We start from the raw sequence: 72,089 nt of genomic DNA on the forward strand, positions 1-72,089 counted from the left end.
CAGTCTCTATCTATTACCATATAATTCTCTTACATAATGATTAAATATGTTTTTATGCACAGACCAGCGATGGAGTGGTGAAAAGGCTAAGGCATGCAAATAGAAAAGCAATCTCTGCTCTTCAGGGCTGCAAAAGAGAGAGGAGAGAGGCTTGGATGTTATGCTGCCTCTGTCTCTTTAAAAATAGGAGCATGCATGTGAGGGGGAGGGGGTGTTGGCTGCATTGGAACAGTCCTCCTCTAATGAGCAGATTTGAGAGACACCAGAGAGAGAGAGAGAGAGAAAGAGAGAGAGAGAGACCCAACCATAAGGAGAGAAGTGGGGAATAAGACAACAACCGAAAAGGCAGATAGTGATATATAAAAATTAAGAGCATGGCGCATTAAGAGGAGGAAAAGCAGAGATAAATCTGGATTTCTCACCAGAAAGGGAACAAGAATAAAAGCATCAGCATCGCTCAACCACTTAAGGACGTGGATGAAAAAAGAGAGAGGGAAAGGGAAAAGAAAGGAGGAAAATAATCAGATCACTTGTTTTTTTTTCATGGTCCGTGTGCACACTTGCTGTTGGTGAGAGTGTACGTATGTGTGTGTGCATATGGGAAGAGACTGCATTGCTGTTCACTAGCAGAGGCATCAGGAGAGAAACAAGCTGAATCCCTCTTTTTTTCTTTCTCTCTCTCTCTATTTCTGTATTGCACTGTGCGGCAGGAGCATGTTGGGTGGGTTGGGTACAGACGACAAGCTGAGCCAGCCAGAAGAGATGGATCTGTAAAGCTGAAAATGGTGTCGGATCTGGCCAGCGGCTGACTGTTAGCTGTGTTACCTGGGGTTTCTAGGTGGAGCCTGGTGGTGCTCAGCTGCCAGGGAGCGCTAAAGAGCGGCTGGGAGAGTGCCGGCGGTGGGGCCCTGTGTGGAGGGAGGGGGAAAGAACCCAAAACCTGGAGAAGGAGGGTTTTCTGCATTTGTGTCAGCAGGGAAGTCACATGGCTGGCATAGGCCTTTTCCCATTTGTGAGCTGCGGCTGTAGGAGATTGGACTGGGAGTGACAGTGAACCACAGCTCCAGGATAATGGTCTGAAGAGGCTCCCGCTGCTCCGGCCTCACAGGAGGGACCCTACACTCTGGGGGCTATTTTTATTTTTCTTCTTTAAGTCAACCCAGGGGATTTGTATGTGTGTCTTCCTCCCCCTCACACCTCATCATCACCAACTCTGACCCCAACTGTGTTTTTTCTTTTTTTGAGATTTGGGGGATTTGCCAAAACCTATTTCATGCATGTCCACTGGGGGCAGGTTCAACTTTGATGATGGGGGGTCATACTGTGGCGGGTGGCAGGAAGGCAAAGCCCACGGCCATGGCATCTGCACTGGGCCGAAGGGCCAAGGCGAGTACTCAGGGTCCTGGAGCCATGGTTTTGAGGTGGTGGGGGTGTACACCTGGCCCAGTGGGAACACCTACCAGGGCACCTGGGCGCAGGGCAAGCGCCATGGGATTGGGGTTGAGAACAAGGGCAAGTGGGTGTACAAGGGGGAGTGGACAAGTGGATTTAAGGGACGCTACGGCCTCAGGGAGAGCACCGGCACCAGCGGGAAGTATGAGGGAACCTGGAACAATGGTCTTCAGGATGGATACGGTACGGAGACCTACTCTGATGGAGGTAAGACCCAGACTCAGACTGAGTCATGTTATGGCTGAGTAGTACAATCTGTGTAAGGCATCAACATATGGATGCCTTACACACACACACACACACACACACACACACACAAAATTGAACTGTCACCTGCTTCATTATTCTCCTGTTACTCAGAAACTAAGCTCTCTTTCTCCGTCCATCTGTCATTTAAGTAAGCAGTTCCGCTGCTCGAGCTGCAATGGGAGATACATTTAGAGGCCCAAACTAAGGCCATCCGGACTCTGCATGCAGTCAGAGAGAGAGGAAGAAATATTCCAGATTACCTGTACAGCCATGAATAGGAAATAAGCAGTCAGGGTGAAGTTCCCATAACCAGACAGAGAAACTCATGGTAAACCTGGCTGGGCAACCTGGTCTCAGAGCATTTTGTATCCTTCTGTACGTAAATCCCAGACGTTCCATTTAATATGATATGTTACGTTTCATATGGTATGTATTCATTTGTTTATGTCCATCACCCATTTCATATGCTATGTTACAAATTATAATGCTAAAGTTGTCTCAAAGAACTCAAAATCTTTGAGTTGCTCAACTTTCGCATTATACACCACCTATCCACCGCAACCAACAAACCTACTTTCATTTTTTTTAACCATACCAAGTGTAACATATCATACTAATTTGTTGGTCTCAGTGGAAAAGGAGGGCTCAACAGTTCCCCATTAACATCGACGGGACTGAAGTGGAGGAGTCGAGAGTTTCAAGTTCCTTGGTGTCCACATCACCGACAAACTTTCATGGTTCAAACATACCAAGACAGTCATGAAGAGAACACAACAACACCTTTCCCCCCCAGGAGACTGAAAAGATTTGGCATGGGTACCCATATCCTCAAAAAGTTCTACAGCTGCACCATCGAGAGCATCCTGACCGGTTGCATCACCGCCTGGTATGGCAACTGCTAGGCATTTGACTGTAAGTCGCTACAGAGGGTAGTACGGCCCAGTACATCACTGGGGCCAAGCTTCCTGACATCCAGGACCTATATACTAGGCGGTCAGAGGAAGGCCCAAAAAATTGTCAAAGACTCCAGTCACCCAAGTCACAGACTCTGCTACCATATGGCAAGTGGTACTGGAGTGCCAAGTCTAGGACCAAACTTCTCCTTAACAGCTTCTACCATCAAGTCATAAGACTGCTGAACAATTAATCCTCCCTGACTATTTACATTGACCCCTCCCCCCCCATTTGTTTTTACACGGATGCTACTTGCTGTTTATTATCAATGCATAGTCACTTTACAAATTACCTCGACTAACCTGTACCCCCGCACATTTACTCAGTACTGGTACTCCCTGTATATAGCTTCGTTATTGTTATGTACATTTATTGTGTTACTGTTTGATTGATACATTTTTCTTAACTTTAATTTATTTAGTAAATATTTTATTAACTATATTTATTTAACTGCATTGTTGGTTAAGGGCTCGTAAGTAAACATTTCATGTTAAGGTTGTTATATTTGAGGCATGTGACAAATACAATTTGATTTGATATACGTTTACTATGTTACGGCTAGTCTATGAGACCAGGCTGGGCTGGGAGAGATCTAGTTCTAAGGCCATAAATGATGACAGTGATGAGAGCCTGGAAGTCCTTACTATACCCCAAATACACACATACTCTCTCCTAAGGTGGATTCCAGGTCCATCCAGATATATTCATCAAAACATTTCATATCACAAAACAAAGGTACTAAAACAATCACACAGTTAAAGGACATAACTGTCTATAGAATAGTTTGAATTATTCTGGTGAAACCTCCTGGTGCAACACCATTGTTAAGCTTATATAACTCTCTAGCACCTTACACAATCATGCACCCAACCAGCAGCCCACCCAACACTGGCTGAACGAGGAGAGAGAGCAGGCTAATGGGGACAGAATATGCAGAACAGATATGATACAGTACTATATCCACAATGATAACAGTTACAGTATCCACTCTGAAGAGAGCACTAGGCCTGTGAGGCTTTGTTATAATGAAATGAGTATGAGATGTAATAGAGAGAAATGGATTTGGAGAAGATAAACTGGTAGATAAAGATGTATGAGAATGAGGAATAGTCGATTATTGTCGTATGAGAGACACTCAGATACTTGATATCTACAGTCAGTATTCATTATGTAACACTTCACTGTGTCTATAAATCAGTCAGTGTCTTTAAAAGACACCAGTATGTATACTCCTCGTGTCTGTAAGCTACAGCATGTTTTGCCAAACAACAACATTAATCAGCTGATTACAGCATCCATCATCGTAAATAAGAAATAGTCTTGCATTATACCCCCCGATCTGTGATCACACATGTTGCATAACCTCCTTATCAAACCACAACTGAAAGGAGCAAAAGGATCTATGCTCTGAGCAGTTGTTATTCTGTCTCCCTCGTGCCTCACTGCCTCTTGTCTCTGTACAGTAAGTTGCTGTGGAAACGCACAGACACGCAGCAAGTCAGCGTGTCACAGGGGACTCAGTGTTCCTTGCTCTGATTGGCTGGTTGATTTTGCTAATGGGGTTTACTTATTTGGGCACTAATCTGGCTGCTTAATCACAATCACAGTAGACAGCGACAGAGAGGAGGGAGGAGTCAAAGCTACAGAGAGGTTAAAGTAGCATTGTCTTTCCAATGTCTTACCCCTCAGATGGAGTCAGACATTCTATACTGCCAATGGCCATGGAATAAGGGACCCATCCAAGGTATCTATGGAGAACACTTCAACAGTCTGTGTTAATAATTGTCATGTAGCTAATTTACAAGTGTTTCTGATGGTTGTTGACGCTCCATTGTACACCATCAGTCACATGATAATGATCAAAGTGATTGCTGATTATCACACACTATGTGATTGGGAGTAAAACACACTCACAAAACTGAAAGCTACAGGAAACTGCCCTGACAGTTGTCTATCTGGATATGAGTCAACCTGTTCAACCTTACAGTACGGTTGCATTTACAGTGCCTTGCGAAAGTATTCGGCCCCCTTGAACTGTGCGACCTTTTGCCACATTTCAGGCTTCAAACATAAAGATATAAAACTGTATTTTTTTGTGAAGAATCAACAACAAGTGGGACACAATCATGAAGTGGAACGACATTTATTGGATATTTCAAACTTTTTTAACAAATCAAAAACTGAACAATTGGGCGTGCAAAATTATTCAGCCCCCTTAAGTTAATACTTTATAGCGCCACCTTTTGCTGCAATTACAGCTGTAAGTCGCTTGGGGTATGTCTCTATCAGTTTTGCACATCGAGAGACTGACATTTTTTCCCATTCCTCCTTGCAAAACAGCTCAGTGAGGTTGGATGGAGAGCATTTGTGAACAGCAGTTTTCAGTTCTTTCCACAGATTCTCGATTGGATTCAGGTCTGGACTTTGACTTGGCCATTCTAACACCTGGATATGTTTATTTTTGAACCATTCCATTGTAGATTTTGCTTTATGTTTTGGATCATTGTCTTGTTGGAAGACAAATCTCCGTCCCAGTCTCAGGTCTTTTGCAGACTCCATCAGGTTTTCTTCCAGAATGGTCCTGTATTTGGCTCCATCCATCTTCCCATCAATTTGAACCATCTTCCCTGTCCCTGCTGAAGAAAAGCAGGCCCAAACCATGATGCTGCCACCACCATGTTTGACAGTGGGGATGATGTGTTCAGGGTGATGAGCTGTGTTGCGTTTACGCAAAACATAACGTTTTGCATTGTTGCCAAAAAGTTCAATTTTGGTTTCATCTGACCTTCTTCCACATGTTTGGTGTGTCTCCCAGGTGGCTTGTGGCAAACTTTAAACAACACTTTTTATGGATATCTTTAAGAAATGGCTTTCTTCATGCCACTCTTCCATAAAGGCCAGATTTGTGCAATATAAGACTGATTGTTGTCCTATGGACAGAGTCTCCCACCTCAGCTGTAGATCTCTGCAGTTCATCCAGAGTGATCATGGGCCTTTTGGCTGCATCTCTGATCAGTCTTCTCCTTGTATGAGCTGAAAGTTTAGAGAGACGGCCAGGTCTTGGTAGATTAGCAGTGGTCTGATACTCCTTCCATTTCAATATTATCGCTTGCACAGTGCTCTTTGGGATGTTTAAAGCTTGGGAAATCTTTTTGTATCCAAATCCGGCTTTAAACTTCTTCACAACAGTATCTCGGACCTGCCTGGTGTGTTCCTTGTTCTTCATGATGCTCTCTGCGCTTTTAACGGACCTCTGAGACTATCACAGTGCAGGTGCATTTATACGGAGACTTGATTACACACAGGTGGATTGTATTTATCATCATTAGTCATTTAGGTCAACATTGGATCATTCAGAGATCCTCACTGAACTTCTGGAGAGAGTTTGCTGCACTGAAAGTAAAGGGGCTGAATAATTTTGCACGCCCAATTTTTCAGTTTTTGATTTGTTAAAAAAGTTTGAAATATCCAATAAATGTCGTTCCACTTCATGATTGTGTCCCACTTGTTGTTGATTCTTCACAAAAAAATACAGTTTTATATCTTTATGTTTGAAGCCTGAAATGTGGCAAAAGATCGCAAAGTTCAAGGGGGCCGAATACTTTCGCAAGGCACTGTATAATGTGATCCCTGACCTACATACCAACATGGTTGTTAAGAAGTGGTTTGAACCATGTAGAGATGTGGAGGGGTCTACGGTTTGTAGATCGTCAGCTGCTTTATGTTGTTATATCATCCTGCATGGTGTGTTATCACAGTTATTAAAGAACATATCTTGTTGCTGTTGAACCAGATTATGTTATGAGGCCAAATAAATAGCATGCTCAGTTATTCAAAATTTTGAGCACGATGTAAATCAATTTTGTGATGTACAGGGCAATTTTGGGAGAATTAGCGTTCAAATGATAAATCAATAGTCTGATGTTTCTATGTGTTAATAATCCTTAAATGGAAAAATCTAAGACAGGGGCACACCATCACCTCTCTGTGACAGAAAAAGCTCAAAACCAAATCCCGGATAACATCCGTAGTCGATTTAAGCTTACTGAGAGATTTAGCTTTTAACTGCAGCTCATTTTGAATGTTGATGTTTTTGCAACAGTTTTGCTAGCTGTATTCTGTTCTGGATTGCAGTCTGTCCGTGTCTGTTCTAGCCAGAAACCACTTTATGTCACAAAAACTTTTCCCAACTCTTTCCCTGGCTGCCACTACTCTTGCTCAACTAAAACTGTAATCTGTCTGATCTAAATGTTTTAAGTGACTTCAACAACAAAACGAGGTAAATTGGTCAAACATTTTGTAATTTAGAAATGGATCTATATATAATACAATTAAGTTATCTCTATAAACTTTATATATATATATATATATATATATATATATACACTATATATGCGAAAGTATGTAGACACCCCAACAAATTAGTGGATTCGCTATTTCAGCCACACCCGTTGCTGATAGGTGTTTAAAATCGAGCACACAACCATGCACTCTCCATAGACAAACATAGGCAGTAGAACCATTAAGTGGCATCTTTCCAACAAGTCAGTTCGTCAAATTTTTGCCCCGATCAACTGTAAGTGCTGTAATTGTGAAGAGGAAACATCTAGGAGCCACAACTGCTCAGTGGTAGGCCACATAATCTCACAGAACGGGTCTACCGAGTGCTGAGGCGCATAGCACGTAAAAATTGCCTATCCTCGGTTGCAACACCCACTCCAGAGTTCCAAACTGCCTCTGGAAGCTACGTCAGCACAATAACTTTTTTTCGGGAGCTTCATGAAAATAGTTTCTAGTGGTGTAAAGCTTGCCGCCATTGGATTCCTGAGCAGTGGAAACGCGTTTTCTGGAGTGATAAATCACGCTTCACCACCTGGCAGTCCGACAGACTAATCTGGGTTTAGCGGATGCCAGGACAACTGTAAAGTTTGGTGGAGGAGGAATAATGGTCTGTGGCTGTTTTTCATGGTTAGACCTATGCACCATAGTTCCAGTGAAGGGCAAACTTAACGCTACAGGATTCAATTACATTCTAGATGATTCTGTGCTTCCAATTTTGTGGCAACAGTTTGGGGAAGGCGCTTTCCTGTTTCAGCATGACAATGCCCCCATGCATAAAGCAAGGTCCATACAGAAATGGTTTGTCGAGATCGGTGTGGAAGAACTTGACTGGCCTGCACATAGCCCTGACCTCAACCCTTTCGAACACCTTTGGGATCAATTGGAACGCAGACGGCGAGCCAGGTCTGATCGCCCAACATCAGTGCCTGACCTCACTAATGCTCTTGTGGCTGAATGGAAGCAAGTCCCAGCAGCAATGTTCCAACATCTAGTGGAAAGCCTTCCCAGAAGAGTGGAGGCCATTATAGCAGCAAAGGGGGGACCAACTCCATATTAATGCCCATGATTTTGGAATGAGATGTTCAACAAGCAGGTGTCCACATACTTCTGGTCATATAGTGTACAATTAGGAGAGCCTAAAGATAAATAATCCACGTGTTTAGAGAGAATTTGAAATCAGTTTTTAATAAAGCAGTCAAATTTAAGGTGTGTGTTGCAAGTCAATGGTACCTAAATTAGCATTTTCCAAATCATGTCCAAATCATCTATAAGTAACTTCATTGAGTTAAACAGGCCGTTTTAAGATACATTAGGATGATGAAAAGAGGGACCTTACATAAAAACCCCATAATAGTGGGGATATTAATAGTGAGATGTGTAATGCCATTTTGTTTCAATATTTATACATTTAATTAAAATAATAAAATCATTTTTTTAAATACAAAAAAATATACCTGATTAGATGGGCAAAATGCCCAATTTCTATTTTCCTTCATAGTTTGTTTGCCTAAGCATTACCATCAGCAGATTTGTTATATATATATATATATATATATATATATATATATATATATATATATATATATATATATATATATATATTTCACTTTCTCTGTCTGTCTCTCTCACTCTCTCTCTCACACACAAACATACAAGTCTGAAGTGCAAGTACTGACTTTGTAAAATATGAATAATTCATGAAAGAGACAATCCAAACACACTTTCTGCCATCCTTCTCAATTTCCTCTGTCATGAATTTAACTCACAATGCGGCCTATAATATAAAAATGAGATTCATCATTTGATTACAGATTTAGTAGGCCTAAACTTTGAAAAAGACGCGCCATCTCTGTTGGAGTGAATATACAACAGACAAGTTTAACCTAGAAACAGAAGAACACATAACTATCATGAATTCAGACAGGGGGTTGGTTGGCGCGTGATCTAATCAGAGTTTCTCTGATGTTTCCGCGTCTTTGATCTTTCCACGTTTAACCATTTCCATGCTGTCCCCTGTACTGCTGTTGCAAAACCCATCTCGCAGCCCTTCGGCGGAAAACCTCCACCGGATTCGTTTTAACATCTGAGTTGCATAGTCCATAGAAAACCAATACGCAAATAAACGACAGAGGATTATTGTAGTCAGGCTACATGCATCACATACTAGGCCGAATCTGAACGCCGGCAGCATGTGACACGTTGTGAATTAAAATATATTTTCAGAATCCTAGATGTTTTCATAGCTGTGGGGAAATTGAATAATATGCTTGACTCACTGATTATTAACACGACTGAGAGATGCCTCCACGACGCGGAGTTTTCTACCACAGCCTAATTAACTGATGAAACTAGCGTCGATCTGAATTGAAATAGGCTTTCCGACTTCCTGGTAGAGCTGTAAGGGCACATACAAGCGTGGGAAACTGTTCAGGCAAACCAATGATGAATGTGCATCCATCCACCCCCACAGAGAGAATGCTATCATTTCAGCACCTTGGAGAGCTCCAATGACAATAGGCCTACACTTTGGGTCACGATGCAGCGTATTAAAACATTCCTAAAGTCTATAAGGCTACACAAGGATGACACAACTCAAGTAAGCATATAATATGTTTTGCTTGATGTGGAATGATTCATGGCATGTGTAATGACAGGATTTGTATGTCAATGTCAAAATTAAGCCAGAAGGAAAATGTCACTGACATTTCAGGAGCACTTGATACTTTGAATTCAATTAACACATATTTGTTAAAAGTATATTCAGGTAGACTACTGCATTTTTCTCTGCTAGATGTGGCATTGTATTTATTTTGCCTCATAATTAATGTTCATGTGTGCAAACTTGCATCAGTCATTAGCCTAGCTATGCTTTACTAATGGCTGTAGTGAGATACAAGTAATGGTGAGATGATGATCCCATGGCTATGTCAATGGATTGCCAAAGAATCAGAGTTTACTTTCGCTGCTCTCTCATGGGAGAGAGACGTCCCTTCTCAACTCTTTTAAAGCTTCACCTCCTTCACTGAGAAATGTTCTGCTGCAGCAGGTCGGGGACACACCAGTCTATATTTGTATTGTTAGTCTTTTTTTTGTGTGGGGAGGGGGGGGGGGGGGGGGGGGGGGGGGGGGGGTACACACAAGTCTTTCATTATGATCTGATTCTAGCTAATGTGTCTGCAAACTATAATAACAACTTAATATGCTGTGGTCTGATCCAAAATGGACCTAATCAAACTGTCAAGAGAGGATAAGTCACTTCTCTGTGTATATGGACTCTGTTGAAACCAGACATAACCCAAGTTATTTCAGTCTGGACCTTATTTCATCTGTGTCGCAAAAGCTAACAATTAAAAACAAAAATCAGACAGAAGAAGCACTCATACTTCCTCCCTCCCTCTCTCTCTCTGTCTCTGGAGTGTCTGTGCTGGGATCAATTAAATCAAATCAAATCAAGAGCTGGAAAACAGGAAGTGATCCTAGATAGATAGATGTGCCAGAGCAATGCTGGAAGGCCCTAGCTAATTCTCATTTTCTCTCTCTCTCTCTATTTCTCTATTTCTCTCTCTATCTTTCTCTCTCTTTCTCTCTCTTTCTCTCTCTCTGTCTATGGGAATATCAGTGTAATCCTATCAGTTGAGGCCTGTGTTTGATCCATCATAAGGCACACAGCTGTTGACTGATAGGATCGGGCGGGTGTGCCCAGATGTCGGCCAGCTGTCTCTGTGACGGTCAGACGTATGTGGAACGGGGGGAGGTATGACAATGATTAATACCTCCACATGAGAGATATGTTAGAGCTTGGTCTTAGTCTTGCCCTCTCCCTCTTTCTCTCTTCTCTGTCTACCTATTTCACTCTCCCCCCGCACACACTCAAACGCACAGAAATATTCAATGCCCACCCAGACTGCCAGGCCTGTTTTGAAGAGTAGTAGGTTTCAGTACTGTGGTAGCAGCAGTAGAAGTAGCATCAGTAGCAGCAGTAGAAGTAGCAGCAGTAGAAGTAGCAGCAGTAGAAGTAGCAGCAGCAGCAGTAGCAACAGTAGAAGTAGAAGCAGTAGCAGCAGTTGAAGTAGCAGCAGCAGTAGAAGTAGCAGCAGTAGAAGTAGCAGAAGTAGCAGCAGTAGAAGTAGCAGCAGTAGAAGTAGCAGCAGTAGCAGCAGTAGAAGTAGCAGCAGTAGGAGTAGCAGCAGTATCAGCAGTAGAAGTAGCAGCAGTAGAGGTAGCAGCAGTAGAAGTAGCAGCAGTAGGAGTAGCAGCAGTAGGAGTAGCAGCAGTAGAAGTAGTAGCAGTAGCAGCAGCAGCAGCAGCAGTAGAAGTAGCAGCAGCAGTGTGTTGCTGTGGGGGTGGGGATATCCCACACTCTCTCTGCTGTTGCCTCATTGAGCCATCCAACCTTATGCATTTCCCTGACACGCCAGCCCAAAGATAGCAATGAAGGCAGAGAGGAAAGGGGAGAGTGTATGTGTGTGTGTGTGTGTGTGTGTGCATCCTTATATGGACCTACACAGATGTAGGATCTAAATTTGATCCAGTTTGCTACAGCAGGAAAATAATCATGCAGCAAGAGGAAATATGAATTATTATGAGGATTATAATTCATGGACATTTTTGTAGGGGTTGATACATTTTTTATAAGGGAAAAATCAAGTCCGAAATGTCAATGTGAAAACTACAAACTTTAGAAGCCTTTTAAAACCTCAAATACACTACAAGTTTTCGGTACAGTTCTCCTGCAACAGGGTGATCCAATTAAGATCCTACATCTGTATGTGTGCTGATTCCACACTTAAGCAGCAAATTCTAGAAAGCTTGCTGCGATGAATCACAGAGCAGAAGAGCTGTTACATCAGAGGGTTTGCTCAGTCATTGGCAGCATGGAAAGGACGGAATATAGATAAGATAGATGAATACTTGTACATAGATGGATCCTATAGATCGGGCAATTAGTCCAGCAGTCCTCACAAGGATAGTAAAACACAGAAACATTTTGTCTGTCCCCACAAAGAAAAACGCTATTTTAGGCTTAGTGTTTAGGTTTAGGGTTAGGGTTACAATTAGGGTTAGTGTTACAATTAGGATTAGGGGTTAGGGGTTAGAGTTAAGAGATAGGGTTAGATTTGGGGTTAGGTTTGGGGTTAAGGTTAGGGTTAGGGAAAATATGATTTTGAATGGGAATCAATTATTTGGTCCCCACAAGGATTGTGTCTGTCTGTGTGTGTGTGTGTGTGTGTGTGTGTGTGTGTGTGTGCGTGCGTGCCTGCGTGCGTGCGTGCGTGCGTGTGTGTGTGTGTGTGTGTGTGTGTGTGCGTGCGTGCGTGCGTGCATGTGAGAGAGAGATAGAGAGAGAGATGCAGTGAATTGTCCTAGATTTCAGCACTACAGAGATATCCAACAGATGGACCTATACTGGAATGGGAAATAGAGAAAAAGAGAGTAAAAATCCTGTGACATCTTTAAAATATAAACTACTAAGGCAGTGTACTGAACAAGTATTGGACCTATTCACAGACAAAATAGACTTAGAGTGTAGTTCACAATAGGAAACAATGCTACCTATCCCTATAGATATGTCATGTATTGCATCAGGCTGAAAATCGGGCTGAAAACCTTTGACATAATATAGCACCACTGAATTGAATTATGGAATCCAGTGCCCAGTGGAGCCTCACCTTTGACCCTAGCCAGTCAGGGTCAGTCCTTTGATACGCTGTTCAGGCACCTAATGTCCATTTGCTACCTCTATATAGGAGCACACTGAGACATGATCAATCAGAGAGGTTGGCAGACGACATGATGACCAGCTGCCATACTGGACATTTCAGGGAAAAGAACATGACATTATTTTGTTGGCAATATGACCCCTAAATAACAGTGCTGACAGTTAACGGGATGGATATAGTGATAGATAACGGGATGGACATGTTGATAGATGTTATGAGTGCTCTTCACTTACTATCTCGCCACAGTTTCCCTCATACATATATTGATGACTGGGATACAGCCTGGGATGCAGTATTTTTTCTTGATATCCTTAGTATAGTAGTGTTGGTACTGGCGGTATTAGTAGTGGTAGTAGTAGTAGTATGTTTGGTTGTTGTTATTATGGTAATACTGCATGGTTTAGTCCCTAATTGAAGCACTTGAACTTAGTGTCTCAGGTAAGATGCAGACAATGCTGGAGGGGAAGAGTGTGTGTTCAGGCAGCGAGTATTACTGTAGTAGGCTGTATTGTCATCAGCTGAGTCCCGACACAGACAAAGAGGCATTTACATATGCTAGACTCTGCAGTATGTTCATTAGCGCCCTTAGGCACATATCTCTATCTCTAGTGTTGTTGTTGTATTGTGAAATATAAAAATGAATAATTTATTGATATGCTGTTATATCATATTGGTATGCATTGTGACCTTTGTCTCTCTCTTTGCAGGTACGTACCAGGGCCAGTGGCTGGGGGGGATGCGACAGGGATACGGCCTGCGGCAGAGTGTGCCGTACGGCATGGCAGCCGTCATCCGCTCTCCGCTGCGTACCTCCATAAACTCCTTGCGCTCGGAGCACAGTAACGGGATGGCTCTGCTCCCGGACCGGGCCGGCGTGGCGTGCGTGGGTGGGATGGCCTCTGCTGGCAGTCCGGCCGTGTCGCGGGGGGGCTTCGTGCTCACGGCACCCAGCGAGGCAGAGCTGCTGAAGGGCAAGAAGAAGGGTCTGTTCCGAGGTCGCTCGATCCTCAGTGGACTCAAACTGAGGAAGTCCGAGTCCAGGAGCTCTCTAGCCAGCCAGCGCTCCAAGCAGAGCTCGTTCCGCAGCGAGGCTGGCATGAGCACGGTCAGCTCAGTCAACTCCACCATCAGCCTGGGAGAAGGCGAGGCCGAATTGGCTGCTGCCGAGGATGATGTGGACGCCACGGCAACAGAGACCTACTGCGGTGAGTGGAAGAACGACAAGCGCACAGGCTTTGGCGTGAGCCGGCGCTCGGACGGCCTGCACTATGAGGGGGAGTGGGTGGGAAACAAGCGGCACGGGTACGGCTGCACTACCTTCCCTGACGGGACCAAGGAGGAGGGCAAGTACAAGCAGAATGTCCTGGTGAGCGGCAAGAGAAAGAACCTGATCCCCCTCAGAGCCAGTAAGATCAGAGAGAAGGTGGACCGGGCTGTGGACGCGGCCGAGAAGGCTGCAGACATCGCCAAGCAGAAGGCTGAGATCGCCATGTCCAGGTAAGCCCCAGCAACAGGACCATGTGGCCTTCTTTGTAGGCCTTACTAGGAGTAGGAGTAGGGCCTTATTATAAACTGGGTGGTTCAAGCCCTGAATACTCATTGGCTGATTGTATATCAGATTGTATACCATGGGTATGACAAAACATTTATTTTTACTTCTCTAATTATGTTGGTAACCAGTTTATAATAGCAATAAGGCACCTCAGGGGTTTGTGATATATGGCCAATATACCACGGCTAATGGCTGTATGCAGGCACTCCGTGTTGCATTGTGCTTAAGAACAGCCCTTAGCCGTGGTATATTGGCCATATACCATACCCCTTCGTGCTTTATTGCTTAATGATAGCAGTCTGTGTATAGGAGGCTGGCAGAGGGTCATCTTTGGGTCTGGCTTGATGGATAGAGGGCTTATAGTACCTCCAAATAGCAATTACTAGGGTTTAGTTTGCAGTGGAAAACTGTGACTGTTGGACATAAGCCTTCGGTGTACCAAACTCAAAAATTACTATCACCAAAAGTGACAACGATGACACATCAAAGGATGTGATTGTGACTCGCTCATGATCAGTAGTGTTCGTGTGGGCTATAAGCAAATACAAAATAAAAAATAATATGCCATATACCAACTTTTGTTTCAGTGGGCATTGCGTATATTCACTTTTAATTGCCATTGATGTGTATCAAAGTAGTGTAGTGGAGGTATACTATACACCGTATCAATTATGTAGCACAATAGAGAAATCATGCACAAAGTGGCCTACAACATCGCAAAGCACAAATATATTGACATGCACGCAACATAGCTTAGTTTCACCAGAATATAATCTCAAGAGCAAGCAGCTCTCAACTCATTGTTTGCCTGCAACCTGTAATCAGTAACATAGTAAAAATAAAACCAGGACACTGAAAATAGTATTTAAAAAAAATATATAATCATTCTTATTTTTTTTAACCTTTATTTAACTAGGCAAGTCATTTAAGAACATATTCTTATTTACAATGACGGCCTACCCCGGCCAAACCCAGACGATACCGGGCCAATTGTGCGCCACCCTATGGGACTCCCAATCACAGCCGGATGTGATACAGCCTGGATTCAAACCAGGGACTACAGTGACACCTCTTGCACTGAGCTGCAGTGCCCTAGACCGCTGCGTCACTCAGGAGTATGATCTGTTACGTTTGGTATGGTATATAATATGTATTAATTTGTGGATGTCCCTCATCCATTTCATATGATATGTTACGAATTACAATTTATATGATATGTTACGAATTACAATTTATATGATATGTTACGAATTACAATTTATATGATATGTTACGAATTACAATTTATATGATATGTTACGAATTACAATTTATATGATATGTTACGAATTACAATTTATATGATATGTTACGAATTACAATTTATATGATATGTTACGAATTACAATTTATATGATATGTTACGAATTACAATTCATATGATATGTTATGAATTTCAATTCATACAATATGTTAGGAATTTGCAATGTTACAAATTCCAATTTGTTGGGGCTAACATTAGCTAGATGGCTAGGTGGCTAACATTAGCTAGGCTGGGGTTAAGGTTAAGGGTTAAGGTTTTGGTTAAGGTTAGGGTTAAGGTTAGCTAACATGTAAGTAGCTAAAAAGTAGCTAAAAAGTAGTAAGTAGTTGCAAAGATGCTAATTAGCTAAAATGCTAGAGTTGTCTGTGATGAGTTTCGAACACGCAACCTTTGGGACATTCGCGTGATTGCCTGATATCATGAAGATTTGTATCGGGAGGTCATTTGTTTAGCAAACTCTGCTATCACATGTAGCTTACACTGTAGGCCTACATTGTACAGTAGCATACAGAAACACCATTAGCCAAAAACATAGAGCCACTAGAAAGACAGCAGTCTCACACGGCATGATGTTAAAGGACAAGAAGCTCATTCACTCAGACATAATAAGCCAGTAGGTCCCAATCATAAGAATACAAAAACACAACCATTAGGCTAAGCATTTCTCAATCAAATTGTATAACTATTACTTTTCATCATGTTCACCACACAAAGTAACCAGCGATCAATCTAAAGTTTAAATGCAACAATGTTTCACACACATACTGTAAGTTATTTTCAGAGACAGCTAACAACAGCAAGCGAGCTGCAATAAAAAAACACTGTTCCATTCACCAGACAATGATCATTTGAAACATAACTTCTTGTTGAAAGTTCATCTTGAAAAGGGTGAAGCCAGAGTAACAATTTAGCAACAACATCCTCTTCGATAACACATGCTGCAGCTGCTACACACTTTTAACAAGCTTACAACAAAAGCTAGCTAGGTAAACCGTGGGAAAACTACTGCTCGCTATTTTGCAGTGACCTGTCCGCCTTCAAGAAGCTGGAAGTTTCCATACGTTTTTGTAAGAACCGTCCCACCCAAGTCAAAATGTGATTGGTTGATTCCACTGTTACCCCTAAATTATACCCAAATACAGTTGAATGGCAGATGCCTTCTATCTAGCTTCTGAGGGCCTAGCCAATGGCTGACATAGCTAGCTAGATTTATCTCCCCAGAGACCAACAAAGAAAAATCCTGATAGTTTTTTTGTTTGTTTCAGTGTTAACCCTTTCCTTTCCAAAACCACCTGAAGAGTTTCAGTCAGAATATCCTTGAGAAGGATAATATAATCAGAATACCATTGAAATATTATTGAAAAGATTAAATAGAAATTCAACGTGTGTATATTTTAAGTGTATAAGTGTATATTTAAAAATGACAACAACTATTTTATAAATTCTTAGGTCTTCTCTGAAGGTTTAGAAGGCCCTCACGGTTCCCCACTGTTAGTTTGTGTATCCCCTTCTGGACTGAGGAACTGAAAGAATGCAACATTGACCTACATTAGTTATAAACTAGGGTTGAATTACATAGCTGGTTGCTCTTGGATATCACACATGCATGTGGACCTCTGCATCGCCCATTATACTGAGTTCCTCTTCCTGACCAAACCAGACTGGGGTCTGAATGAGGCTGGTATGGATTGTTTAAACACGTTGCCCGGAACCTTGATGGGTCTATATTGATGGGTGAGCAGTAGAGGCAATCAATGATGTGGGTATACACGGTCATGGTGTCATGGCTATGAACTATTACATCATTATTTGAAAACATGTATGCATTTGTTCATATGTGTGTGTGGGTGTGACGTGTGTGTGTGCGTGCGTGCATGCACATGTGTATGTGTGTCCGTGCATAAGTGCATGTGTGTATGTGTTTTTGTGGTTGACAGAGAGAGATAAAGAGAAAGCCCAATTAGGCCATAAGCTATGATAACAGAATACCTGTGTGATCTGCCTGTTTCTTGACTTTCTTTTGCACTCCTGTGTTGGGCCGTTGAAGCCTTCTCCTGGAGGGAGGTGGGAGAAAGGCATGACGGGAGATAGAGAAAGAAAGAGAGAGAATATCAGAGATACAGAGAGAAAGAGAGAGAGCAGAGGCAGGGAGTGATATCTGCATTGGCGGACAGCCTGAGAGAGACAAGGGAGGCTGAACTGGAGGCTGGCCGCCACACACACACACACACACACACACACACACAATTTGCACATAAATATATGTGCATGCAAACAAATGTTCAAACACCCACGCTTACAACCTTCACACCCAGCACACTCTTCCAAGATCTCCAAAGTCTTAACTATGCATATCGATTCATTATTATATCATAGGATGCAACCCCAAAGGCTATTACTCTAAAAACGATGGACTTAAGTCTTGTTTTACATAGCTATGTTACGTTTTGTGGGCATCTGTACACTTTCATGTGTGTGTCTGTGTCTGTGTTTCTACACATACATACAGTATATGCAAGGGTATGCATTTGCTATATTTGGTTCTAAAACTCAAATCCTATTTAAGCTCATCAAACTCTTCCAGGCACACTGGCTACAGCTAAGTACCTACACAGGGCGACAGGTAGCCTGGCTGTTAAGAGCACTGGGTCAGTTACCGGAAGGTGGTTTGAATCCACAAGACGACTAGGTGACAAATCTGACGATGGGCCCTTGAGAAAGGCACTTAACCCTAATCGCTCCTGTAAGTTTCTCTGGATAAGAGCGTCTGCATATATTTCTTTTTTTAAATATAGTAATAGGGCACACTGGCTACAGCTAACTACCTACACAGGGACACTCATTATAGATGAGGGCATCTACACCTCGATGCAGCAGGATAATACATTTATCTCAACCCATGTCAGCTGATTCAGTGTGGCACGGCTGTAGCACAGAGAGAGGAAAGGATGAGAGCAGGGGTATGGGGGTATCATTTTGTATTCAGGAACAATAGCAGCCACTGCTTGACTTTAAAGCTGTCATAAAATACAGTAAGGAGAATGTGGGTAACATACTTCTGTCTGTGAGGACAGGGCTGCACATTTCCAGGAACACCGTGTGAGAAGAGATTGACCTCAACCGTTCTATGCTAAACATTTGAATTGCCTCTAGAGCAGTTCTCTGATGCAAACAGTACACAGGCTAACCCAGATATTATGAGAGGAAAGGTATTTTCCTTGTAGAACTCCAAGACAAAGGTTACTCTTCGAGGTAAGATACCAAGAAATAATGCATAGTCACAGAACAATATAGGTAAATAACAACAAACACTCACACACACACACAGAGAGAGAGAGAGATAGAGACATACTCACAAACAGAGGCAGAAGGAGACCACAGTAGGACAGAAAGAGACTACAGTAGGACAGAAGGAGACCACAGTAGGACAGAAAGAGACTACAGTAGGACAGAAGGAGACCACAGTATGACAGAAGCAGACCACAGTAGGACAGAAGGAGACCACAGTAGGACAGAAAGAGACCACAGTAGGACAGAAAGAGACTACAGTAGGACAGAAGGAGACCACAGTAGGACAGAAGGAGACCACAGTAGGACAGAAGGAGACCACAGTAGGGCAAAAAGAGACCACAGTAGGACAGAAAGAGACCACAGTAAATCAAATCAAATTGTATTTGTCACATACACATGGTTAGCAGATGTTAATGTGAGTGTAGCAAAAATGCTTGTGCTTCTAGTTCTGACAATGCAGTAATATCCAATGAGTAATCTAACCTAACAATTTCACAACAACTACCTTATACACACAGGTGTAAAGGGATGAATAAGAATATGTACATAAAAAAATATATGAATGAGTGATGGTATAGAACGGCATAGGCAAGATGCAGTAGATGGTATAGTGTACAGTATATACATATGAGATGACTAATGTAGGGTATGTAAACATTATATTAAGTGGATTGTTTAAAGTGACTAGTGATACGGGGCGGCAGCGTAGCCTAGTGGTTAGAGTGTTGGACTAGTAACCGGAAGGTTGTGAGTTCAAACCCCTGAGCTGACAAGGTACAAATCTGTCGTTCTGCCCCTGAACAGGCAGTTAACCCACTGTTCCCAGGCCGTCATTGAAAATAAGAATGTGTTCTTAACTGACTTGCCTGGTTAAATAAAAAATAAATAAATAAATAAATACATTTATTACATACATGTTTCCATTATTAAAGTGGCTGGAGTTGAGTCAGTATGTTGACAGCAGCCTCTCAATGTTAGTGATGGCTGTTTAACAGTCTGAATGCCTTGAGATAGAAGCTGTTTTTCAGACCTCGCCTTCTGGATGATAGCGGGGTGAACAGGCAGTGGCTCGGGTGGTTGTTGTCCTTGATGATCCTTTTGGCCTTCCTGTGACATCGGGTGCTGTAGGTGTCCTGGAGGGCAGGTAGTTTGCCCCTGGTGATGCGTTGTGCAGACCTCACAACCCTCTGGAGAGCCTTGCGGTTGTGGGAGGAGTAGTTGCGCTGCTGCGCCTTCTTCACCACGCTGTCTGTGTGGTTGGACCATTTCAGTTGGTCCATGATGTGTACGCCAAAGAACTTAAAACATTCTACCCTCTCCACTACTGTCCCGTCAATGTGGATAGGGCGGTGCTCCCTCTGCTGTATCCTGAAGTCCACAATCATCTCCTTTGTTTTGTTGACTTTGAGTGTGAGGTTATTTTCCTGACACCACACTCCAAGGGCCCTCACCTCCTCCCTGTAGGCCGTCTCGTCGTTGTTGGTAATCAAGCCTACCACTGTAGTGTCGTCTGCAAACTTGATGATTGAGTTGGAGGCGTGCATGGCCATGCAGTCGTGGGTGAACAGAGAGTACAGGAGAGGGCTGAGAACGCAACCTTGTGGGGACCCAGTGTTGAAGATCAGTGGGGTGGAGATGTTGTTACCTACCCTCACCACCTGGGGGCGGCCCGTCAGGAAGTCCAGGACCCAGTTGCACAGGGTGGGGTCGAGACCCAGGGTCTCGAGCTTGATGATGAGTTTGGAGGGTACTATGGTGTTAAATGCTGCACTGTAGTCGATGAACAGCATTCTCACATAGGTATTCCACTTGTCCAGATGGGTTAGGGCAGTGTGCAGTGTGATTGCGATTGCGTCATCTGTGGACCTATTGGGGCGGTAAGCAAATTGGAGTGGGTCTAGGGTGTCAGGTAGGGTGGAGGTGATATGGTCCTTGACTAGTCTCTCAAAGCACTTCATGATGACGGAATTGAGTGCTATGGGATGGTAGTCATTTAGCTCAGTTACCTTAGCTTTCTTGGGAACAGGAACAATAGTGGCCCTCTTGAAGCATGTGGGGACAGCAGACTGGGATAAGGTTTGATTGAATATGTCCGTAAACACACCAGCCAGCTGGTCTGTGCATGCTCTGAGGACGCGGCTGGGGATGCTGTCTGGGCTGGCAGCCTTGCGAGGGTTGACACGTTTAAATATTTTGCTCACATTGGCTGCAGTGAAGGAGAGCCCACAGGTTTTGGTAGCGGGCCATGTCAGTGGCACTGTATTGTCCTCAAAGTGAGCAAAGAAGTTGTTCTGTCTGGGGGAGCAAGACATCGGGGTCCGTGACGGGGCTGGTTTTCTTTTTGTAGTCCGTGATTGACTGTAGACCCTGCCACATACCTCTCGTTTCTGAGCAGTTGAATTGCGACTCTACTTTGTCTCTATACTGAGGCTTAGCTTGTTTGATTGATTGCGGAGGGAATAGCTACACTGTTTGTATTCGGTCATGTTTCCGGTCACATTGCCCTGATTAAAAGCAGGGGTTCGTGCTTTCAGTTTTGCACAAATGCTGCCATCAATCCACGGTTTCTGTTTTGGGAATGTTTTAATAGACGCTGTGGTTACGACATCGCCGATGCATTTGCTAATAAACCCGCTGACCAAATCAGCGTATTTATCAATGTTGTTGTTCGCCACAATGCGGAACAAATCCCAGTCCACATGATCGAAGCAATCTTGAAGCGTGGAATCCGATTGGTCAGACCAGTAGGACAGAAGGAGACCACAGTAGGACTGAAAGAGACCACAGTAGGACAGAAAGAAGACCACAGTAGGACTGAAAGAGATCACAGTAGGACAGAAAGAAGACCACAGTAGGACAGAAGGAGACCACAGTAGGACTGAAAGAGACCACAGTAGGACAGAAAGAAGACCACAGTAGGACAGAAGGAGACCACAGTAGGACAGAAAGAGACCACAGTAGGCCAGAAAGAGACCACAGTAGGACAGAAGGAGACCACAGTAGGACTGAAAGAGACCACAGTAGGACAGAAAGAGACCACAGTAGGACTGAAAGAGACCACAGTAGGACTGAAAGAGACCACAGTAGGACAGAAAGAGACCACAGTAGGACAGAAAGAGACCACAGTAGGACAGAAAGAGACCACAGTAGGACAGAAGGAGACCACAGTAGGACTGAAATAGACCACAGTAGGACAGAAAGGGACCACAGTAGGACAGAAAGAGACCACAGTAGGACAGAAGGAGACCACAGTAGGACTGAAAGAGACCACAGTAGGACAGAAAGAGACCACAGTAGGACAGAAAGAGACCACAGTAGGACAGAAGGAGACCACAGTAGGACTGAAAGAGACCACAGTAGGACAGAAAGAGACCACAGTAGGACAGAAAGAGACCACAGTAGGACAGAAGGAGACCACAGTAGGACTGAAAGAGACCACAGTAGGACAGAAAGAGACCACAGTAGGACAGAAAGAGACCACAGTAGGACAGAAAGAAGACCACAGTAGGACAGAAGGAGACCACAGTAGGACTGAAAGAGACCACAGTAGGACAGAAAGAAGACCACAGTAGGACAGAAGGAGACCACATTAGGACTGAAAGAGACCACAGTAGGACAGAAAGAGACCACAGTAGGACAGAAGGAGACCACAGTAGGACTGAAAGAGATCACAGTAGGACAGAAAGAAGGCCACAGTAGGACAGAAGGAGACCACAGTAGGACTGAAAGAGACCACAGTAGGACAGAAAGAAGACCACAGTAGGACAGAAGGAGACCACAGTAGGACTGAAAGAGACCACAGTAGGACAGAAAGAGACCACAGTAGGACAGAATGAGACCACAGTAGGACTGAAAGAGACCACAGTAGGACTGAAAGAGACCACAGTAGGACTGAAAGAGACCACAGTAGGACAGAAAGAGACCACAGTAGGACAGAAAGAGACCACAGTAGGACAGAAAGAGACCACAGTAGGACAGAAGGAGACCACAGTAGGACTGAAAGAGACCACAGTAGGACAGAAAGAGACCACAGTAGGACAGAAAGAGACCACAGTAGGACAGAAAGAGACCACAGTAGGACAGAAGGAGACCACAGTAGGACTGAAAGAGACCACAGTAGGACAGAAAGAGACCACAGTAGGACAGAAAGAGACCACAGTAGGACAGAAAGAAGACCACAGTAGGACAGAAGGAGACCACAGTAGGACTGAAAGAGACCACAGTAGGACAGAAAGAAGACCACAGTAGGACAGAAGGAGACCACATTAGGACTGAAAGAGACCACAGTAGGACAGAAAGAGACCACAGTAGGACAGAAGGAGACCACAGTAGGACTGAAAGAGATCACAGTAGGACAGAAAGAAGACCACAGTAGGACAGAAGGAGACCACAGTAGGACTGAAAGAGACCACAGTAGGACAGAAAGAAGACCACAGTAGGACAGAAGGAGACCACAGTAGGACTGAAAGAGACCACAGTAGGACAGAAAGAGACCACAGTAGGACAGAATGAGACCACAGTAGGACTGAAAGAGACCACAGTAGGACTGAAAGAGACCACAGTAGGACTGAAAGAGACCACAGTAGGACAGAAAGAGACCACAGTAGGACAGAAAGAGACCACAGTAGGACAGAAAGAGACCACAGTAGGACAGAAGGAGACCACAGTAGGACTGAAAGAGACCACAGTAGGACAGAAAGAGACCACAGTAGGACAGAAAGAGACCACAGTAGGGCAGAAAGAGACCACAGTAGGACAGAAAGAGACCACAGTAGGACAGAAAGAGACCACAGTAGGACAGAAAGAGACCACAGTAGGACAGAAGGAGACCACAGTAGGACTGAAAGAGACCACAGTAGGACAGAAAGAGACCACAGTAGGACTGAAAGAGACCACAGTAGGACAGAAAGAGACCACAGTAGGACAGAAAGAGACCACAGTAGGACAGAAAGAGACCACAGTAGGACAGAAAGAGACCACAGTAGGACAGAAGGAGACCACAGTAGGACTGAAAGAGACCACAGTAGGACAGAACGAGACCACAGTAGGACAGAAAGAGACTACAGTAGGACAGAAAGAGACCACAGTAGGACAGAAGGAGACCACAGTAGGACAGAAAGAGACCACAGTAGGACAGAAAGAGACCACAGTAGGACAGAAAGAGATGTTCATGAGAAGTTAATAGGGTAAATGTGTTTTATCAGAGTCCCTGCGTCATGTGCTGCTGATGAGACATTGATACCAGAAACAAGCATGAATTGTCTCCGGCTCTGTTCAACTCCATCTTGATGCAACTTATTAAAAAGAGGCTCCTTATGTGTGTCATCCTGAGGATTAGTGAGACTCTCTTTGTGTCCCAAATGGCACCCTATTCCCCAGACGGCTCAGGTCATGCCTTAGTCAGACCATTCTAGGTTACTTAAGATTTTATAAGCATGGCCCCTTTCCCATTAACATAAGATTAGCTAGCAGCTTCTCAAGACAAATATATTCTGTGTGAATTCATGTGTTAGATAGATAACGGTGTGAGAGGAAGTTAATTCTCTAAATGTCTGCTAGAGTGGAGGTGGGGAGGAGGGCGTTTGTCTTTACTTGTGTGTTACAAGGTGAGTGCAGGTTGTGTGAGAAAACATGTCTGTGTTTGCATGAGAAAGATGGTTCAAGAGGTCGAGACATTGTGCATTGTGAGAGTCAGAGAGCGGTGAAATAACTTCTGTTCATGTGTGCACGTGCGCACGCATGAAAGTAAGAAGGTGTATTAGGAGAGATGAGGGGTGCAGGCAAAAAGTCCTGTGTGTGTCTGATGTCATAGAATGATTAGTGTCTCTGTGAAATCAGAAGTGGTGTTCTTACTGCTGTGGCTTGGTGTGATATAAATAGACAGAGAATCAAATCCATATCTGCCTTACATGCCAGCACATGTGCTAGCGTGTGTGTGTGTGTGTGTGTGTGTGTGTGTGTGTGTGTGTGTGTGTGTGTGTGTGTGTGTGTGTGTGTGTGTGTGTGTGTGTGTGTGTGTGTGTGTGTGTGTGTGTGTGTGTGTGTGTGTGTGTGTGTGTGTGTGTGTGTGTGTGTGTGTGTGTGTGAGTGTGTGTGTGTGTGTCAGTGAGTGGTGGGGTGATCACTGCATTCTTTCTAAATGATGAAGCTGTAAAGTAACTCATGCAGTGCTCTGGGGCACAGTAACACTGAATGGAAGATTCCTATCCCCTCCCTCTCTCTCACTATGTTTCTCACTCCCTTGCTCCTGCAGTTGCTAGGACAACGGTCCAGGAGAGGGCTGGTCCCCGGTAGAGCAGGATGAGGAGCTCTATCCCCCTCTCAGCTCACCTCAGCTTACCCCCTCACCACACCCCTCTCTAACACCCACTAATGTGTCCCTACCAAACACACCAGGCCAGCCAACACTGTCCACACACGGCTATCTAAAATGAACAAACAGAAACTTTTACAGACTATTACTCACACACTACTACGGACGGACGGACGGACGGACGGATGGACGGACGGACGGACACACACACACACACACACACACACACACACATATACACACACACACACACACACAGTGCTGTGAGCTCTAGTGCCAGGGTGAAGAGAGACAGAAGCAAAAAGAAACACAGGCAAAAAAAATCAATAACCATCGACATGCAATACTGCACCAAGATAGTTCCTGCACAAACAAGGAGGAGAGAGGGAAATAGAAAAGGAAAGAGACAAAATAGAGGGTTCAGAGAGAGAGACTAGAAAGAATGGTAAAGGCAAAAGGATTGGGAAAGCACCGTATGTTCTCCTCTAGACGTGGGTTTATGTCATACGAGCTAAAACGGAATTATCCATTTGAAGGGATTGCACATTATCATCAGGCCTCTATTATTTTTATGAGACCACAGTAGTGTGACACAGAAACAGATGTCAGTATGGGGCTATCTGTCACATACCAGAAGGGTATACTACGATGGAAGCTACAGATGTAGGATCTCAATTTGAGCCAGTTTGATACAGAAGGGAAATAATCCTGCAGCCACAGGAAATGTGAATTATTAAGTGATTATAATTCATCTTTTCAATTCAGCAGGCTATAGTGTGAAATAGGCTTTTAGAAGTGAGGTATTTATTTTATTACTTATTGTTAAGGTCATCTTTGGTGTGCTTATCATTGCACAAGTACATTTTTCCCACTCCTTTCAGCAAAATAATTGTATTGTCATACAAAGGTTTTACTGTATGAAGTTTCAAGTGCATTCTGTCATTACTAAATGTGTAATGTGATAGGTATTTCAACATTACTATTTTTTAACACACAAAAAAAACTTTTAATTTAAAAAATATTTAATCAGTCATCTTCCTCGAATGAAGTGGATGATGACGCAATCTTTGCGAGAGGGAGAGAATTTGATTTCATTGGTCCTCAACTCGAGGCTCAGATACTCAGACACCTGCACCAGAGCAGGTTAGTTCTGAAGGATTCATTGCCATAGAAATGTACCTGGCTAAAAGGTGAGATACTTTCGTGGTACCGGTTATCCCGAGTTGAACTCAGATTTGACCAAAGTTACCTCGGTAACTCCTAAAACTTGATTCGTAGTATCGTGCTCTGGGTTCAAATAATATTTAGGTTTTTTCAGTTACTTTTAAAGACAAGTAGTTGAATATTGGAATTTATTTGAAAATACACTTGGAAAGTATTTGAAAATACTGAAATACACAGACTCAAATACACTCCCATCCATTTAACCCAGGCATTTTAAAATAGTATTTTAAATAAGTATTTGAAAATATGTTAAAATAGTAGGCTATTTATAGGAAATTATTTGAAAATACTCCAGCATTGGAATTGGGCAGCCCTGACTTAGAGGGTCTGACCTCACAGGAGAAATGGGAATTGGCTGTCTATTATATTATACATTCCAATGCACGTACAGTACACTCACAAAGTCAGTCATGCAACATGCTCCCTGCAGTTGCATTCTTTAATGAATTATTATTTACTCACCACCAGGACAGCCCATGCACGAGGGAAGGCAGAGGCGGCCATGGGAGCAGCCCAGAAGGCCCAGGAAGAGTGTCGCCTCGCCAGGGTCACGGCCAAAGAGTTCTCCCCCTCCTTCCAGCACCGCAAAAACGGTGAGTGTGCCACCATCCCCATAACAACCATCAATACACCAGAAGCACCAATTTTGTCACACACAGTCTTTTTATAACCACAAATGTCAATACACTAATGCCCTGAGTCTATTTGGCACTCACAGTGTCACTTTATTTTATCAACTTGAAACGCTGAGAGAAAATACATACTGCATCATATATGAATAAACATACAGTATGTCTCCTGAACATGTAAATAATGGCAAGAGAGAGAAGAGAATGGCCAAGTCAATCAGGTGTCAGTGGCAGGCATGTGGGTGCTCTACTGTATGTGCTCGTGCCCCATGGGACCGGTTACCCACAGTGCAGTGCAAGTCATGAGTGATGGAGGCAGCAACAGGAAGCTGGAGGGAGGTCAACAATGAACTTTCCAACAAGCCCACGCAAGGCAGGCTGACTGACACACACTCTTAAACACACACACACTTCCTGACATATACTCTCCCTTGCTTGTTTGTTTGTTCCACGTACCTGACAATACCTTGATGGCTGTTTTGAATGTCATGACATTATAAAGACTCACAGTTACAGATTCCCTAGGAGGCTGAGTTTATCCTCAGAGCAACAACAACAGCATTTGTCTTAACTGAAACGGGTCATTTCACCAAGCTCTTATGTGCCAACAAAACCCTTTGCACACAATATCTGTGCACTTGCACATGATAAATTAGCACATTGAGCACTGTTGAGGCTCAGAGGGAGAGTGATCGTGTTGTGCTGTGCCTTGCCGTGCTGTGCTGCCTGTTGAGCAGAGTAAAGATTGTGTGAGTGCTGTGACTGGCTGGGTGCAGACGTCTGGGAGACAGCGAGGTAAGGTAGGCAATGCAGAGAGAGAAAGGAGTGTCTGGCGTAACTGAGTAGAATGCTTAACCAGCCCCCCCTCTCTCTCTGGTGCTGCTGACTGAAAAACCTTGAAAAGAGGCAGAGTCTAGTCTAAAGACAGGACAGGAGTGGTCAGGAATAGTCTGTCTGTCTAAGAGGTATTCTATTCTATTGTGTTGTGTGCATGATTGCATAATATAATGGGCACATCAACTACACGCATCTCAGGAAAGGAAATTAGGTCATTTTAAGGGCAATGGTTCCTTCCAAATGCACGTCCCTTTGATTTCCTTTACATAATACTGACATCATCTGGTTTACGTTAGCAGTACAGCTGTTCATGTCATTCATGGGGTAAATTGGCCATGGCCATATCACAGAGATTGGACTTGAAGTCCAAACATGAATATAAAACAAAGAGAACTCTAAATCATTCACTTTGAAATGGGACCATCCCAACCTAATAACTCTAAATCATTTACTTTGAAATGGGACCATCCCAACCTAATAACTCTAAATCATTCACTTTGAAATGGGACCATCCCAACCTAATAACTCTAAATCATTCACTTTGAAATGGGACCATCCCAACCTAATAACTCTAAATCATTTACTTTGAAATGGGACCATCCCAACCTAATAACTCTAAATCATTCACTTTGAAATGGGACCATCCCAACCTAATAACTCTAAATCATTCACTTTGAAAAGGTACCATCCCAACCTAATAACTCTAAATCATTCACTTTGAAATGGGACTATCCCAACCTAATAACTCTAAATAATTTACTTTGAAATGGGACCATCCCAACCTAATAACTCTAAATCATTTACTTTGAAATGGGACCATCCCAACCTAATAACTCTAAATCATTTACTTTGAAATGGCACCATCCCAACGTAATAACTCCAAATCATTCACTTTGAAAAGGTACCATCCCAACCTAATAACTATAAATCATTCCCTTTGAAATGGGACCATCCCAACGTAATAACTCTAAATCATTCACTTTGAAAAGGGACTATCCCAACCTAATAACTCTTAAATCATTTACTTTGAAATGGGACCATCCCAACGTAATAACTCTAAATCATTCACTTTGAAATGGGACCATCCCAACATAATAACTCTAAATCATTCACATTGAAAAGGTACTATCCCAATGTAACTCTAAATCATTCACTTTGAAAAGAGACCATCCCAACGTAATAACTATAAATCATTCACTTTGAAATGGGACCATCCCAACGTAATAACTCTCAATCATTCACTTTGAAATGGGACCATCCCAACGTAATAACTCTAAATCATTCACTTTGAAATGGGACCATCCCAACATAATAACTCTAAATCATTCACTTTGAAAAGGTACCATCCCAACGTAATAACTCTAAATCATTTACTTTGAAATGGGACCATCCCAACATAATAACTCTAAATCATTCACTTTGAAAAGGTACCATCCCAACGTAATAACTATAAATCATTTACTTTGAAATGGGACCATCCCAACATAATAACTCTAAATCATTCACTTTGAAAAGGTACCATCCCAACGTAATAACTCTAAATCATTTACTTTGAAATGGGACCATCCCAACGTAATAACTATAAATCATTCACTTTGAAATGGGACCATCCCAACGTAATAACTCTAAATCATTTACTTTGAAAAGGTACTATCCCAATGTAACTCTAAATCATTCACTTTGAAATGGGACCATCCCAACGTAATAACTATAAATCATTCACTTTGAAATGGGACCATCCCAACGTAATAACTCTAAATCATTCACTTTGAAATGGGACCATCCCAACATAATAACTCTAAATCATTCACTTTGAAAAGGTACTATCCCAATGTAACTCTAAATCATTCACTTTGAAATGGGACCATCCCAACGTAATAACTATAAATCATTCACTTTGAAAAGGAACCATCCCAACGTAATAACTCTAAATCATTCACTTTGAAAAGGAACCATCCCAACCTAATAACTCTCAATCATTTACTTTGAAATGGGACCATCCCAACGTAATAACTATAAATCATTCACTTTGAAATGGGACCATCCCAACCTAATAACTCTCAATCATTTACTTTGAAATGGGACCATCCCAACCTAATAACTCTCAATCATTTACTTTGAAATGGGACCATCCCAATGTAATAACTATAAATCATTTACTTTGAAATGGGACCACCCCAACGTAATAACTCTCAATCATTCCCTTTGAAATGGGACCATCCCAATGTAATAACTCTAAATCATTCACTTTGAAATGGGACTATTCCAACATTGTGTGTCATGCTGTCCTGACTCTCTGTCTCTCTGTTGTGTCTCTGTCTGTGTTTCTCTCTGTCTGTCTCTCTTTCTGTCTGTCTCTCTCGTGTCTCTGTCTGTGTCTCTGTCTGTGTCTCTCTCTCTCTGTCTGTGTCTCTCTCTCTCTCGTGTCCCTGTCTGTGTCTCTCTCTCTGTGTCTCTGTCTGTGTGTCTCTCTCTCTCTCTCTGTGTCTCTGTCTGTGTCTCTCTCTCTGTGTCTCTGTCTGTGTGTCTCTCTCTCTGTGTCTCTGTCTGTGTCTCTCTCTCTGTGTCTCTGTTGGTCAGGAGTAGAGGTCCAAAGGCCAAAACATCAGAACTCCAGTGAGAACGACATTGAGGTGGTCTCCAGTGGCACAGGGCCAGACAGTCCTGAACTCTACATGAAGGGCACTACACCCCCAAACTTGACCCCTGACCTTAGCCCTGGGGCCAGCCACCCCTCCTCGCCCCCCTGCAGCCCTGCCACCACCAAGCCACACTGCACCAAGAACGCTCGCTTCCTGCGGCAGAGTGCTGTGGACGATGCTGGGGGTGGTGGCGGTGGGGGAGGGGGCAGTAGTGGGCAGGAGATCCAGGTGCTGATGGAGGGGCGAGGAGGGGGGGAGTACCTTAGGGCCAACAGCTGGAGTGAGGACAAGGACAAGCACTCTTATAAAGGGGGCAGCAGGGGGGGCAGCTGGGGCAGAAATCGCTCTACCACCCCCTCTGTCCAAGAGGAAGCCAGGGGCAGCGGGCGCACAAATGGCCACGGCCACAAGCACGCCTCCTCCAATCACAAGTCTCGAGAGCATGGTTCGTCCAATCACAAGGCCTCCAGGGACCGGTGGTCGGACTGCCCATCAGCATCGTGGAGGTCCCAGCGGACGCACAGCGGTGACACACGACTGCTGGAGCAGGATGAGGAGAAGCTGAGCAACTACGAGATGGAGATGAGGCCACTGCAGCCAATGGACTCCAACTCCCAGAAGCCCTATGGGCTGGGAGAGGAGGGCCATGGTCACGGGGGCGAAGCCCACTCCCACACGCTGCAGAGACAGCGGCCTAGTAAGAGCCGGGAGGCCAGGGAGGGCAGAGACATGGAGGCGGCACGGCCTTCAGGGGCGCGGGAGGGTAAAGAGGGCAAGGAGGGACCGGCCCCAGACTCAATGCAAAAGATGGACAGTCTGCGCAAGGAGGACAAGCTGGAGGCTAGGCCTCTGCGCAGGGATCTCACCCTCTCCCCCCCACAGAAATCCTCACCCATTGCACTAGAACACGACGATGACAAGAAACTGACCCAGCTCAAAGCAAACTCGGTAAGGAGTCCTCCTCTCAACCACACATTCATAGTCACATTTAGTCATGTAATTTATTATTGTGTGCACACATGCAGAAAATACACATGCATGGGTAATCACTCTTATGTGTAAGGTAGCAAGTGGGAGCATCCCAGGCCCTGGTGTAGTCTCCTGATAGGCAGGTGCTCTACAAAACACAGACACCTTGGTTGGGCTTCTAACCTCCCACAGTCCCCTCCACCGCACCACAGCCTCAGCTAGCTATCTCCCACTGTACTCCCAGCACCTTAGTAACAGCAGATTGGCAAAGTAGCTCCTTCCACAAAGCAGCCCCGCATTGGCTGCCCCACGCTCTGTTGCTAGGGAACAGGTTATGCCTTGCTTCAGCGGTAGCCAATAAGTGGGCGTGTGATGGTGACTGGAGGAGGGGGGGGGGGTGTTTGCAACCGCAGTGAGGCAAGTAATGCAGCGAACTTGTGTAAGACATGAGACACAGACGTAGATTCTGCAAGTGATCACATTGTAAAACACTCTTGGACAAAGATCCCACTATGATATATTTTAACACTATGATATATTTTATTCTAAATATTTTAGATATCATACTATGGACTCAATTGCTTTGATAATTACATCGGTCATTTGTGATGCTTTCTACCTTGTACAATAGATCCAGTCCTGCACATTTTCCATGACAGTGTTACAGTACATCAGTTAGATTTCACTAACAGTCTGCTGTTTAGACATGCTGGCTCTCAATGACACAGAGACTCACTTGAAAATATTGTATCTCTCAAATGAACCTAATTATACAGAGTAAATACCAAAATAAAAGAAAGTACACATTAGCTGTGTATTTGCTTGTGTGTTAAGGCAGAGCTGTGTGTGTGTGTGTGTGTGTGTGTGTGTGTGTGTGTGTGTGTGTGTGTGTGTGTGTGTGTGTGTGTGTGTGTGTGTGTGTGTGTGTGTGTGTGTGTGTGTGTGTGTGTGTGTGTGTGTGTGTGTGTGTGTGTGTGTGTTTACGTTAGTGAAAGTCTGAATGAACATGTTCTATTCTCTCCCTCCCTCCTCCACAGAGCTCCAGCTCAATTCTGGTCGTCATGGTGATTTTGCTCAACATTGGAGTCGCAATTTTGTTTATCCACTTTTTTATTTAAACATGTATTGCCTATTGATTCCTTTTATGATTATACATTATTATGAGTATTATCAGGACTATCAGTAACCAGACCTTGACCATTTGACACTTCTGTAAAGAATATAGTAAGAGGATAAACAATATGGGGATAAAGATGGTTCCCAATGCCCAGATTTCAGATAAGCAGTTATCTGCAAAACATCTGCAAAACATTTTGGATTTCTCTCCCTGAAATGACCTGTTTTTCTTCTTAAATCATAGTTTAAAAACGTATAATTAAAATGATTAATTTGCTCACATATGACATGTTAATATATATTATTTTGTATTCCTTAATTGCCTTTTCTCTCTGTTGATATTGCTGATGTTCTTTTGATTGAGTTTGTTTCTGGTGGTAGACTCAGATGAGTGGTGGCACTGCCTGTATGATGGTGTAGTGGGTCAAATGAGGCAGAAGATAATGTATCTACTCTGGTTGTGACTGTGTCCACCTGACCTGGGTTCAAATACGATTTAATAATATTTTTAAATACTGTATCTGTGCTTGATTGAGCTTACCTGTTGCAGTGGAAATAATAGAAAAGTCCCAAAAGTGCAAAACCATGCCTACCTGACAGTCGAGGCAGGCCCAAGCAAATGATGAAAGTATTTGAAAGATTTCAAGTAGTATTTGAACACAGGTGTTGTCCACCCAGTAATACAAGGTTCAAAGGGATGGGAAACGGCCCCCTGTCCCCTGTCCTACCCAGTGCCCTCCGAACCCACCCCATCCTCTACCCCTGCACATATCACCCTTCTGGCACGTTGTTCCCCTTCACGATTATAAGTTCAGCCTCTCACCACCCATCTTTCCCCTTCCCGGTAGTCCACTCATGACATCACACCATATCTTGTTACCCTCTTTTCCTTGTTTCATGTAACTCTCCTTTCATTTTATACCCCACCGTGCTCCCCAAATCCTAACAACCAACCATTTCCACCAAGACTTCATTTTGTTTCTTTCTTTCATGAAAATATGATTAAATAAAAATAGGGCTGCAAAACTTTTGCAAGTACAGAATCTGGTCAGCAACAGGACATGTTTACAATCTGAAAAACCAGGATGACCAATACAAATTTGCCTCTAACAACTATAACACCATACCTATCTATGTTAGTAAACCGTTTGTAAATTTAGCAACTTGGGTTACCAAGATTGAAACATGCACGAGGATCTACTCTTTATCAACTCTAATCCGTCCGCAACCGGAGTAGGAATAGTTCTGTCTGAAAGGACTTCATCCAGGTCTCTAATGTAAAAGATTCTCTCTATAGTTGACAACAAAAGTCTCTAATGTAAAATATTCTCTCTATAGTTGACAACAAAAGTCTCTAATGTAAAAGATTCTCTCTGTAGTCTACAACAAAAGTCTCTAATGTAAAAGATTCTCTCTGTAGTCTACAACAAAAGTCTCTAATGTAAAAGATTCTCTCTGTAGTCTACAAAAGGAAACAACAAAAGGAAATCATGATCGAAAGGAAAGAACTCTCAAACACACACACACTGTACAATTCCATGTACACAACAGTTACAATACTCATGTACACAACAGGTACAATACTCATGTACACAACAGGTACAATACTCATGTACACAACAGGTACAATACTCATGCACGTCTGTCCAGTGGAGTTATTATACGCTAGATTTGTATAAAATATTGACATTCCAACCAACTTCATCAGTACCTCTCTGGTCTTTAATATACAGGTTGAACTTCATATGAGGACTATAGAGCATGACATTCTGTCAGTTGTCATCTAACTGCCCCTTTGGCCCCAACAGAGTCTCTCTCTCTTTCTCTTTCTCATTACAGTATAATGACTAAAGGTTTCTACCCAAACCTCACCCCACACACCTGGTCTGGAGCCACTGGCTCGCCGTACAGTAAGAGACGGGTGTGCCCAAGTACAAGTTCAGAGACTGTTACATTTCAAACTGCTGCTTTCAAAACAACGATTTCCCAAGACAGAAAAAAATCATCAAAATTTTTAGCTATTTGCAAGATGTCTGAAAAAACGCCAACTGCCTTGTTTTATAAAGTAAGAAAAAAAATATATTCTAAAATGCATGGTCAAGTATGTTTTAGATTTGTATACATTTTTTTTAAAGAAAAAAACGAAAGAAAATAAAAACATTTTAAAATGTCATCCCAATGAGGAAAGGTTGTCTTTTACTGGCTTTGACAATTTCCTCTTAGTTGTGAGCAAGCAGAAGCTTTCCAGGTGTTGTCCAGTACTGTTCTGAGAAGCAGAATCTTCCATAGGATAGCCTGGGCTGGAGCTATAGTACGGTACAGTAAAGGAATCAGACAGTCTACTGCATCCCACTGCTTCTCCATGACCAAGCCCACATCTCAGATGGAACTAAACAACAGAGGGAAAAAAACAGACAAACTAAGAGAGAAATGTTTTGTGTATCTTTTTATAGCTGGCTAACTAACTCAAAGACTCTGAGACATTTATAGCATGTCTGTAATGGGCTAGTACTCCCTCCTGATTGTCCTGGTCCTCCAGTCAGTAATCATTCACAATCTACAGTATGTGTGCTCTCTTCTCTTCCTCCCATACCTCTCCGTTTCTCTATCCAGCAAAGTCAAACAGAGCTGCCGATGTGAAGGAAGAAAGCTGGGGCCAAATGCTTGGAGTTATATTTTTCAAGAACGTTTGCGCCAGTGGAGGCTGCTGAGGGGAGGACGGCTCATAATAATGGCTGTATCGGAGTAAATGGAGTTGCAACAAACACATGGAAACCATGTGTTTGATGTATTTTATGCCATTCCACTAATTCCGCTCCAGTCATTACCACGAGCCCATCCTCCCCAATTAAGGTGCCACCAACCTCCTGTGGTTTGCTCCCCCAGTCTTGACTTACTGAGGTACTGTTGGAAACTGGACTGATACTGTAAGATGGTTAAGGCATATTATGGGAAATGGTTCACTGATTCAAAGAACAACTATGAATATTGGTCCAGCGGGTCTTGATGCTGAGAGGTGCAGAGGTGATCTATCTGTTCCTGTGGTTTTTCTACCATTCCGACTGGAAGTACCCATCACCTTGAGAGCCCATCGCATGCCCAAGCATGCCCAGTTCTTTTTCTCTCTCCTCTCCTCTTTAATTTATTAACTTTTTGGGGGTCTGTTTGTTTTTGAGTTATGTGGAGAAAATAATGAAAGTGTTTGAAAGAAAACTCATTGTTTGTGGTTATTGAATCCTTGTCTTCTCCCTCTTTCTTCAAGTCTTATTTTGCTCAGATCTTCTCCAACTTTGATATTGTATTATTCACTCAATTCTTTCCATATACAGAAACAGTACTGATGATATCAGCTATAAAATGCATTTTGTGTGTGTGTTTTCCAGGGTGTGTGTTTGCGCATGCGCAATGCATGTGTATGCAGGTTTACACAGCATATTGTTAAACTGTTAAGGTATACAACATGTTAGATACCAAAGTATGATAAAGATGCAGAGGGAGTAAACCAAACTGCTACTTCAAACTGCACCATTGGAGGGGGGTCACCATGGCCACCATGATTTAGTATTCCTCTCTTTCACGTGAGGGGTGTGGTCAGACATATGGGGGTGGGGCTAGTTTCCTGGGACCCATCTGGGACCCATCTGGAACCCATCTTCTCAATAAAAGAGAGAGTGATAAAAAAGGGAAAAGGCAGAGGAAAATGCTGTATCAAACTCAACACACTTTAATTTCCCTTTAATCAGTCTTGCCTCTATGCCATTTCAATGTGAACTATTCCTCTATACTCTCCCTTCTCTAGCCTTCTTTCTGTACTATGCTGCTGGATTACAATAATGCAGAGAAGAATAGCTGATGAAGCACAGACAACAATTCCCCTTGAATAGAATTTAAATGGTGCATTCCACCTTGGTTTATACTGGCTACCTGTCAATAACATTACACTGTGTGTGTGTGTCCGTGCCTGCTCGTGTGTGTGTGTGTGTGTGTGTGTCCTATACTGTATGTTGCTACATCAGACAGCAAGACCACACAATGAAGATCAACAGGCTGCAGCTTACATAAAAATAATACTGTATCTTGTTATCTTACTATACTGGTAAATCATAGCACAGTTTGTATTGCTAGTAGTGTCGTACCCCTGTTGCAGGTTAGTGTTTTCGGTCATGAATCTTGTTCTGGAGGCAGCTCTGCAGAGTGGTTATTAGCCTGGAACAGCCACAAAGTCATAAAATATGATTTTAAACCTAACCCTAACCTTAACCACACTGCTAACCTTAATGCCTAACCTTAAATGAAGACCAAAAATATATATTTTTTGTTTTCATAAATGTTTACAATATAGCCAATTTTGACTTTGCAGCTGGTCTATCTAAGGGGAAATCGCTCAGTTCTGCCTCCAGGACATGACTCTTGACAATAAATGTCAACCTGCACTGCTGTCAACTCCCAGTAAGCCCTTTCTCTGTTGCTCTGTTGCCAGACTCTGGAACCACTGTCTTGTTCTCATTGCAGCTCTCTGTATGTCTTGTTGTGTCTCTGATTGCCTCCCTGTCTGCTTGCTGTCTGAAGGGAAGCTAAGCCAATTTCACCAGAGATTACTGTAATAAAATCACTGTGTGGAGTTTAGCCGTGTCCCACCACTAGAAGAGGATTATGGGTCATTCCTCTAAATCTATTGGAGGAGGTAGAGAGGGGTTAGAGAGAGAGGTAACAGTCTGTCAAATATCTATCCAGCTAACAGCTGGGTGTATGATCACAACTACGCCCATAAAACACACACACAAATGGCTACAAAATGTGATTATTTGCCTTAACTGTGTAAGCATAATGTTATCATGAATCACTAATACTGGGCCTGAACAATCTTAGCGGGACAACATTGAAAAGGGCTGATAATGAGTGATGGTGAATATCATCTAGTCGGTCTGTAATCTGGAAAAAACCCATCCAATATGGTGTTATCAAAGAGGAGAAGTGTAAATGATGAAACACCAACAAGATCAATATCTGATATTATACAACTAATTGATGGAGGCAAACTCCATGGGTGTGAGTCTCACTTCTCACACACACAGGACTCACGAGACCACTGACTGCATGTGCCTTGACATGTCAGTGGCACTGAGCCCAAAAAAGTGTATTTTTATTTATAATATCAGTCTTGTTTACAGGATTTAAAATAAATAAGGGAGTGAGTGAAAAAAAGATTGGGAAAACATCTGCAGCATCCCAGTAACTTCATCCATCTCTCCATCTATTATTCATAATTGCTCTCTTCATCCCTCCCTCATTCTTTTCAGGGCTGATTTGATTGAACCTTTATTTAACTAGGCAAGCCAGTTAAGAACAAATGATTATTTACATGGACTGCCTACCCCAGCCAAACCCTAACCCTGATGACGCTGGACCAATTGTGTGCGCCCTGTGGGACTCCCAATCAAGGCCAGTTGTGATACAGCCTGGAATCGAACCAGGGTCTGTAATGACGCCTCTAGCACTGAGATGCAGTGCCTTGGACCGCTGCACCACTCGTAAAACACATTTTTCACTGGCAATTGATGAGACTATAGCTGACTAAAGAAAAAAATATAACTAAATGAAAATTATTTTTAATTTCAATTAAATAAAAAGAGGTGAGACAAAATTATCTCTGCGACTAAATCTGACTACTAAGTGAACTGGACAAGCATTTTTGGAGAGATTGAGAGCTTTTCAGTGACAAGCACAATTAATATTAGCAGCACAGATGCGTAGCGCAGTTCTGTTCAGCAGTAGGAAGAATGCACCACACACAGTCTACATCAGCTGGTGAGCTGTGGGGGAGTAAGCTATGTGTGGGCAGACAGGCAGACAGGCTCCGCTCCAGCTCTACGTCTGATTATACACATTGCACAGGCGACTCTCTTGCTTCCCCGTAGCTAACCAGTCACCACCAACCTTCTAGTTTGCTACCCTTGCCTGGTTAAGACTCTCAAGGTGCTATACGAAATGAAAAACAATAGCAGCATTGAGTTGAATAGTAGAACACCAGTCTAGCTATGTTTCTCCCTTGAGTATAGAAAAAATAGGCTGTGTTTGAATTTGTAGTCTCGCTCAACCCTCCCATGTTCCCCACTGCATTTCATAGCCAGGTTCTGTAGCCAAGTCTCCCTGTTCTCCTCAGAGAAAACGGCTTGATTCTAGCTCTTAACTTTAAAAACAACCTGGGGCGCTTTCAGCAAGCATCGTTTTGGAACATTCAGATAGAGATATGCTATGTAGAACAAACATGCCTCTGACATGTTGAATAAGGAATAACGTTGGCTCTATTCATGGAATTTCTATCTGCAACGGTCAAGGACATTTTCCAGCTGAACGTCGTTCCATGTCAATTCAGCAAGCCATGACACTCATATTGTTCCGAAATCGTTTCTGTAGTTAGAAACAGATAAGATTAGCATTCCTGCAACATATTTTGTTGAAATATAGGTTGATCTCCAAGAATCTAAGCTAATTGATTGCACCCAAATTGGACATATGAATTGATCGGATTCATAGAATATTGAAAAAAGTCAGCTTGATTAACAATTAACTTACTTTCTCAGAGATCAAATTACATTTCAACAAAAATGCTAAATCTGTTTCTAACTACAGAAACAATTTCAGTGCATCTGAGTAGCCTATATGCAAACATTTGTTGGCATAGAAGGAAAGGATAATGGATAGCAAACAATTTGACTAAATTCCTCTTGCCACTACACTATATATGACTGTGTAAATAACTTTATTTGGAATGAATGTGGACCCAGTGAGTCAGACTTGAGCAGTTGGACCAGGACTCGAACATGAGCACAGTGGACTTATGGCTCGATTCGGACTCAAGTTTTAATGAATCGACAACATCACAACAGTCATAGCTCCTGTTCAAAGTCATTCCCCCATTCTACTTTTGGACATCAATGTGGCTGCGGCGTCTGTGGAACTTTGATAACAATGATGCGACCGAGTGACATTGTCAATACTTTGCGGCACCATCTGGTGATTGAGCTACGCTCTCTCTCTGCAATTGTGAGTCTGTTTGTATGTAATGTACAATATCTATGTTGGCTGAATTAGGAATTTACATGGCCAGATAATTCTTATACAGTGTATGTTTGTCATATCTCTGCTGTTGGGAAAATAGGATGGTATGCAGAAAAATATGTTTGTGCACATGGAAGCCAGTCATTTATGTTTATTTTAGTGTAATGAGGCAATGCAAATGTGATGTGACTAAAATGAAAGGGTATTTAGTTGACTAAAATGGCCCACTTTTCATCATTTTGACAAAATCATTACTCAAAGGACACAAATGTGACTAAGACAATAATTTTGTCAAAATCTTAAAGAGTGACAAAATGAACACTGAATAAAATAGGTCACTCTGAGATAGTTACATGTAACTAGGTTGTGTTTCATTTGGAGGCACTGATTTCCTCCCTGGCTCTGGCGCTTGTCTGGCCAGAGGTGTCATGCCCATAGGGGGCACAGGGCACGTGCCCCTTCAGATTTGTCCATTTTGTTATGGTTTCTGTGTAATACTAGTAGCAACTTTATGAAGTTCGCTTTAGCTAGCCCAGATAGGTTCCTAACCTCAACTACAGTAGCTACCAAGAAGCCATTTCAGGCTATCAATGAAGTTAGAGTAGCTAACTTGTCTAACTATTTTAGCTAGCATGCCTGCTGGTGACATTGATAAACTTTAGAAAAGCAAGAATTACTAAATGCACTGATTAAGACTCACATTCCTTTCAATCATTTACCCAGATTTTAACAGATATGCATATTTAGCTTATTTAAACAAAATAAAACAGTCAGGAGGATATAGACAGCTCAAGTGGTATGCTTAGATATGCATAAAAATTTGAGAATGCTAAATTCTCTAACTTCGGGACAGGCGACAGAGACCCCCTCCTAGCCTAGTCGCGATCCAGGCTTCCCTAAAACATGAAGCCTGGGGAGGTTCCTTGGCAGAAATCAGCTAACAAGGGATTGGAAACTGTGCAAATCAGTGAAACCTCACAACACTTCTGTCACGTTGGTATGAAGGGTCGGGAGACAGGCGCAGGAATGCATAATAGTTTTTTTATTTCATTTTTTATTTCTTACCCAAATAAAGGCGCGGGGACGAAGACCTAACAAACACTATACAAAACACAGGGTTGAAACCCAAACAAAAGAGCGAGGAGTACCTCAAATAAATCACACAAGCGCACAATGATTAACACACGGGACGAGACCAGTATCGACCAGTACCATCATCTGCGCAATTCACAATGGCACGAAAGCCAAAACACACAGCACAGGTACACACACAAACCAACGGACATTGTAACAACAATCAACAGGACACTGTAAACCGAGGGGACACGTATACAATTACTAATCACTGGGAATTGGGGCCAGGTGTGCATAATGAAAGTTCCGGAGGGATCAGTGACAAATTCAAACCAATCAAATGCCTTGCTTGGGCGGAACTCCAAAGGTGCTCACTAGATTAATGCCATAGGAGCAACAGTGTGTGAGGACTAAAAAGGACAATGAAACAAGCACTGGTGACAAAACATTTTGGAATGTTTGCAGCACGCTGGTTTTCACATCAGTTCTCTGTTATCTAAATGGTCTACAATGCTGGCCATATCAATATTTTACATTTTGACGTTTCTGGCATGATCCAAAAAACATTCCTTAGCCCAGGACACTTCAACTGGTGACTATCCAGAAAAAAAAGACAAAGGAGCACTCTGTTTCTGCGTAAATCTGATAGATTTATTGACGGAACAAACAAATAACAGTTTCTGAAGTGATATTTGGCTCTAAAGGCTAGCATGAGGGACAAGAACTAGCCAGCCACACCGAGGTTCATTTGAGACTAGCTAGCCAACCTTGCTTCACTGATACCTGACCTATTGGGTGAGCAGACTTTTAATCCAGCCCAGCAATAGCACACTTGATTATCTACTCATTAGGTTTGATAAGTTGAGTTAGGTGTGTTATTGCTGGGCTGAAACAGAACCCTGCATACCCAGCAGACCTCCAGTAGGGTTGGCCTGCTCCAATTGTAATAGGTTTATACAGTATATTGTGTGTGATGTTTAACTGTATTTCTTTATACAACATTTGCTAAAATAGGTAGGCTTACATATATAACCCATGGCATATAGGATATACCCTTAGTCTCTTGGGTCATTCATTGGGACCTCTCTCTTCATCTGCAATCAGGCTTTCACAGGATTCCATATCTAAGGACAGAAAACATCACAAAGAAACAGGCTTCATTTGACTAAAATTAGACATTGTTGAATATTATGTTGCTCTTATCTCTCTGTCCTCAAACTTTTTCCCTCTAGGTACTGGAACTGGAGAATGTTTTCATAATGACCACAAAATGGCCTGCCCTATCCAGTAACCTACACTCTCCCTTTACTGACAGCTGGAGCTGTAATGTCAACCTCTTTCATGGATGTTATTTACAAATGCATTTAGAGACTGTTTTTACAATGATCACATCAAGATAGCCAGCTACAGTAATAAGAAGTTAAGTAGCTCATTACATTTAATTCACTTAGCTAAACAGTGTGTAAATCAGTGTGTAAATCTAGCTAGCAGATCAGTTGAGTTAGCCTACAAAATGGCCTACTGTAGCCAGCTAGCTAATAATACATTGGTTTTTTTACATAAGAAACATGTATTTACTTACGTGAATAGGTTCTCCCACTGCTTTAGTGTTTTGGGGTCATTACGAAATGAAATAATGGACAATGTTTCCGATTTTTCGGATGGTAGCAAAGCACAGCCAGCAACCACGTAGACAAATTGAGACAAGGCAAAAAGTGTGTTTGTCACAGAGAGAATTTTTTTATAAATTGCAGACTGTGGGACACACTTGATAACTAGCTTGCACTTGAAACTAGCATGTGCAACAACTCTCTACAACATTTGTTTCACCTTTATTTAACTAGGCAAGTCAGTTAAGAATAAATTCTTATTTTCAATGATGGCCTAGGAACAGTGGGTTAACTGCCTTGTTCAGGGGTAGAATAACAGATTTGCACCTTGTCAGCTCAGGGTTTTGAACTTGCAACCTTTCAGTTACTAGTCCAACACTCTAACCACTAGGCTATGCTGACAGCTATGCTGACAGTCCAAAATGTGACGGAAAACAGTGATGCATATAACACACAGCACCCAGAGCTATAATACTGATTGAACAATGAGCCAGATGTTTCACTGGGTGTATAAATCTGTAGCATCCAGTTGGCATTTCCACTCACCACCAAATATGGTATGATGATGAGAGGAAGCCCAGTGGCCAGCAGTGGGTGAAGATGGAGCAAGATGGATTTTGGCCGACATCCTGGGAATTTGATCTCAATTCAGTTTTCTGTTCCCAAAACTAAAATCTGTTATGTTGCTAAACAACCAACCCCTCCATATATTCAGGCAAAGCTTTGGCACAAATCAGCAGTACCCAGTTTTTCATAAATTATCTATCTGGATTTTGCCTATCGGATAGTATTAAATGCATAGAAATAGAATGAATAGAACGGATTAATTTCTGACTTGAATGGGGACTCCCATTCTATTTCTATTTATTTAATCCTATCCAATAGGCTAAATCCAGATAGATAACTTTGAAAAACTGGGCCCAGGGTAGAGCAGTGTATTCCATAAATCCCACCCATAGTCTCAATAGCCAATAACAGACTCATTGTCAGCCAGATAATTTTTTCCACTTTTTACTTTTTGTGCGCTCTGGTTGGCTGCAGTCAAATTTATTTACACAGAATTTTTTTTCAGGGAGGAGGGAGAGCATGATGCTTCTTCATTGGCTCCTATGAGTGAATTTAGATGTCCAGTGTAATGTAAGTGGTAACAATGAATTGAAATCCACTTAATTGTTTTGTGGCGTATCCATTTATTTTCTTTTGTCTGTTTCATAGGCCTACTATAGTCATGGCACATGGGCTATTTATGGTGCTTTGATATACGACCTAACAGCAGCAAGTGTTGACTAGTTTTTAAAATGTGTTGAATTGAATGAATAAAGTCAATCTCCTATCCCTTTGCTACAGGGGTCGATTTGGGCCCTATTTTCATCACTATTTATATAAATAATATGTTTCTGTTAAAACCTGTAACATTCATCTCTACGTGGATGATACAGTTATTCACTCCTGTGCCCCGTCAGAACAGCAGGCCATTTATGACCTTCAGCATGGTTTACTGCTGATCCTAAACTAGTGCTAAATGCTAATGAAACTAAGCCAACCCTGTCTGTTTTGCCCAATAGTTGGGCACACGTCGGTTCTGTTGCTAAACAACCATCCCTTCTCATAACATTGACCCTGGGGACCTGCATATTTGCACATTGAAGGGAGCCAATTATAAGTACTTGGGTATTTGGATTGATGATAAACTCTCTTTTAAAACAAACATTGAAAAACATACAAAAAACATTCAAAAAGTTTATAGAAATAAATCCTGCCTCACTTTTGAAAATAGAAGGAAGATTGTTCAAGAAACACTTCTCCCAGTACTTAATATGGTGATATAATGAACAAAAATACTATTTAAACGCAACATGTAAAGTGTTGGTCCCATGTTTCTTGAGTTGAAATAAAAGATCCCAGAAATGTTCTATATGCACAAAAAACGTTGATCTTTGCCAAGATATCCATCCACCTGACAGGTGTGGCATATCAAGAAGCTGATTAAACAGCATGATCATTACACAGGTGCACCTTGTGCTGGGGACAATAAAAGGCCACTCTAAAATGTACTGTTTTGTCACGCAGCACAATGCCACAGATTCCACAGATTCCACAGATATGCGTGAGTGTGCAATTGGCATGCTGACTGCAGGAATGTCCACCAGAGATGTTTCTAGATAATTGAATGTTAATTTCTATATTATAAGCTGCCTCCAACATCGTTTTAGAAAATTTGGCAGTACGACCAACAGGCCTCACAACCGCAGACCGTGTGTAACCACGCCAGCCCAGGACCTCCACATTCGGCTTCTTCCCCTGCGAGATGGTCTGAGACCAGCCACCCGGACAGCTGATGAAACTGTGGAATTACACAACTGAAGAATTTCTGCACAAACTGTCAGAAACCATCTCAGGGAAGCTCATCTGCATGCTTGTCATCCTCACCAGGGTCTTGACCTGACAGCAGTTTGCCATTCATCACCTCATGCTTTAGTATGATAATGCACAGCCCCATGTCGCAAGGATCTGTACAAAATTCCTGGGAGTTGAAATGAAAATGTCCCAGCTCTTCCATGGCCTGCATAATCACCAGACATATCACCGATTGAGCATGTTTGGGATGCTCTGGATCGATGTGTAAGTCAGCGTGTTCCAGTTCCCGCCAATACCCAGCAACTGTCGCACTGCCTAAGGCAAATGGTGGCCACATCAGATACTGACTAGTTTTATGATCCACGCCTGTAACTTTTTTTTAAAGGTATCTGTGACCAACAGATGCATATCTCTATTCCCAGTCATGTGAAATCCATAGATTAGGGTCTAATTTATTTATTTCAATTGACTGATTTCCTTATATAAACTGTAACTCAATAAAATCCTTGAAATTGTTGCATGTTGCTTTGGCTCATGGAATAGCCTTCAGGTCACTTTAAAATTAGACTCGCTGGTCTCCATTGGAAAGTTTATATCGAGTTTAATTGAGGTGATATGTGAGAGTTGTTTGTTTTGATTCATATTTTTGAATTTATTGTATTGAGATTATTTATTGTATGTTCATAGGGCTTACTTGCAAATGAGACCCTGGTCTCAATGGTGACCCACCCTGTATTAAAAAAGTAAACAAATAAAATACAAAAAATCATACATCATAGTTATACAGTGGGGCAAAAAAGTATTTAGTCAGCCACCAATTGTGCAAGTTCTCCCACTTAAAAAGATGAGAGAGGCCTGTAATTTTCATCATAGGTAAACTTCAACTATGACAGACAAAATGAGAAAAAAAATACATTTATTTGCAAATTATGGTGGAAAATAAGTATTTGGTCAATAACAAAAGTTTATCTCAATACTTTGTTATATACCCTTTGTTGGCAATGACAGAGGTCAAACGTTGTCTGTAAGTCTTCATAAGGTTTTCACACACTGTTGCTGGTATTTTGGCCCATTCCTCCATGCAGATCTCCTCTAGAGCAGTGATGTTTCGGGGCTGTTGCCGGGCAACACGGACTTTCAACTCCCTCCAAAGATTTTCTATGGGGTTGAGATCTGGAGACTGGCTAGGCCACTCCAGGACCTTGAAATGCTTCTTACGAAGCCACTCCTTCGTTGCCCGGGCGCGAAGTGTTTGGAATCATTGTCATGCTGAAAGACCCAGCCACGTTTCATCTTCAATGCCCTTGCTGATGGAAGGAGGTTTTCACTCAAAATCTCACGATACATGGCCACATTCATTATTTCCTTTACACCGGTCAGTCGTCCTGGTCCCTTTGCAGAAAAACAGGCCCAAAGCATGATGTTTCCACCCCCATGCTTCACAGTAGGTATGGTGTTCTTTGGATGCAACTCAGCATTCTTTGTCCTCCAAACACGACGAGTTGAATTTTTACCAAAAAGTTCTATTTTGGTTTCATCTAACCATATGACATTCTCACAATCTTCTTCTGGATCATCCAAATGCTCTCTAGCAAACTTCAGACGGGCCTGGACATGTACTGGCTTAAGCAGGGGGACACGTCTGGCACTGCAGGATTTGAGTCCCTGGCGGCGTAGTGTGTTACTGATGGTAGGCTTTGTTACTTTGGTCCCAGGTCTCTGCAGGTCATTCACTAGGTCCCCCCGTGTGGCTCTGGGATTTTTGCTCACCGTTCTTGTGATCATTTTGACCCCACGGGGTGAGATCTTGCGTGGAGCCCCAGATCGAGGGAGATTATCAGCGGTCTTGTATGTCTTCCATTTCCTAATAATTGCTCCCACAGTTGATTTCTTCAAACCAAGCTGCTTACCTATTTCAGATTCAGTCTTCCCAGTCAGGTGCAGGTCTACAATTTTGTTTCTGGTGTCCTTTGACAGCTCTTTGGTCTTGGCCATAGTGGAGTTTGGCGTGTGACTGTTTGAGGTTGTGGACAGGTGTCTTTTATACTGATAACAAGTTCAAACAGGTGCCATTAATACAGGTAATGAGTGGAGGACAGAGGAGCCTCATAAAGAAGAAGTTACAGGTCTATGAGAGACAGAAATCTTCATTTGCAAATTAATTAATAAAAAATCCTACAATGCGATTTTCTGGATTTATTTTCCTCATTTTGTCTGTCATAGTTGAAGTGTAGCTATGATGAAAATTCACACCCTGACCAAACAAAACATAGAACATACAACGCAAACTATGGTCAGGGTGTGACAGATGCAGACCTTTGGAACATCTACATTTTAAAAAGTCTAATACATCCATGTAATATAGCCGACACCTTCACAATAAATTAATTAATTATTTTAGACAGGTCTAAAGAAACATGATATGAAGAAAATGTAGTATATTATGTAGTATAGCATACTCTGAGTTGTCCTTATGTTAGGTCCTGATCTGGCTATGCCAAATGGCTGTGGGCTACACTATTTCATTTAGCAGACGAGATTTGCTTAAAACTCCATGACATTATTTTATATTATTTTATAATATGAAGAATACAATTGAACAAAGCTGAATAAAATCGAAAATATATTTTCTCCAAATGATTTGAGGGAGTGCACACATGCAGCTATTCTGTGTTGAGCGGTTAACAAAGAAATAGGTGCTCCTATATTCTTAATTTATGGAAATTATTATTTTATTTATTTATTTTTGTTGTTATATTTCAGCACCTTTTTCTCCCCAATGTTGATCTTGTCTCATTGCTGCAACTCTCCATCAGGGTTGGAGGCAAAGGTTGTGTCATGCATCCTCCAAAACATAACCTGACAAACCGCGCGTCTTAACACTCGCCCATTTAACCCGGAAGTCAGCCGCACCAATGTGTCAGAGGAAACAACTTCAACTGACAACCGAGGTCAGCTTTGAGGTCGCCTGGCCCACCACAAGGAGTCACTAGAGCGCGATGAGCCAAGTAAAGCCCCCTCAGCAAAACCCTTCCCTAACCTGGACGACGCTGGGGTAATTGTGCGCCACCCTATGGGACTCCATATCACGGGCCGGTTGTGATACAACCTGAGTCTGTAGTGACACCTCTAGCACTGCGATGTAGTGCCTTAGACCGCTGCACCAATCGGAATGCCCCTAAGTTATTAATGTAACTTTAGTTGTTCTACAAATGTTGGGCTATATGTTTTGATTTTTAATACATTGTAAGGCTGTACAACTCTAATGATGATTTGAAAAAAGTTGCTTGAAAGGCATGTGCTCTGCTTCGTTTTTTTTGGCGCTGGCTGTACACACTTCATCAGTCTCTCATTCACAATTTGACAAGCACTTGATAATGCCTCGAATTTCCCGGCGGCATTCCCTTTGTGTGGCCGTAATGCCTCCTAAAACAATCCATGCCTTTTGCGGCCAGTGGCCATTGTGACCTTGGGTTAAATATAATGATTATAATTCCCTTCTCCCTGAATGCTGTGTGCTCCGAAGCACCTCTCACTCACATGGCTCTCCATCACATGATCAGGTCTTTTTCACAGGCTACAAGGGAAGAGAGCAACATCAGGAATGCAACTGTGCACATCTTGAATATTGGAAGTACTTACTTTTCATCAGCCAACAAGATGAGTAGGTCTAATGAACAACAAAAGCCCTAGCTTATGTCAATCTACTATCCCCAATAGAACAAAAGTTTACCTATTCTATACTACTTTTTACACCTTTTCGTGATGTCCAATTGATAGTTACAGTCTTGTCCCATTGCTGCAACTCCAGTACAGACTCGGGAGAGGAGAAGGTCAAGAGCCATGTGTCCTCCGAAACACGACCCTGCCAAGTCGCACTGCTTCTTGACACACTGCTTGCTTAACCCGGAAGCCAGCCGCACCAATGTCAGCATGCATGTGACCGGCCCGCCACAGGAGTCAATAGAGCGCGATGGGGCAAGGACATCCCAGCCGGTCAAACCCTCCCCTAACCCAGACGACGCCGCCTCATGGATCTCCCAGTCGCGGCCAGCTGCAACACAGCCAAGGAATCGAACCGTGGCTAACCGCTAGCATTGCAACTGGGAAGACTGGGAAAATATGTTTTGAAGGTCAACCAACTCAGAATGTTTTTTTTCTCTGATGACAAAATTTGCCAACGAAGGACTGCCGCACACAACAAGTTGAGTCCAAAAATGTCTTATATGCTGCTGCATAAATGATGTAATATGCCAGGGAGATATGGTATGTTATGCCAGCCATATCAGCTATGTTTTATAAAAAGGCAGTAAATGAGGCTGAATGAATTGTTTCGCCGCCAGACAAGACCCCGCTGATAGCCTGGTGTAGCGTGGTAAGGATTCACTCCATTGTGCTGGAAAGAAAGCTCTGCTGTTGGGACAGCTTTATGTAGGCGCTAACAGTTTGTGGGCACAGCTTGTCGTCGTTATAATGTATTGTTTAGTGCATATACATTGTTTAATGTATATGCAATTAATGTATTGTTTAGTGTTATGTTGTGTTGTGGCTTTGCTGGCATGCATCAAAACAAAAACAAAAAATTGCGTTTTCCCCACCAAGATTAACATGCTAAAATTGCCACTGGCTCAGGTGCATTCTGTTTCCATTGATCATCCTTGAAATGTTTCTACAACTTGAGCTGAGTCCACCTGTGGTAAATTCAAGTGATTGGACATGATTTGTTTGGAAAGGCACACACATGTCTATATAAGGTCCCACAAGTGTCAGTGCATGTCAGAGCAAAAACCAAGCAATGAAGTTGAAGTAATTATCCGTAGAGCTCTGAGACAGAATTGACACAATCCTGGCACAGATCTGGGGAAGGGTACCAAAAAATGGCTGCAGCATTGAAGGTCCCCAAGAACACAGTGGCCTCCATCATTCTTAAATGGAAGAAGTTTGGAACCACCAAGACTCTTCCTAGAGCTGGCCGCCCGGCCAAACTGAGCAATCAGGGGAGAAGGGCCTTGGTCAGGGAGGTCAAATGGCCACTCTGACAGAGCTCCAGAGGTCCTCTGGGAGATGGGAGAACCTTCCCGAAGGACAACCATCTCTGCAGCAATCCACCAATCAGGCCTTTATAGTAGAGTGTCCAGACGGAAGCCACTCAAAGACACGTTGCATAACTCTCAATATCATAATGCTTAAATTAACATGCACAGACTTAAGACCCTCTTGCGCACACACGCACATGCACAAACACACACACACCACTTTGGAGTAACCGCCGTAGATGATGACCTCGGAGCCATCAGGGGCAGAGGTAATCTGGCAGGCAGAGTGAGGGGATAGGGGGGTACCAGAGGGGAAGAGGCGACTAAAGGTGAAGGAGTCCAGACTGAAGCTGTGCACGTCGTTGTAGTAGATAAAACCCATGCAGGAAAATAAATTGACTAACAGAAGTGTAATCTAGTAATCTAGAGTTCATACCCTCAGATTATCATACATTTTCCATATTTCAATAACAGCGGCAGGCCGAAAGCTTCTAAAAAATATTGTGAAATTATATTTTAGCCTCAGCAATAAACTCTCCAGAACTATTTTCTCTCCTCTTATTTCCTACAATTACAATTAGTCCTCCTACCACCTGTAATTACCTGAAACAATTGCTCCTCCCATCATCTCTCCTTACCTGGCACTTTTGTGGAAACCTCCAAACACCAGCAGCTGTCTCTTACTCAGGACCATACGATGGCCACTCCTACCAGAGGGAGCACCTGGAACCCTTGGTTACAGACACACACTGACACAGACAAGGTTCACCTACTGTAGTAGCACCTCAAACACAAACCCAGTCTACTACTACAGTAACAGCATGGCACGCAAAGACACCTGGCCACTCCCTTGATCTGTTCCCAGGTGTTTGTGGAAAGATGATGCCCCCAGAGGTCTCTGAACTGCTCCACTTCAGGGGAAGCAACCCCCCCCCCCCCCCCCCCCCCAATCACCGACAGCTACCCCTTTCCTGGGGAACTACCACAGCCTCCAGGAGGGGGAGGGAGAAATAAAGAGAGTTAGAGGGCGGGATAGTGATCAGATCGATACCATCTACCCTGGCTATCTCTCAAATCTCTTCATAGTTGTATCAGAGCATAGTCTGCCCCTTGGTGTCCAAATGGGAGAATGACAGAACAATGGGCAGGCTGCCAACAGAGACCCGCAGTGAGAGGAATCCTTGTTGTGGACTGGAATCACCAGTTCAAAGTTCATACCATTCGCAACCAAAGCTCACGCTGATGTTGGCTTCGTTCTGTAGTTATTATCTGAACCATTCTGACATCAGACCGTCGTCCTCACGTCCTCAGAACAGGAGGTTATATTGTCATCAAGGGCTTATATAGGAAGGGAGAGGAGGGCGTGTTAAAAAAGTTTTATAGCCCATGTCCCTTCACAGGGGCTGGCCACTGATTGAGCAGAGCCCTATCTTATGAAAACCCAAATCTCACATTTTAGAAGCTAAAATCAAATTTCATCCCATCACAAATAATTTCATATTCAAACATTTAAATTGAACAAAAATTCCATGTGAATCCGATAACTCTGATGTGTAGACTTTCCACTGTAGAGTCATCTTTATGTATTCTTATCATTGATGACAATGTCTCAGATGACAACCGAACTGACATCATATTCATTAAGTACCACCGCATATGTTCAGTTGATCGGATAACCAGAATATAGTTCATTTCCCCCCACCTTCTGATGTTCCCGGGGGGGGGGGGGGGGGCTTAGAAAGGCATTCTACTCCAAAATGCATGAAAATGTAATTAAGTGGACACAATCTGAAATATAACTAATTCGTGCCACTGCACTGTAGGGAAAGAGGAGCAAGCTCACGACCATGCTCACTCGGTTTCCTACAAGTATACATTGTAACTTGTCACTCTAATTTTAAAGGGATATTGCGAGATTTCATTGTAACTTGTCACTCTAATTTTAAAGGGATAGTGCGAGATTTTGGCAATTAATTAATTTTGGCCTGACCTGTGGGCGAAAACAGCTCATTGATGAGAGAGGTCGAAAATGGCAAGAATTGCGCAAGCTAACAGGCGGGTCGCAAACAGACCAATAAGGGTGCACTACAACAGTAGTGTACAGAACGGCATCTCAGAACGCACAACTCGTCCATCCTTGTCAAGCATGGGTTACTGCAGCAGAAGACCACACCTGGTTCCACTCCTTCCAGCTAAAAACAGAAGAAGCGGCTCCAGTGGGCACACGATCACCAACATTGGACAATTGAGGAGTGGAAAAATGTTGCCTAATCCGACGAATCCCGGTTGCTGTTGAGTCATTCTGAAGGCAGAGTCAGGATTTGGCGTAAGCAGCATGAGTCCATGGCCCCATCCTGCCTGGTGTCAACGGTACAGGCTGGTGAAGGTGGTTTAATGATGTGGGGAATGTTTTCATAGCACACATTAGGTCCCTTGATACTAATTGAGCAACGTTTGAACGCCACACCTTGTAGAATCCATGCCATGAAGAATTCAGGTTATTCTGGAGGCAAAGGGGGGTCCGACCTGGTACTAGATGGGTGTACCTTATAAACTGGCACCTGAGTATATATTCAGTCAATAAAAACAAGATCCATTTGAGAACCCTTCATTGAAACCATAATGAGCTGTGTTAAATGCTTGGGTCTGGCAGGGTCTACAGAGGCGCTTTGCAGTGGCAAAAGATGTGATGTGAGATTGCTGCTGCTTGTTTCATTCCAATAACGTTTCTTTGCAATGAGCATATGATTTGTCAAGAAGCTAGTTATACTGTGATAGGAGAGCTTAAAAGTGATAGGGGACATATTTAGCATAATCCTGGTGTGCAGGTCAGGCAGCCTACATTTCTGCGCACTCATGCGTTCACACATCAGTGACAAGACAGAGAAACTAGACATGTGCTCCAAACGAAAGACAATGAAGAAATGTAAATACAACTGGTAATTAAATAAATTATTATCACAAGTATTGCGCCGTTCGTGAGCTCCCCAAACAAGGTCCACTAAGAGAATGAGAATGGTATGCAGTATTAATACATTTAATGAACAGAAATGACCTTAACCAAACATTCTAGAAACGGCAATGATTAACGGTAGCCTACATATACTACTGGTGAAACTTTTGCTATATAGTGGGGAATGCATAAACACTGGCAAGCAATTAAAACCATGAAAACTATGAATGCACAGTTGGTGCGCATGGAGAGAGACGTGCCTAAGAGCTTTGTCGCCACAAAGTACTTGAAAAGAATTGCACCTCTTGAAATTTTCCGGATTGACTGACCTTCATGTCTTAAAGTATTATGGACTGTTGTTTCTCTTTGCTTATTTGAGCTGTTCTTGCCATAATATGTACTTGGTCTTTAACCAAATTGGGCTATCTGTTGTATAATAACCCTACCTTGTCACAACACAACTAATTGGCTCAACGCTTTAAGAAGGAAATAAATTCCACAAATTAACTTTTAACAAGGCACACCTGTTAATTGAAATGCATTCCAGGTGACTACCTCATGAAGCTGGTTGAGGGAATTCCAAGAGTGTGCAAAGCTGTCATCAAGGCAAAGGGTGGCTACTTTGAAGAATCTCAAATATAAAATATATTTTTCATTTGTTTAACACTTTTTTTGGCTACTACATGATTCCATATGTGTTATTTCATAGTTTTGATGTCTTCGCTATTATTCTACAATGTAGAAAATAATAAAAAATAAAGAAAAACCCTTGAATGAGTAGGTGTGTCCAAACTTTTGACTGATACTGTATGTAAATGTAATTTTTCATTTTTCTTTTTTATACATTTTCAAAACTGTCTACAAACCTGTTTTTGCTTTGTCATTATTGGGTATTGTGTGTAGATTGATGAGGGATATTTTTTAAATCCATTTTAGAATAAGGCTGTAACGTAACAAAACGTGGAAAAAGTCAAGGAGTCTGAATACTTTCTGAAGGCACTGAATATTCGGCAACGATTTACCAGCGGCGGCACGCCTCTGCTTAATGACTGTAGTGGAAGCACTGAGGTTTATAGGAGGTACATAGTTACCCGATGACCCAGGTGTTCTGCTTTATGTTATAGAAGAACAGGTCATTGTAAAGGTAAGACTGAAAAAAACCTATTCATCCAAAGTCAACAAGGATTTGTCAAAAACATTTTTTTAAGGATATAAAGATGTTCAAGGTATATCAATCTTACCTTTTTGAGGTTGAAGAATTCACCCCCAAACAAGATCAGTTCTTCCTTGTCGGGGTATGCTGACAGAGAGGAATTCAACCTGAGGAGTGATGAGACAGACAGTGATGAGACCAACAGGATACTGACACTGGATATTAATATCCCCTGACACATGGTCTGGATCAATATGGGTATGACCATCTGAAATCGCAAAACTCGGGCAAAACACCATATGGTAATTGCCGTCTGGGCCACCATTATCATGTTTTTTCAACTGGTCGTTCAGTACAGTACCGTTTCTATTGAATTCAATGTTGCACACCGTTTGTTTTCATACTAAATGCAACCCAGGTTTCAAAACACTTTCCCCCATTTTGTGCCTATTGAACACAGACCAGGGGTGTATTGATTACATCAATGGAAACTGTCTACCGTTGAATGTTTTGTAACAGAATCAGCGTAATGAATACACACCAGGTCAATGTCCAGGACTTAAAGGTCCAATGCAGTAATTTTTTCTGGGTAACAATTAAAGCTGCAATATGTAACTTTTTGGACGATCCCAATAAATTATCATTGAAATCAAGTCTAAGAAGTGGTAGATCTGTTCTGTGTGTGCTATTTTGATGCTTCCTGTTCTTAAGTTTTGTTTTTACGTCTTTTACTTTCAGTTTTGTACAATATTTTTATTTATGGAAAATATATTTCACTGCGGTTTAGATGGTACAATGATTCTCTACATTATATTTGCTTATTTTCTTTACATAAACTGAAATTAGGCGAACTATTCAAATTTTTGCAACCAGGAAATGACAGAGTGATTTCTGCATAGTGCATCTTTAAGTACCTTACTGTGATTGTTTTCAATTAAAATGGTAAAAAAAAAATTTTTTAAAAAGAGCTTATCAAAGAGCAATTTCTCAGGCATGAATTTTGCTGGGACTGTCTGCGAGTGGTGTGAGTGGGAAGGAAAAACAAGATGTGTCAGGAGAAGTGCAGGATCATCATAAGGAGACATATATTTGGAATACAGAAGAGGAATAGAGGGAAAAAGAGAGGCAGAGGAGGTCTACGAGAGAGAGGGAGGAAGATGGTGAGCTTGAGTCTGTTAAAAATGGAGGGAAAAAGGGAGATGGTTTGTTAAAGAAAGTAGAAAGTGTAAGCAGAGTGAGCTGAAGACAGGAGGAGAAATGGAAGTGAAAGAGGGCTAAGTTCTCGGAGCGCGAGGATTGCATCGAGTGTCAGAATAAAGATGAGTCTGTGGAAAAAGTGGACCCTTGCCTTTTGGCTGATCCATTTGTGGTTTCAGGGTGGGTGAAAACAGAGTTGGGTACTGTGGAATCGGTGAGGGTAACCAGAAGTAGTCTTGTGATAATTGTTTGTGTTTCTGCTGGTCAGAGGAAGAAGGCACTCGGCATTAAACAAATGGGTGCAAGAAATGTGAATTGTTTCGCTCTCAAGAAATGGGCGCCATTGAAAGGAGTGATTACTGGGGTAGCAGTAAATGTTAAAGTTCACCAACTGAAGGGGAAGATTCCCGGTGTTTGTGATGCTCTTCGTTTGGTGCAAATGCAGACAAGGTGGCGAGAGTGGTGAAACAGAAAAGTAATTGTCTGTTCTTTTGAGTTTTGATGTTAGGTCTTTGCCTGACAAAGTGATGTTAGGATATATAAGTTATCCTGTACGAGCTTTTGTGCCGAATACATTACGTTGTTACAGGTGTCAAGCTTATGGGCATGTGGCAGCAGTGTGTAGGAGGGAGGTTCCTAGGTGTGAGACGTGTGCAGAAGGCCATGAGATAAAGGAATGTGTAGCATTGGGGATAGTAGTGGTATGTGTTAATTGTAGGGGTGCCCATGAGGATGGGGATCAGAAAGGTTGTGGTGGCAGCTGCAGAGAAGTATTTGGGTGTGCGAGACTTGACATCAGAAGAGTTACAGGGTGTGTTAAGTGGGGATGTCCCATCCTTTCAGGTTGTTGGCATGAAGTAGGACTAAATCTATTTAAATAGTGTAGTAGGGTGGTGTTATTTTAATTACATTTATTTTTAGAATTGTATGTTTTTTGTGTGTGTGTGTGTGTGTGTAGTGTTAGGTGGTAGGGTATTTGTTTACTTTTAATTATTTTCAAGCAAATGTCACCAGGCAGACCAAAACTCCATCCCACCAAACAGGCAGATATTTATTTTCAAACAGCTCTTACATTAAAAGGCCATCATAATCATAAAATCATAATTTTTCATATATCATAATTTTTCAACCTCATAGTGTGGAAATATATATAAAACACAAGTATATCACGTTTTTGACTGTACTGGGCCTTTAAATGAATCACCTGAGTGAGAGCAGGCAGTCTCCACAACTGTTGTCTTCTTGGCATCCATGGACTGATACTCAGGTATCAGTGTCGCCAGGCCAAATGCCAGAGGAAATTGTTCACTGTGTACAGTGTTGGTAATGTGTACTGTAGACAATGGCATTCTGTGATTGATTTGCCATTTCACACATGCCAAAGTTAAGCCATAAAAACATATTTCTCGACTTTAAAGTTTAAACTGTAAGTAGTAGCTAGCAGTTGGTAGAGGTGACAATGACATGCAAAGCCTAGCTAGGTACCTCTTCTCATTTAAGCATCTGAAACCTTTGTATCAATTTTCGTCGCTGTCTTCTTGGCTCCTTTCAGTTTGTGTATTGTCAGCTAAACCAATCACTTCCGGGTAGACATTTTCAAAATAAAAGTCCACGACATAATAGTAGAAAAGTGTCAATAACCTGTATTCATTCATGATATCAAAAATGATTAGATAAATATTAACAATGATTCATATTTAAGTGACATCTGCATTACATTTGGGTTTTAAAACATGTTCAAAGGTCAAATAAAGAACTAAATGTCTGTATGCAGCACATACAAATATAGCTGGCATGGACAGGAAAAACGATTAAAATCAAAATCAAATCAAATGTATTTATATAGCCCTTCGTACATCAGCTGATATCTCAAAGTGCTGTACAGAAACGCAGCCTAAAACCCCAAACAATAAGCAATGCAGGTGTAGAAGCACGGTGGCTAGGAAAAACTCCCTAGAAAGGCCAAAACCTAGGAAGAAACCTAGGTCCACCAGAGCGGTTTCCAGATCATTTAATATTAATTTCTCTACCATAAGCCACCTCCAATGTTGTTATAGAGAATTTGGCAGTATGTCCTCACACCCGCAGACCACGTGTTACCATGCCAGCCCAGAATCTCCACATCTGGCTTTTTCACTGGCGGGATGGTCTGAGACCAGCCACCCGGACAGCTGATGAAACTGTGGGTTTTCACAACTGAATAAGTTTTGTACAAACTGTCAGAAATGTCTCAGGGAAGCTCATCTAAGTGCTCGTTGACCTCACCAGGGACTTGATCTGACTGCAGTTCGGCGTCGTAACCGACTTTAGTGGGAAAATGCTTACCTTCTATGGCCACTGGCACGCTGGAGAAGTGCGCCCTTTACAGATGAATACCGGTTTCAACTGTACCAGGCAGATAGCTTGTATGGCATTTGTGGGTGAGCGGTTTGCTGATGTCAACGTTGTGAAGAAAATACCCCAAGGTGGCGGTGGGTTTTGGGATGGGCAGGCGCGGACAATGAACACAATTGCATTTTATCGATGGCAAATGTAATTTCAGATACTGTGACGACATTCTCAGGCCCACTGCCGTGCCATTCATCCGCCGCCATAATATCATGTTTCAGCATGATAATGTATGTCGCAAGGATCTGTGCATAACTCCTGGAATTCCTGGAAGCTGAAAATGTCTCAGTTCTTCCATGGCCTGCATACTCAGACATGTCACCCATTGAGCATGTTTGGGATGCTCTGGATCGACGTGTACGACAGTGTTCCAGTTCCCACCAATATCCAGAAACTTTGCACAGCTATTGAAGAGGAGTGGAACAACATTCCACAGGCCACAATCAATAGCCTGATCAACTATGTGAAGATGTCACTCTGCATGAGGCAAATGGTGGTCACACCAGATACGGACTGGTTTTCTGATCCACGCCCCTACCTTTTTTTTAAAGCTGTGACCAACTGATGCATATCTGTATTCCTAGTCATGTGAAATCTGTAAATTAGGGCCTAAGGAATTTATTTCAATTGGACTGATATCCTTATACGAACAGTAACCCAGTAAAATCTTATTCAGTATAAAGCAACAGAGTCAAAAAATCACCATCAAAATCTGTCAATTTAAGCAAAATACATTTTTTTGGGATGGGCTGCATCAAAATCTACTGCATCCATCAATGTCAGCCTTCTGCATCTGTGGAGGAATATGATCACTCTGTGGAAAGCGGAGACTGATGATGGTGTTCTCCATTTTGCTCTCCACAAGTGTTATACAGGGACTCTTCTGAAGGTAACCCATACAAACAAAATGAAGTATGCTGGTAGTTCGGTGCTAACAAAAACAAGGGGTTCAATTTGTTCCCCCATAAAAGATATACAGTACCATTCAAAAGTTTAGAAACACCTAATCATTCAAGGGTTTTTCTTTATTTTGACTATTTCCTACATTGTAGAATAATAGTGAAGACATCAAAACTAAGAAATAACACATATGGAATCGTGTAGTAACCAAATAAGTGTTAAACAAAACAAAATATATTTTAGATTTTTCAAAGTAGCCACTCTTTGCCTTGATGACAGCTTTGCACACTCTTGGCATTCTCTCAACTAGCTTCATGAGGAATGTTATTCCAACAATCTTGAAGGAGTTCCCACATAGGCTGAGCACTTGTTGACTGCTTTTCCTTCACTCTGCGGTCCAAATCGTCCCAAACCATCTCAGTTGGGTTGTAAAGGTGATTGTGGAGGCCAGGTCATCTGATGCAGCACTCTACCACTCTCCTTCTTCGTCAAATAGCCCTTACACAGCCCTGAGGTGTGTTTTGTGTCATTGGCCTGTTAAAAAACAAATGATAGTCCCACTAAGCGCAAACCACGTGAGATGGGCATATCGCTGCAGAATGCTGTGCTAGCCATGCTCTTTAAGTGTGCCTTGAATAAATCACAAGACAGTGTCACCAGCAAAGCACCCCCCGCACCATCACCCATCCTCCTCCATGCTTCACGGTGGGAACCACACATGTGGAGATCATCCGTTCACCTACTCTGTATCTCACAAATCTCAAATGTGGACTCATCAGAACAAAATAACAGATTTCCACTGGTCTAATGTCTATTGCTTGTGTTTCTTGGTTCCAACCGCCATGCCTTTGTGAGACGCGGTGTGGGTGAATGGATGATCTCCGCATGTGTATTTCCCAACGTAAAAAGCAATGAGAAGGTGGTGTTATGGTGTGGGGGTGCTTTGCTAGAATTCACACTTAACCAGCATGGCAACCACAGCATTCTGCAGCAATAAGCCATCCCATCTAGTTTGGGCTTAGTGGGACTATCATTTGGATAGGAGGGCTTTCTCCTATAGAGCTTCATTTTATGGAATGGTCTGCCTACCCATGTCTTTACTGAAGACATGTCTTATCCAGTGTACTGTGTGAATTTAAGTATGCTCTCTCTAATTCTCTTTCTCGCTCTCGGAGGACCTGAGCCCTAGGACCATGCCTCAGGACAACCTGGCATGAGGACTCCTTGCTGTCCCCAGTCCACCTGGCCGTGCTGCTGCTCCAGTTTCAACTGTTCAGCACCTGAGGTGCTGACTTGCTGCACCCTCGACAACTACTGTGATTATTATTATTTGACCATGCTGGTCAATTATGAACATCTTGGCCATGTTTTGTTATAATCTCCACCCGGCACAGCCAGAAGAGGACTGGCCACCACTCGTAGCCTGGTTCCTCTCTAGGTTTCTTCCTAGGTTTTAGCATTTCTAGGGAGTTTTTCCTAACCACCGTGCTTCTACACCTGCATTGCTTGCTGTTTGGGGTTTTAGGCTGGGTTTCTGTACAGCACTTTGATATATCAGCTGATGTACGAAGAGCTATATAAATACATTTGATGTGGATATATTGAAGCAACATCTCAAGACCTCCAGTCAGGAAGTTCAAGCTTGGTCACAAATGGGTCTTCCAAATGGACAATGACCCCAAGCATACTTCCAAAGTTGTGGCAAAAATGGCTTAAGGACAGCAAAGTCAAGGTATTGGAGTGGCCATCACAAAGCCCTGACCCTCAACCCTATAGAACATTTGTGGGCAGAACTGAAAAAGCGTGTGCGAGCAAGTCCTACAAACATGACTCAGTTACACCAGCTGTGTCAGAAGGAATGGGCCAACATTCACCCAACGTATTTTGGGAAGCTTGTGGAAGGCTACCCGAAACATTTGACCCAATTTAAATAATTTAAAGGCAATGCTCCCAAATACTAATTGAGTGTATGTAAACTTCTGACCCACTGGGAATGTGATGAAAGAAATAAAAGCTCAAATAAATCACTCAACTATTATTCTGACATTTCATTCTTAAAATAAAGTGGTGATCCTAACTGACCTAAGACAGGAAATTTTTACTAGGATTAAATGTCAGGAATTGTCTAAAACTGAGTTTAAATGCATGTAAACTTCCAACTTCAACTGTATATTTCATGAGCTTTCATATATCTTCTAGATATAGGACAGACACTTCAAATATATATTCCTTGTATTTTACTGTCTTTGCCATTTATGAACGTGCTATTCAATGCGTTTCTATGGGCTATAGTATTAAATGTCAAATTCAATATCTTATCAAAACGTATTATAAAAATGTATATACACACCTAAAGGGTCCTAAAATCCCAAATTAAAATTTCAGTTGAAGACTGCCAAAGTAAGCAAACAAGTGAAGTCATGAGATAATCCTAGTGTGCTGGTCTCTTACCTTTCCTCCAAGGATGTGTAAACCCTCCTTAGCTTGATCCCAAAGAATGAACATGACCACCAGGGCCATCATTAACTTGGGACTCCTGTCCTGTTCATTCTAATTGTATGCATTTAATTCTATCCAATAGGTGAAATCCTGATAGATAAAAACTGGACCCAGCAGACTGAGGATAAGGCCATCACAATACTCAATTAATACTTAATTAATCTGTGTTGGGGTCATTTCTAATAAATTAATTCAATATTATCACAACAAATCAATTTCAAATTAAATTCCTTCAGGCTAATCACATCACTGTTCAAATAGCCTAGCTATACTGGAAATGCAATGATACAAGTTGAAATGATTGAAAACAAATCCTACAGTAAATGTTTAATACAATGCGCATTAATTCCATTACCTGGGAGAAGATAAAATGTTTTTACAATTGCAATTCCAAAAGTCAAAAAACAGCCTAATTCCAATTAAATTCCATTACTTGAAGATTTTAAAGTATATTCTCCACTTCATGGCTGAATTCAAATGTCTAATTAAATTGACCCCAAATCTGGGAGACATTACACTCACCTTAATCAGGAGGACATATGGCACAAAACGGTAGATAAAACTGAAAATACTGATTAAATTGTATTGACACTAAAAGAATAATGTTTTGTACAAAATAAATGCTATGTACCATTGCCATCTAGGCCTTTTGGGCTCCCGAGTGGTGCAGTGTTCTAAGGCACTGCATCTCAGTGCTAGAGGCGTGACTACAGGCTGTATCACAACCAGCCGTGATTGATTTATTTTTTAAATGCAAGTTATTCAGTGGGCTGCTTCTCCACCTAGTGGTGACACTCCATCACTAAAGATGGCCATTATCAGCAAAAAGCACAGAAGCATCCAAAATCACATTTCCACTGCCTCTTGTATTTAGAAAATACACTAAACAAAAAATATAAACATTTAAAGTGTTGGTCCTGTGTTTCATGAGCGAAAATAGAAGATCCCAGAAATGTTTCATAATCACAGAATAGAATTTCTCAAAAATGTTGTGCACAAATTTGTTTACATCCCTGTTAGTGAGCATTTCTCCTTTGCAAAAACAATCCATCCACCTGACAGGTGTGGCATATCAAGAAGCTGATTAAACAGCGTGATCTTTGCACAAGTGCACCTTGTGCTGGGGACAATAAAAAGCCATTGCAAAATGAGCTGTTTTTTCACAACACAATGACATAGACGTCTCAAGTTGAGGGAGCGTGCAATTGGAATGCTGACTGCAGTAACATCCACCAGAGCGGTTGCCAGAGAATTTAATGTTAATTTCTCTACCATAAGCCGGCTTCCAATGTCGTTTTAGAGAATTTGGCAACAAGTCCAACAGGCCTCACAACCGCAGACCACGAGTAACCACGACAGCACAGGACCTCCACATCTGCCTTTTCACCTGCAGGATCTTCTATGACCAGCCACCGGACAGGTGATGAAACTGAGGATTATTTGTGTCTGTAATAAAGCCCTTTTGTGGGGAAAAACTCCCCAGTGGGTGAGCGCAAGCTCTCCAAGGCCCAGCCATGGCTGCACCCCTGTCCTGTCATGTAAAATCCATAGATTATTGCCTACTTAATATATTTAAATTGACCGATTTCCTTAAATGAACTGTAACTCAGTAAAATCTATGAAAATGTTGCGTCAATATTTTTGTTCAGTATATACACTGCTCAAAAAAATAAAGGGAACACTTAAACAACACAATGTAACTCCAAGTCAATCACACTTCTGTGAAATCAAACTGTCCACTTAGGAAGCAACACTAACTGACAATAAATTTCACATGCTGTTGTGCAAATGGAATAGACAACAGGTGGAAATTATAGGCAATTAGCAAGACACCCCCAATAAAGGAGTGGTTCTGCAGGTGGTGACCACAGACCACTTTTCAGTTCCTATGCTTCCTGGCTGATGTTTTGGTCACTTTTGAATGCTGGCGGTGCTTTCACTCTAGTGGTAGCATGAGACGGAGTCTACAACCCACACAAGTGGCTCAGGTAGTGCAGCTCATCCAGGATGGTACATCAATGCGAGCTGTGGCAAGAAGGTTTGCTGTGTCTGTCAGCGTAGTGTCCAGAGCATGGAGGCGCTACCAGGAGACAGGCCAGTACATCAGGAGACGTGGAGGAGGCCGTAGGAGGGCAACAACCCAGCAGCAGGACCGCTACCTCCGCCTTTGTGCAAGGAGGAGCAGGAGAAGCACTGCCAGAGCCCTGCAAAATGACCTCCAGCAGGCCACAAATGTGCATGTGTCTGCTCAAACAGATTCCATGAGGGTGGTATGAGGGCCCGACGTCCACAGGTGGGGGTTGTGCTTACAGCCCAACACCGTGCAGGACGTTTGGCATTTACCAGAGAACACCAAGATTGGCAAATTCGCCACTGGCGCCCTGTGCTCTTCACAGATGAAAGCAGGTTCACACTGAGGACGTGACAGACATGACAGAGTCTGGAGATGCCGTGGAGAACGTTCTGCTGCCTGCAACCTCCTCCAGCATGACCGGTTTGGCAGTGGGTCAGTCATGGTGTGGGGTGGCATTTCATTGGGGGGGCCGCACAGCCCTCCATGTGCTCGCCAGAGGTAGCCTGACTGCCATTAGGTACCGAGATGAGATCGTCAGACCCCTTGAGACCATATGCTGGTGCGGTTGGCCCTGGGTTCCTCCTAATGCAAGACAATACTAGACCTCATGTGGCTGGAATGTGTCAGCAGTTCCTGCAAAAGGAAGGCATTGATGCTATGGACTGGCCCGCCCGTTCCCCAGACCTGAATCCAATTGAGCACATCTGGGACACGATCCCTCACGAGACCATCCGCCACCTCATCAGGAGCATGCCCAGGCATTGTAGGGAGGTCATACAGGAGGACACACACACTACTGAGCCTCATTTTGACTTGCTTTAAGGACATTACATCAAAGTTGGATCAGCCTGTAGTGTGGTTTTCCATGGGTTGATACTCCATGGGTTGATAAATTTGATTTCCATTGATAATGTGTGTGTGCTTTTGTAGTCAGCACATTCAACTATGTAAAGAAAAGTATTTAATAAGAATATTTCATTCATTCAGATCTAGGATGTTTTATTTTAGTGTTCCCTTTATTTTTTTGAGCAGTGTATATCATGCTACTAGGTAACTAATGTAACTGCAGCTAAGTCAATAAGTCTAGTTTATGGTCAAGTCCTATTGCTGCACCATTGTCCACTTTCACTACAGATGTCATATAGGCAGGTAAGTGGCATTGTATCTACTTTTTGTTGATGGGGCTTTTTACCCCCCCATATTCGTTGCTGGGTGGTGCTTTGAACAATGTTAAATTATAATTTCTTCTACATTGTAACCATCTAAGCCAATAAGGTGGTGCTAGTACAATTAAATATATTCGGTATTGTAAATATTTAGAAATGCAAGTAGAACTGATGCAAGGTTTGAGCAGAAAAGGAACGATTATTATTATTTATTTTTTTATAAAACTTTAGCCAGCATTCCCAGATTGGCAATAACCTGCCTGCCCAATTTAATTTAATCAAGCACAAAAAAAAGATACGGTCAATTTAAATAAGAATTGTTTTAAAAACAAGAATTCATTCAACTTTTGCCCAATCAGGCATTACCTTTGCAGTCACCTGCATAACTCACCTAGGATCGGGCAGCCTTCTGAGAATCTGGAGGCGAGCAAGTAAACTCCCACTGCCATCAGTTCCTTCTCCTTGCTAATGTGCAATCATTGGAAAATAAAATTGATGACCTACGATTAAGATAATCCTACCAACGGGACATGAAAAACTAACATCTTATGTTTCACCGAGACGTGCTGAACGACGATAAGGACAATATAGAGCAAACAGGATTTTTCTCGCACCGGCAGAACAGAGACACTACCTCTGTTAAGACGAGGGGAGGGGGTGTGTGTCTATTTGTAAGTAACAGCTGGTGCGCGATGTCTAATATTAAAGAAGTCTCGAGGTATTGCTCGCCTGAGGTAGAGTACCTTATGATAAGCTGTAGACCAGACCATCTAGAGTTCTCATCTAAATTATTCGTAGCCGTCTATTTACCTCCACAGAACGAAGCTGGCACTAAGACCGCTTCTCAACCAACTCCATAAGGTCATAAACCAAGAAGAAAATACTCCCCCAGAAGCGGCGCTCCTAGTGGCCCGGGAACTTTAATGCAGGCAAACTTAAATCAGTTTTACCGAATTGTACCAGCATGTCACATGTGCAACCTGAGAAGAAAAAAAAAATCACCTTTACTCCACAGACAGATGCATACAAAGCACTCCCCTGCCCTCCATTTGGCAAATCTGACCATAATTATATCATCCTGATTCCTGCTTACAAGCAACACTAAAGCAGGAAGTACCAGCGACTCACTCAATACGGATGTGGTCAGATGATGCAGATGCTACAGGACTGTTTTGCTAGCACAGACTGAAGCATGTTCCTGGATTCATCCAATGGCATTGAGGAGTACACCACCTGTCATCGGCTTCATCAATAAGTGCATCGACGACGTCGTCCCCACAGTGATTGTACGTACATATCCCAACCAGAAGCCATGGATTACAGGCAACATCCGCATCGAGCTAAAGGCTAAAGCTGCCGCTTTCAAGGAGTGGGAGACTAATCGGGATGCTTATAAGAAATCCTGCTATGTCCTCAAACGAACCATCAAACAAGCAAAGCAGGATTCAGTTTGAATTCTACTACACCGGCTGATGCTCATCGGATGTGGCAGGGCTTGAAAACTATTACGGATTACAAAGGGAAAACCAGACGTGAGCTGCCCAGTGACGCGAGACTACCAGACGAGTTAAAATGCCAACTGTCAAGTGTCTTCACTGACATTTTCAACCTCTCCCTGACCGAGTCTGTAATACCTACATGTCCCCAGATCATCAAAAGGTTCTACAGCTGCACCAATGAGAGCTTCCTGGCCGGTTGCATCACCTCCTGGTATGGCAAATGCTCGGCATCTGACCATAAGGCGCTACAGAGGGTAGTGCGAACGGCCCAGTATGTCACTAGGACCAAGCTTCCTGCCATCCAGAACCTATACAATAGGCGGTGTCAGAGGAAAGCCTATAAAATTGTCTGAGACTCCAGTCACCTAAGTTAGACTTTTCTCTACTACTGCATGGCAAGAGGTACCGGAACACCAAATCTAGGACCAAAAGGCTCAACAGCTTCTACCCCCAAGCCATAAGACTGCTGAAAAATTTATAAAATCGCCACCGGACAATTTACATCAACCCCCCCCCTTCTTGTATACTGCTGCTACTCACTGTATATTATCTATGCAGTCACTTCATCCCCCCACCTACATGTACAAATGACCGCAACTAACCTGTACCCCGCACACTGACTCAGTACCAGTGCCCCCTGTATATAGCATCATTATTCTTATTGTGTTACTTTTTTATTTTAGTCTACTTGGTAAATATTTTCTTAAATCTTCTTGAACTGCGCTGTTGGTTAAGGGCTTGTAAGTAAGCATTTCACAGTAAAGTCTACACTTGTATTCGGTGCATGTGACAAATAAAGTTTGATTTGATTTAGGGGTCTATAGTTAAGCAATAAGTCACGAGGGGGTGTGGTATATGGCCAATATACCACCGCTAAGGGGTGTTCTTAGGCACGACGCATCATGGAGTGACTGGACACAGTCCTTAGCTGTGGTATATTAGCCTTATACCACAAACTCCCAAGGTACCTTATTGCTATTATAAACTGGTTACCAATGGAATTAAAGCAGTATAAATAAATGTTTTGTCATACGCGTGGTATACAACAGCTATCAGCCAATCAGCATTCAGGGCTCGACCCACTCAGTTTATAACTTCACATGAATTATGTGTTTATTGATTTACACAATATGAACAAATGAGAATTTGGGCTCATGAACATTAACCCTTTGATTTATAGCAAGATCTCCAAGAACTACAGCAAGCACATATCTAATTTCCTAAAGCACGCTCTCATTTCATACAAGGCTTTCCAGACACTCACCCGAGAACATTTCACACTACTGAATAAATCCCCATTGTTCATGACATCTGTAAGCAGGAAGTTGCACCACTGTAGTCTACAGTCTGTAGATAATATCACTGAGTCTACAAAACAGCAGCATTATGGCAAGCACTCCTGTCTAACTCCTTTTCTACTTCTGAAAGTGCTGTCAGAAGATTTACGATAATTATCACCATCACAGTGTGTGCGTGTAACAGCCACACCATCACAGCTATGGTTTTTGTAGTGTCTTATGTCAGAAAAGCCTTTTCCACATCTCTTGCAATAGTAAGGCCTAACTCCAGTGTGGACTTGCATGTGGGCTTTAACATTGTTGGCTTGACTGAAACCTCTCCCGCAAACATCACATTTGAATGGCTTCTCTCCTGTGTGGATTCGCTCATGCCTTTTCAGATTGGTGTTGACTGCAAAAGTCTTGTCACAATAACTGCATTTGAAGGGTTTTTCACCTGTATGGGTCCGCTCATGTCCTTGAAGAGCTTGCTTCAGAATAAATGTCCTTCCACAGTATTTACATTCATGGGGCTTCACTCCACTGTGAACTCTCATGTGATAGTCAAAAGCATTTTTATATGCAATGGTCTTTCCGCAAATGGAACAAGAATATTGCTTTTGTCCTGTGTGAATTTCTTTATGCTTTTTCAGAGTTAGCATGGAGCTGAAGCCGTTCAAACATATTTTGCAACTGAATGGCTTTGTTGATGTTCCTTCTCTCCCAGGAACCTTATCTCCTTCAGCCATGTGCCATTGTAGATTATGTTGTCTCATTTGGTAATTGTAAATAAAAGTCTTTCCACATAGGTCACACATAAAAGGTTTGGTTGCCCCATGACGGTGCATGTGAGCTTTTAAGTCGGTGGACTGAGGGTAGCTTTTCCCACACACTTTACATTTATATGGTCTCTCCCCCGTATGAAGTACTTGGTGTCGCACAAGGTTTCCTTTATGGCCAAAAGCAGCTCCACAGGTCTCACATTTAAATGGCTTCTCCCCTGTATGAATTCGCTTGTGCTTTTCAAGGACGGATTTTGTCCTAAAGCTTTTACCACACTCTGAGCATAAGTGTGGACGTATGTCTGCACCTGTATGTCTTCGCATATGAATTCTTAGGTCATAAGACTGTCTGTAACTCTTCCCACATTCAGCACAGCTGTATGGTTTTTCACCGGTGTGGATTCTCTCGTGCCCCATAAGTATGGTCCTTTTTGTGAAACCCTTTCCACAAGTCAGGCACTTGAACGGTCTCTCCACTGCATGAACTAGCCGATGTAGTGTCAGATCTGTCTTGGTAGAGAATGTATTTCCACAGACTTTGCAACTGAAATTGTTTTCTTTGTGATGCAACATGTGACGTTCAAGCTGCTTGGACATTCTGAATGTTTTGCCACATTGACCACAAGCAAATGGCCTCTCTCCTGTGTGAATTAGCTTGTGACGTAACAGCATGCGGTTCAGGCTGAAGGTCTTGTCACAAACATCACAGGTGAAGGGTCTTGTGTGAATTAGCTTATGACCTTCCAGTAACCCTTTCCTGCTGAAGGTCTTCTCACAAATGTCACACTTGAAAGGTTTTGTGTGGATTAGCTTGTGAACTCTCAGCAACTCTTTCTTGCTGAATGTCTTCTCACAAACATCACACTTGAAGCGTTTGTTTTCTGTGGATCCTGTCACATTAGTAATATTAGTGTTTTTATGTCTTTCATGGCTGTCTCTACCATTGTCAGTGCCCTCTGGAAGAGCAGCTCTCATATGCTCAATGTTGGATTCAGTATCTCTTGGTGAGGGCTCTGTATTCAGTCCATGTGTGTCTCCCAGAGATGAGTCATACTCCAATGAAGTCGTCTCTGTAGGTTTACTGCAAACTTTGGTAGGACCTAAACATAAAAGGAATGTGAGCATACACATAGTTAAACTATAGCCTAAGTTAATTAAGAGAATTTAACAAAATGATTAGGTTATACTAAATGTATTTAGTTAGACAAAAATCAACCAATATATGTCTATATCAATATTTTTCCTTAAAATAAACATGCTTTTTAACAGTCTGTGTATTGTTTTCGAACAACTGGGTCATATTCATTAGTGCACACCACAGAAAAATGTTATGCAACAGAAAACAAACAGGCGTTTCTTATTGGCGTTCAGGTAGTTACTCCCCATTTTCTTTTGTTTGGTTCTTACTGAATATGACCCTGGACCACGTTCAGCAGAACACAACTTTATAACATGAGATTCAAAGGTAACGGTGCTATTCTGAAAAAACTATGTTTAGTAAGCCAATGGTGTGGACTGTTTGAGGGAAACATTTAGTTCAGTACAAACTATCACAGCAAACATTGAACTGAACGCACACCTGGTTTGGCAACGATTATTCAAATATAACACCACTGAGGATATTACCTGCACAGACGGATGTTGCGTTAGTGACTGTGTTTGCTTGACTGACATTCCCTGGAAATGCTGAAGCCGCTGTCATTCCAGGCAACAATGGAAGATCTAAAGAACAAGAAAAGTTACATTGAAACATGTTCAAAACTCTCTCTCTCACTTTTTCCTTTCAACAAAATGATGTGTGGGAAGTTAATACAAACAAAACTATCAAAGATGGGGAACAAAACAATCAGTACATCTACAACAGACCTACTTAGCTACCTTATTATAGGCAGGAACCTAATGACTGGAGGCCTACAACACTCACCTACTGGTTTTATTGCAAAGATCATTCCGTTGTGCAGAACATGGGTTGGCGTCTGTACTTTCGGTTCAGCCTCCACTTTAGCCAGAGACGTTCTATAATGTTCAGCCTTCTCAGTAATTTCCTTCATATATTCATCCATCTGCTCCACCTTGGTCTTCAGTTTCTCGTTTTCATTTTGCAAACGTGAGGAGGCCACAAGGAATAGTTGGCAGACTTTACGAATACCCTCCCCCATCAACAAATTCATAATGGTGCAGAGCTGTGTAGAGCAATAGAAACAAGTGAACTAGTTAGTTACTGTATACAGCCAGCTTAAGCAGAGGATGTGGAACCAGTAACGTTGGCTAGCAACCTAGCTGAGGGCTAGCTAGTAGTACTAGTTAAGTAACGTTGTACCAGGCTGTTTCACAACCGGCCGTGGTTGGGAGTCCAATAGGGCGGCGCACAATTGGCCCAGCGTCGTCCGGGTTTGGCCAGTGTAGTCTGTCATTGCAAATACGCATTTGTTCTTAATTGACTTGCCTAATTAAATGAAGGTTAAATAAAACAAAATTAAAAATTAACGTTCGCCAGGCAGTCGGCACCCTCAGCGCGATGGTTGAAAACCAAAAACATCCGGTTTTCAGGGATACGGTATCTTCAACCTAGCTTCCTATAACCTGAAAATCAGAATCGGGGCCACGTTCAGGTTAATTTAGGTTACAGACGGTAGTTAACGATCTAGGTAGTTAAACAAATTTATTCTGATAACTTTTGCTCGTTAGCTAACGTAGCTGGTTGTAGTCACTAGGCGCCCGTCATCATACTGCTCAATGCCAGAAATATTTTAGAATACTCACCTCTCTCCCCGGATTAACGTCGTTGTTAGCGTCAGAGTTTGGCAAAAATTTGTATATTTCTGTCATTGCCGTCTCGACGACGAAGGCCATAATCGATGTTGTTTCTGACTGGAACATATTGTAAATTGTAGCCATCTTGACCTTCGACTAATTCAGGTAACGTTAGAATAAAAACTACAAGTCGCAGCTACATTTATTTTAGGTAGCATATTTTTGCTAACTTGCTGACACTGTCATCCGCGTGAAGCCAATTGGCGTCTTGTCAGATCCCTTCCGGGTCACGGATTTTTAGAAACGTTCCAAATTAGAAAAGTGCATGAGCACGAACAATTATTCAGATTTGTTCATATTTAAATATGCACTAGTTTTACAAAAAGTTTTAGAACACCTACTCATTCAAGGGTTTTTGTTTATTTGGACGATTTTCTACATTGTAAAAAAAGTAGTGAAGACATCAAAACTATGAAATAACACACATGGAATAATGTAGTAACCAAAAAGTGTAAAACAAATCTAAATATATTTTATATTCTTTAAAGTAGCCACCCTTTGCCTTGATGACAGATTTGTACACTCTTGGCATTCTCTCAACCAGCTTCATGAGGCAGTCACCTGGAAGGCATTTAAATTAACAGGTGTGCCTTCTTAAAAGTTAATTTGTGGAATTTCTTTCCTTCTTAACACATTTGAGCCAATCAGTTGTATTGTGACAAGGTAGGGGGGTATACAGAAGATAGGTTCTGTTTGGTTAAAGACCAAGTCCATATTTTGGCAAGAACAGCTCAAATAAGCAAAGAGAAACAACAGTCCATAATAGTTTAAGACATGAAGGTCAGTCAATTCAGAACATTTCAAGAACTTTGAAAGTTTCCTCAAGTGCAGTTGCAAAACCCATCAAGCGCTATGATGAAACTGGCTCTCATGAGGAGCGCCATAGGAATGGAAGACCCAGAGTTACCTCTGCTGCAGAGGATAAGTTTATTAGAGTTATCAGCCTCAGAATTGCAGCCCAAATAAATGCTTCACAGATTTCAAGTAACAGACACATCTCAACATCAACTGTTCAAAGGAGACTGTGTGAATCAGGCGTTCATGGTTGAATTGCTGCAAAGAAACCACTATTAAAGGACACCAATAAGAAGAAGAGACGTGCTTGGGCCAAGAAACACAAGCAATGGACATTAGACTGGTGGAAATTGATCCTTTGGTCTGGACTCCAAATTGGAGATTTTTGGTTCCAATCGCCGTGTCTTTGTGAGACGTGGTGAGGGTGAACGGATTATCTCTGCATGTGTATTTCCCACCGTAAAGCATGGAGGAGGAGGGGTTATGGTGTGGGGGTGCTTTGCTGGTGACACTGTCAAGGCACACTTAACCAGCATGGCTACCACAGCATTCTGCAGCGATACACCATCCCATCTGGCTTGGGCTTACTGGGCTAATCATTTGTTTTTCAACAGGACAATGACTCAACACACCTCCAGGCTGTGTAAGGGTTAATTTACCAAGAAGGAGAGTGATGGAGTGCTGCATCAGATGACCTGGCCTCCATAATCCCCCGACCTCAACCAAATGGTGATGGTTTGGGATGAGTCGGACCGCAGAGTGAAGGAAAAGCAGCCAACAAGTGCTCTGCATATGTGGGAACTCCATCAAGACTGTTGGAAAAGCATTCCAGGTGAAGCTGGCTGAGAGAATCCCAAGAG

General features: G+C 42.4%; 2 protein-coding genes across 5 annotated transcripts; one reads left to right on the top strand and one right to left on the bottom strand.

The window, feature by feature from the left end:
- The first annotated feature begins 266 nt into the window (after positions 1–266).
- Positions 267–35,805, top strand: LOC109889249 (junctophilin-3-like). 2 transcript variants are annotated; one of them, XM_020480551.2, is made up of 5 exons: positions 267–1,659; positions 13,424–14,213; positions 26,868–26,992; positions 30,446–31,455; positions 32,514–35,805. In XM_020480551.2, the coding sequence occupies exons 1-5, from the start codon at positions 1,278–1,280 to the stop codon at positions 32,592–32,594; spliced, it is 2,388 nt and encodes a 795-aa protein (XP_020336140.1). In that variant the 5' UTR covers positions 267–1,277; the 3' UTR covers positions 32,595–35,805. The 2 variants fall into 2 exon arrangements, with proteins under 2 accessions (XP_020336140.1, XP_031678539.1); XM_031822679.1 differs by having other exon boundaries at positions 30,452–31,455.
- A 30,839-nt stretch (positions 35,806–66,644) lies between these two features.
- On the bottom strand, positions 66,645–70,676 carry LOC109889251 (gastrula zinc finger protein XlCGF57.1). Of its 3 annotated transcripts, none has more exons than XR_004209678.1 (4): positions 70,384–70,676; positions 69,545–70,203; positions 69,247–69,342; positions 66,645–68,720 (listed from the first exon to the last, which is right to left on the bottom strand). XR_004209678.1 is itself a non-coding variant. In XM_020480553.2 (4 exons), exons 3-4 carry the CDS (start codon positions 69,320–69,322, stop codon positions 66,946–66,948), a joined length of 1,851 nt encoding a protein of 616 aa, XP_020336142.1. In that variant the 5' UTR covers positions 69,323–69,342; positions 69,549–69,803; positions 70,384–70,667; the 3' UTR covers positions 66,645–66,945. The 3 variants fall into 3 exon arrangements, 2 of the variants coding, with proteins under 2 accessions (XP_020336142.1, XP_020336141.1); XM_020480553.2 differs by having other exon boundaries at positions 69,549–69,803; positions 70,384–70,667; XM_020480552.2 differs by having other exon boundaries at positions 69,545–69,803; positions 70,384–70,667.
- Between the last annotated feature and the right edge of the window lie 1,413 nt (positions 70,677–72,089).

Source organism: Oncorhynchus kisutch, linkage group LG4 (assembly GCF_002021735.2).
Source record: "Oncorhynchus kisutch isolate 150728-3 linkage group LG4, Okis_V2, whole genome shotgun sequence".
NCBI lineage: Eukaryota > Metazoa > Chordata > Actinopteri > Salmoniformes > Salmonidae > Oncorhynchus > Oncorhynchus kisutch.

Bases quoted from the DNA above. Each gene is read 5' to 3' on its own strand.
- LOC109889249 (XM_020480551.2), top strand. From the start codon at position 1,278: ATGTCCACTGGGGGCAGGTTCAACTTTGATGATGGGGGGTCATACTGT. The intron at 14,214-26,867 runs GTAAGCCCCAGC...ACTCACCACCAG, and splicing joins GCTGAGATCGCCATGTCCAG to GACAGCCCATGCACGAGGGA. The intron at 31,456-32,513 runs GTAAGGAGTCCT...CCTCCTCCACAG, and splicing joins CCCAGCTCAAAGCAAACTCG to AGCTCCAGCTCAATTCTGGT.
- LOC109889251 (XM_020480552.2), bottom strand. From the start codon at position 70,518: ATGGCTACAATTTACAATATGTTCCAGTCAGAAACAACATCGATTATG. The intron at 69,804-70,383 runs GTGAGTATTCTA...TGCTCTACACAG, and splicing joins ACGTTAATCCGGGGAGAGAG to CTCTGCACCATTATGAATTT. The intron at 69,343-69,544 runs GTGAGTGTTGTA...CTTGTTCTTTAG, and splicing joins CTTTGCAATAAAACCAGTAG to ATCTTCCATTGTTGCCTGGA.